Raw genomic sequence first — 71,511 nt, 5'->3', positions numbered from 1 at the left:
GAATGCGCGGAGTACGCTGAGGCCATCGCCGAATCCGAGGCCCTCATCGCCGACCTGGATTGCCTCTCCAAAGAGGCGCCTGATGCGAAGCGCCACACCGGCAACTTCGAACCAGCCGAGGCGGTAAAATCCGTCGCCTCGACCCCAGCAACGACGCCTGCAAGCACGTCAGGGTCGGCTCCGAGCTCGACCCCAAATAGGAAGCAGTGCTCGTCGACTTCCTCCGCGCAAACGCCGAAATTTTTGCGTGGAGTCCCTCGGACATGCTAGGCATACCGAGGGATGTCGTCGAGCACTCGCTGGATATCCGAGCTGGAGCCCGACCCGTGAAGCAGCACCTGCGCCGTTTTGATGAAGAAAAGCGCATGGCCATAGGCGAGGAGGTCCACAAGCTGATGGCTGCAGGGTTCATCAAAGAGGTATTCCATCCCGAATGGCTAGCTAACCCTGTGCTTGTAAAGAAAAAAGGTGGGAAATGGAGGATGTGCGTAGACTACACTGATTTAAAGAAAGCATGTCCGAAGGTTCCCTACCCTCTGCATCGCATCGATCAAATCGTGGACTCCACTGCTGGGTGCGAAATCCTGTCATTCCTCGACGCCTATTCAGGTTATCACCAGATCAAGATGAAAGAATCCGACCAGCTCGCGACTTCTTTCATCACACTCTTTGGCATGTATTGTTATATTACTATGCCATTTGTCTTGAGGAATGCAGGTGCAACCTACCAAAGGTGCATGAACCATGTGTTCGGAGAGCACATCGGCAGAACGGTCGAGGCTTACGTTGATGACATCGTTGTCAAGACAAGAAAAGCCTCCGACCTCCTCTCCGACCTCGAAGTCACTTTCGGGTGCCTGCGTGCAAAAGGCGTAAAACTCAATCCCGAGAAGTGTGTCTTTGGAGTCCCCCGAGGCATGCTCCTGGGGTTCATCGTCTCCGAAAGAGGCATCGAGGCCAACCCGGAGAAAATCGCAGCCATCACCAACATGGGACCCATCAAAGATTTAAAAGGAGTACAAAGGGTCATGGGATGCCTTGCGGCTCTGAGCCGCTTCAGCTCGTGCCTTGGCGAGAAAGGATTACCCTTGTACCGCCTCTTAAGGAAGGCCGAGCGCTTCACTTGGACTCCCGAGGCCGAGGAAGCCCTCGGAAGCTTAAAGGCACTCCTTACTAACGCGCCCTTCTTGGTGCCCCCCGCTGCGGGAGAAGCCCTCTTGATCTATGTAGGCGCAACCACTCAGGTGGTCAGCGCCGCGATCGTAGTCGAGAGACAAGAAGAAGGGCATGCACTGCTCGTCCAGAGGCCAGTCTACTTCATCAGTGAGGTACAATCTGAACCAAGATCCGCTACCCGCAAATCCAGAAGCTACTGTACGTAGTAATTCTGACACGGCGAAAGTTGCGACACTACTTCGAGTCTCATCCGGTGACTGTGGTGTCATCCTTCCCCCTGGGAGAGATCATCCAGTGCCGAGAGGCCTCGAGTAGGATAGCAAAATGGGCAGTTGAACTCATGGGCAAAACAATTTCATTCGCTCCTCGGAAGGCCATAAAATCCCAAGTCTTGGCGGACTTCCTAGCTGAATGGGTCGACACCCAATTGCCGACAGCTCCAATCCAGGCTAAACTTTGGACCATGTACTTCGATGGGTCGTTGATGAAAATAGGAGCAGGTGCTGGCTTGCTCTTCATCTCACCCCTCGGGAAACATGTGCGCTACGTGTTGCGCCTCCATTTTCCGTCGTCAAACAACGTGGCCGAGTACGAGGCTTTGGTTAACGGGTTGCGCATCGCCGTCGAGCTAGGGGTTCGGTGCCTCGACGCTCGGGGCGACTCGCAGCTTGTCATTGACCAAGTCATGAAGAACTTCCACTGCCGCGACCGAAAAATGGAGGCCTATTGCAATGAAGTTCGGCGCTTGGAAGATAAGTTCCACGGGCTGGAACTCAACCATGTTGCTCGGCGGTACAACGAGACCGCGGATGAGCTGGCTAAATAGCCTCGGGACGAACGACGGTTCCCCCGGACGTCTTCTCCAGGGACATATATCAACCATCCGTGAAACTCGACGACGCGCCCGAACACGATGAGACCTCGGCCCAGCCCGAGGTACCCTCGGCCGCCGAGGGTGAGGCCTTGCACATCGAGGGAGAGCGGAATGGGGTTGCGCCAAACCAAAATTGGCAGACCTCGTACCTGCAATATCTCCTCCGAGGAGAGCTGCCCCTCGACAAGGCCGAAGCTCGGTGACTAGCTCGGCGCGCCAAGTCGTTCGTTTTACTGGGTGATGAAAAAGAGTTGTACCACCGCAGCCCCTCAGGCATTCTCCAACGATGCATATCCGTCGACCAAGGACAAGAGTTGTTACAAGAAATACACTCGGGGGCTTGCGGTCACCATGCAACACCTCGGACCCTCGTCGGAAACGCTTTCCGACAAGGTTTCTACTGGCTGACCGCGGTGGCCGACGCCACTAGGATTGTACGCTCCTGCCGAGGGTGTCAATTCTACGCAAAACAGACGCACCTGCCCGCTCAGACCTTGCAAACAATACCCATCACTTGGTTGTTTGCCGTATGGGATCTGGACCTCGTCGGTCCCTTGCAGAAGGCACCCGGGGGCTTCAAGCACATGCTGGTCGCCATCGACAAATTCTCCAAGTGGATCGAGGTCCGACCCTTAACCAGCATCGGGTCCGAGCAGGCGGTGGCGTTCTTCACAAATATCATCATCGCTTTGGGGTCCCAAACTCCATCATCACCGACAATGGCACGCAGTTCACTAGGAAGAAGTTCCTGGACTTCTGCGAAGACCACCACATCCGTGTGGACTGGGCCGTCGTAGCTCACCCAATGACAAATGGGCAGGTGGAGCGCGCCAATGGTATGATTTTGCAGGGACTAAAACCGAGGATCTACAACGACCTGAACAAGTTCGGCAAGCGGTGGATAAAAGAACTACCCTCGGTGGTTTGGAGTCCGAGGACGACGCCGAGCGGGTCCACGGGTTTCTCGCCGTTTTTCCTAGTCTATGGGGCCGAGGCCATCTTACCCACGGACTTGGAATACGGTTCCCCGAGGACAAAGGCTTACGACGACCAAAGCAACCAGACCAACCGAGAAGATTCGTTGGACCAGCTGGAAGAGGCTCGGGACGTGGCCTTACTACACTCGGCGCGGTATCAGCAGTCACTGCGATGCTACCACGCCCGAAGGGTTCGGCCCTGAGGCTTCCAAGTAGGAGACTTGGTACTTCGACTGCGACAAGATGCCCGAGGGCGCCACAAGCTTACTTCTCCCTAGGAAGGGCCCTTCATCATCGCCAAGATTTTGAAGCCCGGGACATACAGGCTGGCCAACGATCAAGGCGAGGTCTACGGCAACGCTTGGAACATCCAACAACTACGTCGCTTTTACCCTTAAAATGTTTCAAGTCGTTCATGTATCTCGCTTTCTTTACATGCATAAATAAAGTCTAACCATCAAGGAAGGATTAGCCTTGCCTCGGCAAAGCCCGACCCTCCCTCAGGGGCTAGAAGGGGGAACCCCCTATGCGTCAAAATTTTCCTCGGAAAAGTCTTCTGCCAGAACGACGTTCGTGTTTTTGACTATATCGATAACGGAATCCTAAAAACGACGAGAGAACACGTAAGCGGCAAGGCCGACCGAGCCGAGGGACTCCTACGCCTCTGGGATACGGATGCCTCACTCATCACCTTCCGCGAAAAGTGACTCACGCTCGGACAAGGGACTCTGCTACTGAACAAGTCTTAACGCACGAAACGAGAGGGAAGAAAACACAGCTTTATAATCTGACAATTAAAATGTTTAGGCCTCAGCGGCCGTAAAAAACATACGCATACTTCAAGCAAACTGTTCTTGCAGGCTTAGACATCGGCAGGGGGAGGAGCGGCACCCTCGGCGTCGTTTCCACCCTCGGCAGAATCTGGCACGGCCTCAGACGGCGACACGGGCGGAAGGATCTCCACCTCAAAGGAGGAAGCCAGCGCCACACTCAGGCCCTCGATAGCCGCGTCAAGCCTCTGGACCTCGGCTAAAGCAGCCTCCTCTTCGTAGGGTAAGCAGTACCCCTCGCTAACCCACTCCAGATCCACGTCGTAGTGGGAAGCGAGCACGGCGAAGGCCCGCCTAACGCCGTGGTGCAGCGCCCCGCGGAGTCTGTTGCGCACATGGCCACCCAAGGCCCACAGATGACTCTGGGGGGAGCTACCCGAGGGGACGCCATCGAGGCCGAAGGCCTGGCAAAGAGCCGAGATGGCCTCAGACATGGCCACACGCTCGGCCTCCTTCTGCTCAGCCGCCTCGGCCAGCGCCTTGCAGTTCTTGACAACCTCGTTAAGAGCCGTCTCGAACCCTGCAGACAGCAGGACAACATTCTTCAGACGAAAGGAGAAGAATGGATACAAGAACAAAGTCGCAAAGCGGGCGGAGCATACCTTCGGCCCGGGCACGCTGCTGCGAGGCCTCGGCTTGGGCGGACTGGGCAGACCCGATGGCCTCGGCCAGGCTCTCCGCAAGGGTCCCGGCCCGAGCGGACGCCTCGGCTAACCGCTCCGTAGCCTCAGCCAGCTGACCCCTAAGGGCCTCAGCCCGGCTCACGGCCTCGGCAGCTTGGCTCCGAGATTGGTCCCGCTCGCCGATAGCCTGGCCAAGCTCCAACTGCCGCTGCCGCATCTCCTCGGCCTGGGAAGCCACCTGCTCCCGGGCCGACAAAGCCCCCGCTCGTGCCGACACCGCCTCCGACTTCAGCTCATCGCAGAGCTGCCGAAGGTCTGCCACCTCAGCGCTTCGTTGGGTGAGGCGCTCATTGACCTCGGTAAGCGCGGCTCGCTGGGACCGCAGCGAATCCCAGACGCCGCTCTCACGACGGATGAACAGTGACTTGGTGGCGCTCACGTCCGCAAGTTCCTAAGGAAGGAAAAAAGGATATTACGAAGAATGCCCTGGTCACGAAAGGTGTACATCTAAAATCCTTACTTGGAAGACCCTGGGAACGTCCCTGGAAAGGATCTCCATGGTCGACCGAAGCGACCTCATCGCCGCCTCGGTATACTCACAAAAACTATCCCGAGACCTCTCCTCCAGCTCATCGTTGAGGGAGAAGAGGGGTTCCGGGTCCGAGGTGGCACTGCTCCAGAACAAGAGCAGCTGCCCACCCCAATCATTGGGGTTGATCTGCGTGGGGATAAGGCCGCTGCTCCCCAAGGCGGGTCGCAGTTCTGCACGCCCCTCCACTGAGGCGTCAGGTCCCCCTGCAGCCGATGCATCGGGTACCACCGTCGTCGACGTACTGGGCCTCTCCTCGGCTAAGGTGGCGAGCCTCTGATCGCCAACCTCGGCAACGACGGCCGCCCCCTCCTCGTGGCCGAGAACGGGGAGGTCGGGGATGACCACGGGTGACGGCGCCTCAACCATCCCGACGTCGGCGGCGACGGGTGGCTCCGCGGGCGAATCAGCGACGGCCCCAGCAGGGGTCGGTGTCGGCGCCGATAACAAGTCAGGCGGGCTCAGGGCCGCGGCCGCGTCAGCAACCTCCCCCGGCACGATGGTCGCTCCAACAGGGGGGTCAGCCGGGGAGGCTTGCCCCATGGCAACTCGTGCCGCCTGGGCCCCCCGCCGGAGGGCACCTTGTGCGGAGGCCAACCAACCGGCATGGCGCGCCGCGGCACCGGCCGCCGAAGCCGGCTTCGTCTTAAGGGCCTTCCTTGGGGCCAAACCAGCCAAGCTCTGCCTTCGCTTGCTGAAAGAGAGAGACAGCAAGTTCAAGACATACAGTGAAAAAACCGAAATAGGGGTATCCTTAGATACTTACCCGCTCCGGACCAAGGCCAATCGTGCCTGTGGGGAGGCCCCTATCCCCGCAGGCGCTGCCGAGGGTTGCCCCGCCGCTGGCTTCAGCACCATTTCCGCCTCGGACGCCCGAGGCGCCGAGGGAGTGGCCTGCCCAGGCGTCGTCACGACGACCGAAGGACCTGCCTCCTGTGCAGCCAGCGCGGGCACCTGCTCTTGGGGATAGGCGGGTCGGCCTGACCCCCGGAGTCACAACAATTGTCTCGGCCAAGGGGTCAATTACTGAAAGTCGCCTAGAGGGGGGGGGGCGAATAGGCGGAACCTGAAAATTAAAACTTTATCCCCTAACTAGATCCCTTGATTAGTGGTTAGAACAAGATATACAAATATCGGAGAATAGAAACTAAGTTCTTGCTTGAAAAGAGTATTGCTAAATAATGCGGGAGAGGTAAATCAATACAACTAATAAGTTATAGAATAACAAAGCAAGAAGGCCTTAGATGAGAAGAGCACTAGGACAAGTTCTTTCTTGCAACGTGTGGCTTCACTAAATGGAAATTTAACTTGAAGCAACACCAAATGATATTGGCAAAGAATGGAGCAAGAAAAACTTAGAGTACGAGAAAACAAACAAATCACAAGCAATAAACACAATGGACACGGGTGATTTGTTTTACCGAGGTTCGGCCCTCGAAGGCCTAGTCCCCGTTGAGGAGTCCACTTAAGGACGGGTCTTTTTCAACCCTTTCCCTCTCTCCCCCGATCACACAAGGATCGGCGAGCTCTTCTTCTTCTCAAGGATCACTCTCGATCCCGCAAGGACCACCACACACTTTGGTGTCTCTTGCTAGCTTTTACAAGCCTCCAAAACTTTGGAGGAAGTTCAATGGGAGTCAAAACTCCACGCGCAAATGAACACAAAGATGAAGCACACACTATCTCTCGAAGGATCTCACAAGGCACTAGTGCTAAACTCAATTGAGTAGCTCTCTTTTGCTTGCTCTCTCTTTTGTGGCACTTGTGTTGGTTGTAGTGGTCTAAATCTTGTGTATAGGATGGATCAATGAATATATGTGGTTGGGATGGCTTGAGTATGTCAACTAGATGACTTGGAATGTTGCTTGGGCTCCCACACCTTGAAGTGGCCGGTTGGGGTGGTATTTATAGCCACCAATCAAAAACTAGCCGTTGGTGAAAGCTGTCTATCGCATGGTGCACCGGACAGTCCGGTGCACACCGGACATGTCCGGTGCGCCAGCCACGTCACCCGACCGTTAGGGTTCCGACCGTTGGAGAGCTGACTTCTAGGCCCGCCTGGATGTCCGGTGGCGCACCGGACATGTACTGTAGAGTGTCCGGTGCGCCGTCTCGCGCGTGCCTGACTTCTGCGCGCTCTGGCGCGCATTTAATGCGCCTGCAGGTGACCGTTGGCGCCGAAGTAGCCGTTGCCCCGCTGTCACACCGGACAGTCCGGTGTACACCGGACAGTCCGGTGAATTATAGCGGAGCAGCCGAAGCGAATTCCCGAGACTGGCGAGTTCGGAGCCGCGACTTCTTGGAGCACCGGACACTGTCCGGTGTACACCGGACAGTCTGGTGAATTTTAGCGTGCCGGCTCCGAGAATTCCCGAAGGTGAAGAGTTTGAAGTCGACCTTCCCTGGTGCACCGGACACAGTCCGGTGGTGCACCGGACAGTCCGGTGCACCAGACCAGGGTGCCTTCGGTTGGCCCTTTGCTCCTTTGTTTGAACCCAATACTTGGTCTTTTTATTGGCTAAGTGTGAACCTTTGGCACCTGTATAAGTTATACACTAGAGCAAACTAGTTAGTCCAATTATTTGTGTTGGGCAATTCAACCACCAAAATTAGTATAGGAAATAGGTGTAAGCCTAATTCCCTTTCAATCTCCCCCTTTTTGGTGATTGATGCCAACACAAACCAAAGCAAATATAAAAGTGCATAATTGAACTAGTTTGCATAATGTAAGTGCGAAGGTTGCTTTGAATTGAGCCAATATAAATACTTACAAGATATGCATGGATTGTTTCTTTGTTTTTAACATATTGGACCACATTTGCACCACATGTTTTGTTTTTGCAAATTCTTTTTGTAAATCCTTTTCAAAGTTCTTTTTGCAAAATAGTCAAAGGTAAATGAATAAGATTTTTGCGAAGCATTTTCAAGTTTGAAATTTTCTCCCCTTGTTTCAAATGCTTTTCCTTTGACTAAACAAAACTCCCTCTCAAATAAATTCTTCTCTTAGTGTTCAAGAGTGTTTTGAGATATCAAGTTTTGAAAATACTACTTGCTCCCCCTTTAGAACACAAAGAGATACCAATTTGAAATTTACCAATTGAAAATCACTAATTTTAAAAATTTGGTGCGGTCCTTTTGCTTTGGGCCAATACTTTCTCCCCCTTTGGCATGAATCGCCAAAAACGGATATTTGGAATGAAATATAGGCCCTTTTCCTAACTATTTTCTCCCCTTTGGCAGATAAAACATATGAGTGAAGATTATACCAAAGATGGAGAGACATTGTGGAGTGATGGCGAAGGGTAGATAATACCGATAGAGTAGAGTGGAAGCTTTGTCTTCGCCGAAGACTCCAATTCCCTTTCAATGTACCTATGACTTGGTTTGAAATTCACTTGAAAACACATTTAGTCATAGCATATAAAAGAGATATGATCAAGAGGATATATCAAATTAAGCATGATCATAGTTCTATATAACATAGATTGCTCCCCCTAAGTATGTGCATGGAGAGGAACACATATTTTGGCCTTAAATGCCAATTGCACATAATTAGGTTAATGAGGACATATCTATATCATACAGATTGTGAAGTGCATTGTGTCATAGTATAAGTGTGATGCTCATGACAATTTATGCACTTATGAAAGCATGTTGTAAACAATTTAAGCATTTTCCCTTAAGGATTTCAAAGAGACTTAAGGACCATCCACCTTTGAAACAAAGGCAGCTTATCCTCGTTACAAGGTTAAGCTTTAAGCTCTTTGACAATAAAAGTACTTCATCTAGTTTTTCCAGAGATGCACTAAAGCAGGAATGAATTTTGGGAAATTTAAACTAGGTATGAAGCAGGGATAATACATGGACATGCTTTCTCTTCCTTTCATACAAGATATGCAAAGAATGTATAGACAAGGAAGATTTAGGTACAAGTTTAAATGAAAGGAGAAAGTTTTACCTTTTTGTACCTTTACATAGGGACGCTCTCTTCATTGTGCTTTGTCCTTAGTCTTTAGATGCTTAAGACCTATACTCAATGACAATATATGGAAATATTTTGCACAAGAGAGAGTTCTACAACTAGTGATCTTTTCAAGTTATTGTTAGCATATATCAAATGGATCACAAGTTGCATAAATGTATCATGAATTCTCCTTTTAACTTAGTGCATATCAAGAGAGATATCGATTGATAGAATATACGACACTAAGAAATATGATTGTTGATTGAAGTTATTCAATGATCAAACAAATAATAGATGTGATCAAGAGAACAACAAACGCATGAGATTATTAATTAAGCTTAGGATAGGAGAATCCAGCAAATACTTCATGAGAAACTCATTCTCATGCAAGAGACTTTATGAAATTTCTAAGATAAAGTAATAGTCTCAACATAATCAAGATATAGAAAGAGGCTCCCCCTAAAGATATGCATCAGGTATTTGAATGAATTGAAAGGATGCATTTACTTTAAAGACAAATAGAGAGAAACATTATACATCTTGATCAAGGCTCATTAGATTTGTAATAAACAACTTGAGCCTAGTATTCTCAATATGAAAGGGTTTAGAATACTCACAACCACACCATTGATTGTTTCGTAGAAGTAGGTGGTGTTGTTCTTGATGTTCTCCTCTTTCATTTGAGAGTCCTCCCTTTGCAGTGGCTTCTTTTTCCTTTCAAACTTATTGAAAATACTCAAGAAGAATGTTAGTAATACAAGGGAGTATATAGTGATGGATGATTCCTTTTAGATAGGAAATAAGCATAATTCATCATCCATGAGTCACATAGACATGAAGTAAATTCCTTAACGTTAGTGCACATTAACAGAGAAGAGGAATGAGCACCTTTTTAATCATTTTTGATCAATCAAAGGAATTTTACTTTTTCATATTGAATTTATTATCATGACTTAGAAGCGCATCAATATGAGAATGGATATAGCAAAGGCATGAATTAGATTCTGATGGACAAGCGCATTTATGAATATGATATTGAATGCATACTTAGTTAATTTTGGTCCAATAAAGAATCTATTCCTCACAAGGGTAGAATATGATAATTTAGATTAAATACCCATTGAGATGGGAACCAAACTTAAGGAGATGAGTTCCCATACCTTTGCTTTTGCCTTTCTTCCTTTGGGTGAAGATCAACCCATGAGGCTTGTGCACTTTCTTTCTTGTAGATTTTCATAATTTGAACTCAAGAGAAATGTTAGTAGCAACACAAGCACTAGTTTCCATTTTTGTAATCATTTTGATAAGGAATGAGAAGCTAGATTACTAAAACATGGAAACTTCATAGCATGAACTAGATTATCCTTAGATGATGTTATGCTCAATTTTAACTCCTAAAACAAGCATAAATAATCCTTTATGATTATGGGAATCTAATTCATGATATGGAAAGCGATAAATGTGAAAGAATCAAATCCAATCTAAGTAAGTAGAAGCACTTCATAAGTCATTGGATTGATTTTTCTTTTTATGTTAGATTACATGCTTTTCCAAAGAGAAACCTATTCTCTATAAGTGAGACTACTTGGGTTACTTAGATAAAATCATTAATCTCACTATTCTAGTTATAGAGAGAGTTTTCCTTTTATAAGTGTCCTAAGGATTTGAATTCCTTACATGACACCTTATTCTTTTAAGAACATGAAATATCTCTCTATATCTAGAATCATGGCAACAACAAGATAATTAGAGGAAAGATATGCCATGACATACTAGCAATAAATTAAAGCATGTAGATTGCCATAGTATGGAAATGATGAATGTGCAAACTACCATATGAGAGGAAATTCTTCAAAGAATGGTAATATCAATTTAAAGACATTTAAAGTGCTTCAATTTTTCTATGTGACTACACAAGACACATAAGAAATGATATTTTAAATACTTGCACTTAAAAGATAAGTGTTACCATCCTTTGGCTTTCCTCCATGTTGTAGGCCTTGATTTTTCCGCATAAGATAATTCTTTATTTCCTACAACATCAATAACTTCCTCGAGATGATATGAGTTTAAGATGTAGTAGTTTGAAGAATAACCTTGGGTCAATCACGGATATAGATTATTGAAGATTGATAGCTTGAGTTGATAAGAATCGAATGGACTTTCTCAAGCACCCCAAGGCTTCATATCATCTTCTTTTCCTGCAAAGCTTGTCAAGCATATTTTGGTACCCATCGCTTGATGGGTCCATCACGGTTAGTCAACAAAGATCTAGGAACCCAAAAGTCCTTTGTGTTAGTACTAGGTAAACTCATTACCTTTCTAGCACAAGTTGCAATTTTGGGTTGCCTAGTTACATGAGAATTAATTGACAAGTTAGGAGTGGAATTGTTACCAATGGGACAATCCTTGCATTGATGTCCCTTCTTTCGGCATGTGTAGCATAGGCGTTTTTCAAGTTTTGAAGTTTTCTTCTTTCCTTGTTTGTTGCTTGCTACATGGTTAGTAAAAACTTTCTTTTCTAACCCTATGCCTTTTGTTTTAAATGGGGACAAGATCTAAGCAAGTGTCCCTTCTTGGAGCATTTAAAACAAAGTCTATTATCCTTGTTAATAATCAAGCCATTTTTAATGTAGGGACATGACCTAATCAAGTGCCCCTCTTCAAAGCATTCACTACACCTCTTAATGTGAAGTGTGGCTTGATCATTACCTTGGATGTTACCTTTTGTGGAGGCGTGGTTGAGGCTTTTGGAGGAGGTGTTGAATTTCATCTTTTGTTTCTTCCTCTTGGCAATCCTCAAATCCTTGACATTTTCTTCAAGGGATGTAGTGCATGCCACGGTTGTTTCTGTCTCAAGCTTCTTCACCATGTGATCACGGTTATCTTGAGAGGGTTGGGCAATGCATTTCCCTTTTAGTTGAGTCAAGCTCTTCTTTAGCCTCTCATTTTCTTCTTTGAGCTTTTGATATGAATCATCATTTGTTCCTGCAAATTCTAGCTCAAAGGAAGATTTGCTTGTCGACAAACAACAAGCATTAGCACATGGTAATATAGTATCAATTTGAATACATGTGCATGATTGAGGTTGTTGGGATTTTAAGTTTTCTATCACAACCTCACGAGCAATGTTTAATATGATATGATCATCCATAAGATTTTCATGAGAACATAGAAGCATATCATATTTTTCTTGAAAAGCTAGATTTTCAACTTTTAGCTTTTCTACTTGGTCCTTAAGCAAGGTATTCCTATTTACTAATTGAGCAATACAATGTAAAGCGTTATCATGCTCAATTGAAACAGTTTCATACCTTTGGACCAAATCAACATGAGAGCACTTTAGCTCCTCATGTTCTTTAGTCAACTCGTCAAAGTGTAGCATTTTTATGGAGAGAATATCTTCTAGCCTTTGACGAGCTTCGCTTTGCTCTCTCGCTCTTTCTAGAAGTTTGAGCATGACCGCCTTATCTTCTTGGCTTAGGCGAGCGTAGAGATGCACAAAGCTTCTTTCTTCCTCCTCATCCTCATTTGTGCTTCCGCTGTTATTTTCATTAGCCACACAACACATGTGGGAATCGAAATGGGAAGACAAACCTTTTGGAGAGGTGGATTCATCGTTTGGTCTCCACCGTTCATTTTCTTCTTCCTTGCAAGGGTTAGTATCACAAATACCAAAGGAAGTAGAAGCACAAAATGAACTATCATGTTTGGACTTATTAAATTTGCTTTTAATTCTAGTCCAAATATCATGCACATCACAAATGGGTTTGTCATATTTTATTATGAAGGCATGATAATCTTCTTTGCTGAGGGATTTACTTAAGATGTCATAAGCTAGATAGTTTAAGCGTATACATCTTAAATCTTCTTCGGAAGCATTTTCCCTAGCATAGTTAGGAGGAATAATACTCTTGTCTAAAATTTGTTCTAATTGTGGGTCTACCGCTCTAAAAGCATTTATCACTCTAGTAGACCATGAATCATAATTAGAACAATCCGAAAGTAATATCTCAAGAGTTACCTCCTTGTTCTCCTGGGTCTTCTTGTTCTTTTGGGATCTTCTACGAGCCATCACTTCGAGTTGTTAGACTCAAGATAAAGTGCCTAGCTCCGATACCAATTGAAAGTCGCCTAGAGGGGGGGTGAATAGGCGGAACCTGAAAATTAAAACTTTATCCCCTAACTAGATCCCTTGATTAGTGGTTAGAACAAGATATACAAATATCGGAGAATAGAAACTAAGTTCTTGCTTGAAAAGAGTATTGCTAAATAATGCGGGAGAGGTAAATCAATACAACTAATAAGTTATAGAATAACAAAGCAAGAAGGCCTTAGATGAGAAGAGCACTAGGACAAGTTCTTTCTTGCAACGTGTGGCTTCACTAAATGGAAATTTAACTTGAAGCGACACCAAATGATATTGGCAAAGAATGGAGCAAGAAAAACTTAGAGTACGAGAAAACAAACAAATCACAAGCAATAAACACAATGGACACGAGTGATTTGTTTTATCGAGGTTCGGCCCTCGAAGGCCTAGTCCCCGTTGAGGAGTCCACTTAAGGACGGGTATTTTTCAACCCTTTCCCTCTCTCCCCCGATCACACAAGGATTGGCGAGCTCTTCTTCTTCTCAAGGATCACTCTCGATCCCGCAAGGACCACCACACACTTTGGTGTCTCTTGCTAGCTTTTACAAGCCTCCAAAACTTTGGAGGAAGTTCAATGGGAGTCAAAACTCCACGTGCAAATGAACACAAAGATGAAGCACACACTATCTCTCGAAGGATCTCACAAGGCACTAGTGCTAAACTCAATTGAGTAGCTCTCTTTTGCTTGCTCTCTCTTTTGTGGCACTTGTGTTGGTTGTAGTGGTCTAAATCTTGTGTATAGGATGGATCAATGAATATATGTGGTTGGGAGGGCTTGAGTATGTCAACTAGATGACTTGGAATGTTGCTTGGGCTCCCACACCTTGAAGTGGCCGGTTGGGGTGGTATTTATAGCCACCAATCAAAAACTAGCCATTGGTGAAAGCTGTCTGTCGCATGGTGCACCGGACAGTCCGGTGCACACCGGACATGTCCGGTGCGCCAGCCACGTCACCCGACCATTAGGGTTCCGACCGTTGGAGAGCTGACTTCTGGGCCCGCCTGGATGTCCGGTGGCGCACCGGACATGTACTGTAGAGTGTCCGGTGCGCCGTCTCGCGCGTGCCTGACTTCTGCGCGCTCTGGCGCGCATTTAATGCGCCTGCAGGTGACCGTTGGCGCCGAAGTAGCCGTTGCCCCGCTGTCACACCGGACAGTCCGGTGTACACCGGACAGTCCGGTGAATTATAGCGGAGCAGCCGAAGCGAATTCCCGAGACTGGCGAGTTCGAAGCCGCGACTTCTTGGAGCACCGGACACTGTCCGGTGTACACCGGACAGTCCGGTGAATTTTAGCGTGCCGGCTCCGAGAATTCCCGAAGGTGAAGAGTTTGAAGTCGACCTTCCCTGGTGCACCGGACACTGTCCGGTGGTGCACCGGACAGTCCGGTGCACCAGACCAGGATGCCTTCGGTTGGCCCTTTGCTCCTTTGTTTGAACCCAATACTTGGTCTTTTTATTGGCTAAGTGTGAACCTTTGGCACCTGTATAACTTATACACTAGAGCAAACTAGTTAGTCCAATTATTTGTGTTGGGCAATTCAACCACCAAAATTAGTATAGGAAATAGGTGTAAGCCTAATTCCCTTTCAAGTACCCCCTCGGCCTGCCTCCGCTCCTCGGATTGGGACCTTGGTGTCCTGGCCCCAGGCACTGATGGTGCCAGCCCACTTGGAGGCTGGCTCAGCGACCCCTGGCCCAGCCTCGGGTCCGGGTTGAGGCCAAGACGGGCCGCCATGTCGTCGTCTTCGTCGTCATCGTCATCATCGTCATCGTCATCGTCAGGCGTCTCCGGCGATGACTCCCTCGGGAGCCCATCCCTCGCCTACCTCCGACAACACTTCTCCAAGGCTTCCTGAGCTAGCATCCTCTCGCGAGCTCAGGCCTTTTCCGCGTCCTTCTTCTCCTTCTCCTTCTCCGCGGCAAGTCCGCGCGGCTCGGTCCACCGCGTCCTCCGAGATCGGTGGCCTGTCGGGTTTATACATCCTCAACCCCTGGGGACGAACAAAAATCCCAACAGTAAGAATCAAGGGCGTGGAAAACTCGGCGCAAAACATAAGGGGGATCAGACACTTACCAGGGACACATACCACGGTCGGGACACATCGCGGGCTAGCTAAGGGCGCCGGCATCCGGCCTTCCCTACCGTACTTGTTACCCGCTTGAGGAGGTCGTCGGCGGAGAGGGAGGTCAAGGACATCCGCGAGTCCTCCGAATTGACCCCCGGCTTCATCTCCGCGAGCCACAACCGCCGCTCGGCCAAAGGGAGCACCCTCCGACGATGTATAGCGGCGACGACCCCCGCAGCGGTAAGACCCGCATCTCGTAACTTCTGCAAGGCCTACAGAATAGGCTGGAGCTTCTCCTGGTTCTCGCGCGTGGCCCCCCAGCGCCAGTTAGTGCTGGCGGCGGTCACCACTCGTTGACAAAACGGCGGAAGCATCCCACCGTCGTTCCGGAGATAAAACCACCGGTTCTGCCACCCCTTGTTCGAAGATGCAAGGGAGGCAGGGATGTACTGCTGCGCGTGCCTCGGCCTCAGCTGGAGGGTGCAGCCACCGACCCGCACTGCCATACGGACCTTCTTCGCCTCCATCGTTGCAGCGAAGAACTCCGCGGAGAAGAGATGGGTCCACAGGTCCCAGTGAGGGTCAATCCCCAAAAAACCCTCGCAAACCGCCGCGAAGATGTCCGCTTGTGCAATAGAGTTGGGGTTGAAGTTATGCAGCTCCACCCCGTAGTGGTGCAGGAGCGCCCGCATGTAGCGGCTCGCTGGCACTCCAAACCCCCGCTCATGGAAGGGGATGAAACTGACCACATACCCCGGCGGCGGAGTCCGGCCAGCCTCGCTTGCGGGGGCCATCCACTCCGGCTGCGACCCATCGGAGAGGGGACAGAGCAGACCATCGGCAACGAGGGCCTCCAGATCCCCCACGACAACGGTGGAAAAAGGCCACGGGTCGCGCGGGGAATGACGGTCACCTTGTCAGCCATCGTCGAGTGGAGGTGGTGGGGGCGGAAGGGACGAGGTGCGTGGTTTCCTTTTCTCTGGCTGCTCTCTTAGTTTGCGGAAACCAAAGCAGAAGGCAAGCGCAAACGGCAGGGTAAAGAACCACCACTGGCCCCTCTTCTGGGTATATAAAGGCTCGGGAGAGATTCACCCAAGGCTTCGCCCGAACCCACCGCAGAATTCAAACTCGAAGGTGAAACAGTCTTTCTATTCCTTGAACGGCTCGCGCACGCGCAACAGACGCCCCGCGAATCGCCCGTACCGTCGCATTAACTCCTTGGCAGGGCAAGCGACACCTCCGGCAGGAGAAGCGGGCGCCGTTTCACCTCCGTCATGATGACCGCGTCAAAAAAGGTGCACCACCTTATTTAAATTCATATCCTTTTCCTTTTCTTCTCTCTCTCTTGCCACAGGGACCGGGAAAGGGGATATTCCGAAAAGAATCCTTCCCAGCGAAGGAAACGGGCCCCGAGCCCTCCTACTGATCAGGGGTTCGAAGGTTGTGCCCTCCGGGGTTCGGCAACCGCCCCAGAGCACTCAGGCTCCGAGCCCTTTACTGATCAGGGGTTCGAAGGCTGGCCCCTCGGAAGGGTTCGACAGCCGCCCCAGAGCACGCAGAGTCAGGGATGACCCTGGGTACGTCTGTTACATGGCCGAGGCTTGGGCTACGCTCCCGAGGTACCCTAGGACATTTCCGAGACCAGCGGGAACGATTTGTAACGGAATCCCACCGGAGGGAGGCATCGAGCCCTCGGACCCTATTGAATGGGTCCGGGTCCAGCAAATCACATGCATGTACTTTTGGAGCGCGCCTCTGGGCCACTAGCCGACCCTTATCGAATGGGGCTCGGGCGTCCACTCGGATCACCCGCTAGCAACTCACTAGAAACACCATGTTCGGCGCCCTCCGAGGGCAACATGGCGCTTTCCCCCTTTCCTCCTTGCGGAAAGGCGACGAAGGGGCGTACAATAAAAGTCAAGACGATCCTTGATCGTCCTCTCGCTCCGTGCAGAGGCTCGGGGGCTGCTCTCGCACCAGGCTACGGCCGAACCGTTGACCACGTCAACAAACCAGCGTGAAAACTCAGAGCCTGACCATGCACCCGGGCTACGGCCAGGCCGCATGAGGGAACGACAAAGCCAACCGGGGCATCGCAAAAAGAATTAAGACCTCCGAGGAGTCAAACCACTCCTTCGAGGCCTCGGGGGCTACACCCGGCGGGTGCACTCGCCGCACCCACCGGAATAAAATATAACCGAGATGGGCCGGTCCCCTTGCAAAAATCCGGCAGAACCTCCAAGCGAGTGCCCACACTCCCTTTGAGGCTCGGGGGCTACTGTCGGGTACCGTAATTAGGGGTACCCCCAATGCTCCTTAATCCGGCTGGAAAACATCTTCAGAACAAACCATACCCGGCTGATAAAGCGCGGTTCAAGTCAGGGCCACATCTACGAAGGGACGCGACCTCATCCGAGCCCAGCCTCGGGCGGTAATAGTAGTCCCGGACGGATTCACGCCTCGCCCGAGGGTCCCCTCAGTCAGCAGACGTACCCTCGGCTCGCCCGAAGCCTAGCTCATGCAGACTTTGTCGTGCAGCGACCTTGGCCAAATCGCCTTACCAGCCGACCATATCGCATGCGCATTTAATGCGGGCATCACCTAATACCTTATCCTGACACGCATGCCTCAGTCGGCAAGGTCGAAGTGACCGCAGTCACTTCGCCCCTTTACTGACCAATCTGACAGGAAAACAACGTTGTTCGCCCCGCTCCGGCTACTGTGCCAACCACCAGGGTAAAACTGAGTCACGATCTCCCACGAGTTCGGCCTCGGGCGCAGCAGGGAGCTCCGCCTCGCCCGACCTCAGGCCTCGGCCTCAGCCTCGGCCTCGGGAGAAGGTCTCCGCCTCGCCCAACCCTAGGCCTCGGCCTTAGCCTCGGCCTCGGGAGAAGGTCTCCGCCTTGCCCGACCCCAGGCCTCGACCTCAGCCTCGGCCTCGGGAGAAGTCTCCGCCTCGCCCGACCTGGGCCTCGGACCGACTACGCTACAGGGGATACATCATTACCCTACTCCTAGCTAGCTGCCTCAGGCTACGAAGGAACAAGACCGGAGTCCCATCTAAGGTTACTCCGACAACAGGTAATGATGGTTCCCCGCGTGCGCCCATGACGTCGGATTGCTCTCAACCTCCTACGGAAGCAAGGAAACGTCAGCAGCATCCATGCCGCACCGACAGCTGTGCTTCTGCAGGGCTCAAGGCACTTCTCCGACGGCCACGTTAGCTCGTGTATAGGGCTCAAGGCACTTCCCCGCCAGCCACGTTAGCGCATAGCTACACCTCGTTGTACAGCTGAACATCTCCTTGTATCTATAAAATGGGATGTCCAGGACCTTCCTGGGGGGGACGTTCAAGTTCGCGCTGAGATACATTCACGTCGACGCAGGATGTGGACTGAGGGGGAACGCAGGGACGCGGGGCAGACGAGACAGGCAGCATGCGGAGACTCTCTCTCTCTCCCTCTCTCGCTCTCGCCCTCGCTCTCTCGCGACACTTGTAACCCCTACTACGAGCACCCCAGTGCAAGATAATATAAGCCTCATTCCCCCCGCTTGTGTTCCATCTTGCATCAACCCATCTGGGCAGGGACACGCAACAACAAATTTACTGGTCGGTTGACGGTCCCCGCGGGTCCGAAACGCCGACACCAATGTTTTCAACGTCATCAAATAGCACGAAACTACATTAAAAGTGAGTTCAGATTTGGTTGTCCATGATTTAATAGAAATGATTATGAAATGTGTTCTTACAGGGACTCAGTAGGAACGGGATGTAGAACTGCAACCGTCCTATTTTGGTTAAGTATAGACGGTGCCATTTGTCTTGTAGTGTTGATCCTAGTTTCAGAAGGACTGTAGTGCAATATGGTTGAGGAAAGAAGCCAAACAACAATAGTGTTGCTGGACTTTTCTACCCTAAACCCTAAAAAACCAAAACACACCATAACAATAGAACCATATGATAGGGTTAAATGCATGATTGGGTTAAGAAAGGATAGCTGACCACTAAAAAACACAAGCAAAACCCTAAACAACGGGTAGCAGAAGGCTATATGTCTCACTACAGATAAAGGCAAACAAAAAAGAAAAATACAAATTGCGGAAAAGTATACAATATAATCCTCTTTCAAAGATAAAATGTAGCAGTATAACTAACCGAAATGTTGCTAAAGATATAACCGAAATGCATGCAAAAATAATATAATGCTGCTAATGATCATTTCTCTACTGATTTCTATAAATGTTTTCTAATCGAAACTGGCAGTGAGTGGTATGGTATACTGCTATAATATACAGTGTTCGATAATTATTTTCTGCAAGTTATGTATACTCTAGCCGGATACTACACTGCTAGAAAAATGTAATTTTTGTTTACCTTCGTTGTGTGCTACCGCTATAATATTCTGATGATAATGATCATTTTTCTATTGTACTATAGAAATTTAGATGAAGGCAAACAAAAAAGAAAAAATACATCAAAAGTTCATATAAATCTCAGATAATCACTACTGTGTACCTTTATTTCCACACTTGCTAATTAGTTTAAGATTAGCGGTTGCGCTCGCCGACAAGGTCCAAGTCTTTCACCGTCCTCTTGCCCCGGATCTAACAGATGCACGTAAACATCTAGGAAGAAACGGGAAGTAATCAGAAAAAATAATGAACTACAATAAATTATAATGGCATACTGATAATGAAGCTTAAACGAACTGTATTGAAATGGCATAATGAGTTTCTGTCCTGATGTTCTTTCTTTTTGAGGAATTATAAAAACATTTGTTGATCCAAAACCACTTTTGGAGTGCATTTTTGTACTGAAACAGTCCATTGTCACAAACAAGGGGCTGGGTGTCCTCGTCGTTAGCCATTTGCTACAGATTCTGTAATAAAAACAAGACACAGAGACAAAAGGTAAAATCGGAGGGCGTGGAAGATCTGAGGAGGATGGGGATGGTTTTGGTGGGCTCGATTAGGGTTTCTTAAATAGAAGTTTTTGAGGATGGATGGGGAGCGCCATGAATGGCAGGGGATGCTCATAGGGAAAGGGAGGCACGGGAGGAGGTGGCAGACCTTCCATTGACGACGTGGGCGCGGGAGGAGGTGGCGGACCTTCCATTGACGGCGCGGGCGCGGGAGGAGGTGGCAGACCTTCCATTAACGGCACGGGAGGAGGTGCAGACCTTTCGTGGACTGCGGACGCGCCGCATGTGGGACGAGGAGATCTCCCCAGATAGCAGCAAGCGGGGCGAGGAGGAGGTGGCGGACGCACCATATGTGGGGCGAGGAGGAGGTGGCGGACGCGAGGCGAGGAGGAGAGCCATCGATGGCGCGAGCGTGGGATGGCCGGGCGGGGATTGCGGGAGACAGAGGACACGAACGCTGATGATGTTGGGCGGGGGCGTGGCGTGCTTCACCAAAAAAAGTGAACGCCCACTCTACCATCATAGAGTAGTAGAGATAAAATATAGAGTTCCACTCCAGCTCTATTCTAGTCCTTGGTATAACTCCAACAAAACTAAAAGAGTATACTAAAGGCTTGTTCGGTTCTCTCTCAATTCATATAGATTGAGTAAGATTAGGTAAATTTAAATCCAAGTCATTTTTTTCTTAATTTTTTCTAATCACATCTAATTCATTTGCAATGAGAAGAATTGAACAATGCCTAAGCTGTCTGTGTCTAACTTTCCCTTCCCAATACAACGAAAAATCATTCGCGAGCCGTGTTCCTGTACCCACAAGTATAGATGTCCAAACGGGCCACCCGGCACGGACCCGGCCCGAACCCGTTTCGGCCCGGTACGAATAGGACCGGGCCAGGCACGGCCCGTTGATGCTTCGGGCCGGGTCAGGCTGACCCACGTGCCTAAGGACATGCCCAAACCCGGCACGCACAGGGAAAAATCGTGCCGGGCCGGCCCGTTGGCCCGGTGGGCCTCAACGGACCGGGCCGGGCACTGACCCGAACCAACAGTAGAACGGTATATAAATACATATATTTAACAGAATTAATCATATATAATAACATATTATTTATATATATTAAGACAACAAAATATTTATGTATGTATTTTATATATGTTTGGCCACGTATTTAGTATTTACATACTATGAGAGAATTAAATGTATTTACATATTTAGTATTTACATAAATATGCAGGCCGCCGTCGGGCCGACCTATTTATCGGGCCGGGCCGGGCCAAAGCACGCGGGCCGTCGTATCTGCCCATAACCGGCCCGCTAAACGGGCCGTGCCGGTCCGGGCCCATAACCGACCGTGTCGGGCCGTATTTGGACCGGGTTAAATTCGTGCCGTGCCACGGGCCAAACGGGCGGCCCGCACTGTTTGGACATCTATACCCACAAGGCACAAATGATGCCCATGTGCACGCACGGGCCACACAGCCCAACGATCCCACGGCCCAGATTCCGTTCGTCGATCTCACCTCACAGTTGCACGGCAGTGTGCCCCAGCCGGGCTGCTTTCTCGCGCTCTTCAACCGCTGAGGCTGAGCCGCGCGCCCGCGCCGCCCTTCGTCGCCTTACCAACGACCGAAGCCACACGATGCCTCCCCGTCCCCGCCACCGCCTCCTTTTTTTTTGCTGTCACCTCTCCACCACGCCGTCTCCCGCGCCGGCCCCCGTGCCTAAGCCCACCGATCCGGCGCTGATGCTCCGCCTATGCACGATCCTATACCAGCAGCAACACGACCCCGACGACGCGCTGCGCCGCCGCCTCTCCGCGTTGCCGCTGCCCACCGCGCCCGCCGACATTCGCGAGCTCTTCCTCCAGGCCTCCTCGCGGTTCCCGCTCTCCTGGCGCCCCGTGCACCGCCTCCTCTCGCACCTTTCCACCCTCCACCGCGGCGCCGGCGCCGGCGACGGCGACGGCGACAGCGACAGCGACAGCGGAGGCGGTGGGTTCCCACACTCCCCAGCCACTGCCGCCCGCCTCCTAGACGTCTTAGCCAAGTCCGGGAACATCGACCTCCTCCACTCCACGCTCTTCTCACTGCCCCGCAGCCTCCTCTCCGCCGCGGCACTCCGCGCCGCCGTGCGAGGGCTCGCTCCCGCCCGCGAGGTCGGGAAGGTAGCCGCGCTCGTGACGCTCTTCCCCGAGTGCCACCGCGCTCGGGTCCTCACGTTCGTCACCGACGTCGCGTGCTCGGAGCCGTGCAGGCTCCCTGACGTCGCGGAAAAGGCGATCAAGCGCGCCGAGCACCGGCACGGCGTCGCGCGCACGGGCAGGTGCTGCGACCTGCTGGTCGTTGCGTACTGCCGTGCGGGGTCTCTTGCGGACGCATGCAGGGTGTGGAATGGCATGGAGAGGCGCGGCCTCGAGCCGGGTGCCGCGGCGTACCAGGAGATCGTGGTAACCATGTTCAAGAATAACCGCGTAGCCGACGCCATGAAGTTGTTCGACGGAATGCGGAGGAGCGGAGTGCGGGACAACGGAGGCGGGTGCTGCCGCGCGGTGGTGTCATGGCTGTGCAAGGAAGGGAGGGTATGGGGCGCGTACATGGTGTTGGCAGAAATGGTAAAACGAGGTCTGGAAGTGGATGGTGAGGTGCTGGGAGATTTGGTGTATGGGCTGATGTCGAGGAGAAGGGTGAGGGAAGCATACAGGGTGTTCCATGGCGTTAAGGAGAAGGAGATTGCTCTCTATCATGGATTGATGAAGGGGTTGCTGAGGATCAAACGAGCAGGGGAGGCCACTGAGGTGTTCAGGGAGATGATCACCAGGGGATGTGAACCGAACATGCACACTTACATCATGTTGCTTCAGGGGCACCTTGGGAAGAGGGGTCGGAAGGGGAGGGATCCATTGGTGAATTTTGAGAGCATATTTGTTGGTGGCTTGGTGAAAGCCGGGAGGACATTGGAGGCGACCAAGTTTGTAGAGAGGACAATGTGGGGTGGGGTAGATGTGCCGAGATTTGACTATAACAAGTTTCTGTACTATTTCTCGAATGATGAGGGAGCCGTAATGTTTGAAGAGGTCAGCAAGAGATTAAAGGAAGTTGGAGTAATTGATCTTGCAGACATTTTGTCAGCCTATGGTGAGCGCATGACCACCAGGGATAGGAGAAGGATAGCAATGAATGGACTTCTCAAATCGGTTTAGGATGGTGGTTGCCAATCATAATCTCAGGAGTAGGCGCTTGTGATGTTGTGTTGTACATCAAAGTAAGTATGATCTGCTCGTGCAGTATTATTGTGGAGGAAAATGCAAATATCTTGGTTGCCATCGTCTTTGTGGTTCTAAGGGTCCAATGGATTAGCTTTGGGATGATATGAGTATTTCCTTTTAGATTATTAATTCATACTAATTTTGCAAGTTTGCATGTTTAAATCAAGTCATTTGCACCACAGTATTTTTTTTATCAATAGGATTTGTGGTATGGTACCGTTACCCAATAGGAACACTGGTGGAACCAAGGCTAGGCCAACCCCTGCACCCCCCCCCCCCCCCACACACACACACACAATTGCTGTTTTATTTTAGTTTCATACAAATCTGCAAAGCTTATAGCCTGTACAGTATACTAGAAGATACTATTTAAATGATAATTTGTACCTAGTAGAGTCTACTATTTAAATGATGAACTTTTCTGTATTATTTCCCCTGCTGTCATGTCATGTCTCATGATGAAAAGATGCCAGAACACATCATCTCTTCCTGGTCCAAAAAGGTCAAAGAAATCCTAGAAAGCCACTAAAATTGGTGCAGGTCATAGTTTAGAATGGAGGTTGAGATCTTTAGAATTATAGCAAATCTTCATAGAGCATAAAACTTATTATGTGAAACACACTGTGTTAAGATCGAGGAGCAATTAGGAATATATTTTGTTCATGCTCTCCCATAATGGTAGCAATGAAAGGCTGAAGAAAGAGTTCTAACAGGCGGTGAGATAATACAAGGAAAGTCAATGAGGTCTTCGATATAATTCCGACATTGACTCAGATTCATCAGGCTTTCAAATCTAAACCAAACACATGCCAAGATTTTATCAAAGCCTCGGTTTATGCCGTTCTTCCAGGTTTATATATGCTACTTGCCCTTGTATCATTCCAAACACACTATTCCAACAATCTCACGTGCAGAAGTGCATTGGCGCTATTGACGGGACACATCCCCATTACCATACAGAAAAGAAGGTCCCACCTTACAGAAACAAAAAAAGGGACATTGTCCCAAAATGTTATGTTCACTTGTGACTTAATCTCAAATTCACTTTCGTCTCTTGTGGGTGGGAAGAATCTGCTATGATGCAGGAGTCATATGTTCTGCTCTTATGAAGGGGTTTTATGTACCATCGGGGAAATTCTACCTTGATGGTGGATATGCTAACACTCCATCATTCTTAGCACCGTGCCGATGAGTTAGGTAGCGAGTTTAGAAGGCATGGATCATCGCAGAGAAATGAGTAAGCAAACTACAATGACTTGTTTAATCATCGGCATGCACAGCTTCAGAATCGTATTGAAGGGGCATATTTGGGTTGTTGAGAAAACGGTTTACAATTCTGAATGTGGGATGTGGGAATGCACTACCCAATTGAGAATCAATACAAAATGGTTGGAAGCAGAGGGTTGAAGAAATATCACTAAGGACTTGTTCGGTTACATGGGATATAATCCCACCATGGATTTAATCCGGGTATTGATTGGGTGAATCCATATCTCACACCCAATCCCATGGTGGGATTAAATCCATCAACAAATCCATGTGACTTTCAAAGCTAGTTATTCTTTTGATCCATGGATTCTAATGTAAACTTGTGCAATATCTCATGGATTTGTTCCATACCTAATGGACTATGGATAGAATCTATGTCTTCCATAGTTTAAAAAATTCCCAAACCTTTGGGTTATATTCCATGATGGGTTTAACCGAATAAAAAAAATTAAGTAGTCATGGATTATTTTGGGGCATGGATTGAGGCATGGATTTAATTCCAATCCATGCTAATCCAGAGCGGGATTGGTGTAAACGAACAAAGCCTAAACGGTTCAATAGAAAATACCGAACTTGATTCTGTAGTCTATGACTGGCCAGGACCCTTTTTTTTTTCAAAACGAACCACACTGTACATTGCTGTGCAAAGTTTCTATTGGTAATTGATAATGAAGCAGGAGAAAATACAAGATCATAGCCCTTGTACCTACTGGTTGGTCCTAACAAGACAGCAGAACCTCCAATTGAAATAAGTCACTCTGAACGAAGAGCGCAGAACATGGCTGCTGCTTCTGATTCCATTGGCATCAATTTATAGAGAAGTACATCGATGTCGTGGATATGCAAGACTTAACTAATAAGCAGAAGTTAGATGCTAACGAGCTCTTCCAATCTGAGATATCGTCGCATATTTATGAAAACAAAAAAAAAAATGAAATGTTCAATTAATTTGGCTAAACAAGTAATTTCACAGTTATATTTGCTTGTTGACTTCGTTTTATCCTGTTTTTGTAGCATTAGATCATCTAAACTAAACCTATATTCTGAGACGATGCTTGCTTCATATTAACTGCAGATGTACCATTGACTATGACGGCTACAGAAGTGTGATTTTGTTTTAAAGGTAAACTCATATTTGAGCCGCAGATGTTAAGGTCGACTGTACTCAAACTTGCTAACTATGGAAACTTGCTGACCATAGACCACCTGCTGTTAGTTGAAATTTTAGTCAAAATATATATTGATGATGTAGCTGTTGTTTTCGTAGTAACATATATTTGAGTACTATTTGTGTGCTGGTGCTAGTGTTTTCTATTGAACCATTACCTTATTGGATCTTTTATGGACCTGGCCCTTTTATTTAATAAAACTCTATGATGTGTAATGGTGGAGAATACCAATATTACCATATTGCAAGTCAAAAGGTCTTTGACTTGACTTATATGGTGGGAATTATTTCACTTAACTTGAGAAGTCAAGAAACGGTCAAGAGCGTGCCACACGCGCGCCGCCGTCGCCGCCGGCCGGGCATGAGCGGGCGGGTGGTTGTGTTAATTTTTAGCACTCATTAACCGCGGGAGTTTCAACTCCGGGTTAAACCTTTCAGTTGCTTGTCTCTTCGTCAGCTGCATGCGAGACCCTTGTCCTTCAGGTGCCCGTCTCTTGGCGTGCCGCATGCGACCCTTCTCCTTCATCTTCCCTCTGCGAGAGGTTAAGTAGGGGAGAACCCCTGTCACTTGGTACACGAGAACAGAACCATTTTCAGAGTCACAGCCCAGCCGCAAGTAAGAGTATTCACATCTCGTGACTTTGCGCGCACAGAGCAGCGAGAGGACAGGTGCCTCCGAAGCCCTTGCCGTTCGAGACCTTGCCCGCGGGATCAGCAATTAGGTTTTTGGGGAGCGTCTACGCGACTGCCCAAAACATCTTCTTCCTAACGACATGACAAGAGAAGCTGGACAAGGATCTGGATCCTCAGAGCGCATGAAAGGGTATGATCAATTCAGTTTCTTACTGTTTTACGTTCTGCAGATTATATATATTTCATATATTCATCTGTGATGTTTCATATGTTGCAATGTTTTTATCTAATCTGTGCTGTCATATTATAATATGTTATATCTGTCTGTTTTAATTTTACAGTCATCCTGTTTATATTGTTATCTGTTTATTTTCAGTTGTTCCGTAATAATACATGAACCATGTTTATATACTTATTATATTTATATGATTCATATGCTTTATGTTCTCATGATCCATATTGTTATGGATATATTTGAGATCACGATTTTATGATTAATTATCTTTTATATATCATCATTATAATGTTAATTTATGGAATTAAAATGATACGCATACCTTACCTTGAACCTGTATGGTTGTATCCACTGAACCTGATAGGTACGAAGGTGAACATGTGATTCTTTGAATGTCTAAGCCCTTATGCCCACAAACCGAAAACGGGATAGGAGAGGGAAACAACGGGGTTTGGTCGGTCCACAGCTAAATCCCCCTCGGGGCGCCCTCTCCCTGGCCATTGCTCCCTTTGCTTCCAAAAAGGAGGCCTTAATGTTGTGAGTATCCTGTGAACTTCCTCTTCGCGCCGGGGCAGGGCATGGAGGGCGAGGCAATGAAGAAGATACAAGCGAAGGCAAGGGCGATGTGCGGGAGAGAAACAATGAGAGCCATCTCCAGGGATTCCTCTATATCTTTTATCACTCTAAAACTGTCGTATTAGAGAAAGATAATTTTATTGCTAAAACAGCTCCATAATAAAGGGGGTAAAAAAACTTTCGTCTCTCAAATAAAGGGGGCATCTCCCGCAACAGTGTCGATGGATCCTATATATTGGAAACATTATTGGTGATTCGCTTTGCATCTCCTCCAATATTAAAAAAATGCACTATTGATAACCACCATTATTCTATTCAGGATGGATGATGAATTAATAACCACCATTACCATTTTATTGATGATTAATGATGAATTATTTGTGAGCTGTTGAAGACGCTCCGAGAAAGGATAACATGCGGCTCCCACTTGACAGCTGTTTAACGTACTAGAACTCGAGGCGCCCTTACGGGCGCCATATTAGGACAACACAGAATATGTGTTGAAAAAAGTTTTTAGTTTGAATAAATCTATGTTAAATCTAAACAAAACTATTTGATGCAGAAGTTGTTGTCTGAACCATAGAAGATGCTGTCGGAACCTTGTGCAAACACAGGTTTCAGGTTAAACATACAAAACATCAACTTCTTTGTAACCTTGTGGAACCATATGCCATACAAAACTGTAGGTTCTTTAGTCTGAACCATAGAAGCTTTGTGGGACCTTGGGCATGCAAGCAGCATACAAAACAACACCTTCTATGGTTTCAATCTCGTACCAGCATAGAAGTTGTTGTATACAAAACAGATTTCAGGTTTCTACAAAGTAGTACGCACAACATACACAACAGGTTTCAGGTTACCAAAAAGCAACATACACAGCATAGAAAATAGGTTTCAGGTTACCAAAAATACCACAAACAGATCTCACACCAGCCTACACAGGTTTCAGGTTCAAATACAAGCATACACATGTTACAGATTGTCAGCATAGGACTTGTGAAACCATACATAGATATAATTCATTGAATTCCTAAATCACATACTAAGAACAGCTGCTTCTTTGAGTGACACTGCCATCTCTTGGATACTGTGGCTTGGGAAATGGTTGCAAGGCCTTGAGGGGGTCAAAATAAAACTGACAAGGCCACTGATGCATTGTTGACATAGCATGCCCCATAGGGCCAACGATGCTACACAAGCTTCTTCCTAATATCATTTATTGACTGTTGTTTAATCTATATACTATCTCGCTAGTCTACATGCCGAGTGTTTATAAACTGGAGGCCCGTATTTTTACTGTGTTTTTTTCTAAAAAAACAAACAATACAACAAAAGTAGGAAAAATCCTGTTAGATTCAAACCACAAAAAAGCAACTATACTGCAAGCAAACAAATGGTATATAACCAAAAAAATCCAATCATTTGTGACCCTGAAAAGGAGAAACTTTCAGAGTAACACTTACTTTTTAAAAGCAGCTATAATGCTGGTGGTTATGATCTGCTTTCATTGTATACTCATGCTATGCTGGTGGCCCCACCATTCAGCCTATGGTTTCTTTCTAGAAGGAGATCTAGACAGGTGATAGATAGGAGTATTGTATTTCTTTTGTGTTTCCTGGTACCAGCAAACTCTGCAATATAGATAGAAGCTAATCCTATCTTCAGCTCTTCTCTTTGCCTGACAAGGCGCCTTTCCTTGTCCACTTTATTTTAATTTTACCAATATAATATTATTGGCTGGTTTGGGGAAATCCTCCCAAATCAGGGCTAACAAAAAGATTTTTTTGCAGGTTCAGCTAATTGCTACTCTAAAGATGGTTGCCCTCCCTAAAAGAATACATATAGAGCATGCGAAAGAGCGATTAGATATGATTGTTCTGGAATATCACCTTGAATTCTGTTGTCGGAGTATTCATGAACTTTTCAAGTAAACCATAAGCTATTAGGGACCATTTTTCTTTAGGATTCAGAAATAGAAGAATTAACAGATAAATGACTTACCAAAAAGCGAGTCCCACAGGTCGTATGTAGAAGGAAAGATCCCTACAGTTGACCCACTAAGCATCCTAAGAAGGGAACAAAAAGAATAAGCTATAATGAAGCTGCACAAACATACACATCTAAGCAGGCCATGCACTCAGTCCGAAGTATGAAATTAGAATCAAGGAGGATATTTTCGAGCTGCGTGCTTGCAAAATAAGATTAACATGCTCTATAGCACTGGAAAATACTGCGTTGCAAATACCCGTGCGTTGCAACGGAAAACACAAAGTTTTGCCCTTTTGCTCTATAGCACTGGAAGGGCAAAACTGAGCAAAAAACACGACTAAGGGTAAAAATGAGGACACCGGCAAAACCAAGGGCACCACCTTAAAAACCGTTCTAGTTTTGTTCCAGTCAAACTATCTTGAGTTTGCCAACTTTATAAAAAAATATACCTATACTCATATTACCTATTTGGTGTCATAAGGTACTGACAATATTCTTTATAAACTTGGTCAAACTTAAGTAGTTTGGACATAGCACAAATCTAGAAGACCTGTTATCTGGGAAGGACGTTGTATTTGTTTGTGTTATTCTTGTCCCCCCATGCATCAGCTTTTCATTTTAACTTTTTGTTAGGTGAAAAGCAACAGGAGTTCTGAGGCTTACACATTTAACCATGATAGTATGGCTCGCCGTGCATTGAAAAATACATGCCTTGGTATGTTTTTCTTTGGCAAACTTATTGCACTCCAACTGAGGAATCACGTTCTAGAGAATTATCACCTAATGCAAGTTTTCTGATGTTCCTTGTAGCATACCTTGCGTCATTGAATGAGCCAGATTTCGTTGAGCTTGCACTGCATGAGTACAAGTCTGCGATTAACATGACAGAGCAGTTTGCTGCATTAGCAGCATTATCCCAAAATCCAGGCCAAGTTCGTGATGATGCCCTCTTGGATTTCTATAACAAGTGGCAGCATGAATACTTGGTAAGATACATGACTGATTATACTTTATCTGTTACTGATAAATGTTTTTATGAACTAATGTAGCACGCAAGTTCTTGGAGAAAAAAATGTAGCACACAAATTAAGTGGGTACCTGTTGTTTCTTTGTTTTACTCTGATAGGTTGTAAGCAAGTGGTTTGCTCTTCAAGCTACTTCAGAGATTCCTGGAAATGTTGCAAATGTTCAGAAGCTGCTGTCTCACCCTGCTTTCGACCTGAGGAATCCCAACAAGGTTGGTGGTGCCATGTGCTTAAATTTTCATGTGGACCTTGAGCACCTAACTAAGATTTGCTAAAAAAACTCAGGTGTACTCACTAATCGGGGGATTCTGTGGCTCACCTGTGAACTTCCACACGAAAGATGGTTCTGGGTACAAGTTCTTGGGTGAGATCGTTTTGCAGCTTGACAAGATAAACCCTCAGGTTAATGCCAAGTACTTGTTCTCCTGGGTATTTACCTAGTAGAGGATAAAAGATAAAGAACATGAAAATCTTTAAAAAGATCGTCTTCTCCTTGAGCCACAAGTAGCTGTCGCAGCACCGGGACTGACACTACTGCAGGCTTCTCTATCAGGAGGTTTAGGATTCCGGATGGACAGCACGTTCTGCATCTGGACGCTGTCAGCTTCTCTTCTTTCGAAGAAGCCCAGGGAGCCCTCCATGATCAGCTTCCCAGAGCCAAAGGAGGGGGCAATGCCGAAGGCGAATACCCCGCCTTTGCCCTTGCTCGAAAGAAGGAGGTTTGTCCCCACAAATGCGTGTTCAAGCTTTCAAGGAATGGTCCTATCCGGTGGTTACCTGGCGGGATTGCCCTTTCCCATGGTTGCTTTCAGAGAGAAAGGCAATCAAGTAGGAAATGATTAGTGGTGATGGTAAGCTCAAGAACAAGCAGATCAGTTCGAAAGTTGAAACAATGATGCAGTTAGAAAGCGCAGTGGAAACCCTTTGTGGGAAAGGGGATACCATCGAAATGGCCACCTTTTGCTAGATAAAAAAACAAGCAAAGAAGGAGTGAAGGCGTCGCTTGAAGCGCCGCACTATTGCTCTGCAGGAGTGGTACATATAACTGACAAAATTGTTGAAGGTTTTCGTCTATATATAAGCAGGGGTAGAAATCGATCAGTGGTTTGGAATCCAAGAAGGCAAGATATGCGTGGTGTAACATTTCAAACATTAGTTATATAGGGGACAAGAACGGAAAAGATGAGCAAAAGCAATGGCATTAGGAGAGAAAGCTAGCAAGAAAGATTTACCTTTTGCAGGGACTGCACGCATCGCGAGCAGCCGGCGTAGGAGGCGTTGCGGCAGCTCTTCTCCAGGGCCTTCACCGCGGCAGTGGGCGTGGCGTTCCTGGCCGCGGCGGGGCAGCGGAGCGAGCCGATCTGGTGGAGCCGGATGCCGCAGAAGCAGAGCACCGTGTCGCACGTCTGAGAGCACCTAGAGGGGGGGGGGGGGTGAATAGGTGATCCTGTAAAACTTCAAAACTTAAGCCACCAAAACTTGTTAAGGGTTAGCACAAGTATGGCCAAGTGGCTAGAGAGGACTCAAAACACGATAACCACAAGAAAGCAATCACAGAGTTGACACGGTGGTTATCCCGTGGTTCGGCCAAGTACAAAACTTGCCTACTCCACGTTGTGGTGTCCCAACGGACGAGAGTTGCACTCAACTCCTCTCAAGTGATCCAATGATCAACTTGAATACCACGGTGTTTTTCTTTCCTTTGATCTTTTCCCGTTTGCGAGGAATCTCCACAACTTGGAGTCTCTCGCCCTTACAATTGAGTTCACAAAGAAATACGGAGTAAGGTGGGAATGAGCAACGCACACAAGACTCGAAAATCAGAGCAACAACACGCACACAAGTCGCAACAAGAGCTCGCAACGCAACACAGAGAGTTCACAACTCCACAAGAGCTCTATATGCTATCACAATGAAACGAATGCGTGAGATTGATGTCTTGGTGCTTAGAAGAGTTGTAGGAATGCTTGGTGTTCTCCTCCATGCGCCTAGGGGTCCCTTTTATAGCCCCAAGGCAGCTAGGAGCCGTTGAGAGCACATCTGGAAGGCTATCCTTGCCTTCTGTCGTCGGGCGCACCGGACAGTCCGGTGCACACCGGACACTGTCCGGTGCCCGATTTATTTCCTTAAATGGCGAAGCCGACCGTTGCCGACCGTTGCAGATCTGGCGCACCGGACAGTCCGGTGCACACCGGACAGTCCGGTGCTTCCTTCCGACCGTTGGCTCGGCCACGTGTCGCGCGCCGATCGCGCGGCCGACCGTTGGCCCGGCCGACCGTTGGCTCACCGGACAGTCCGGTGTACACCGGACAGTCCGGTGAATTTTAGCCGAAGTCGCCGGAGAAAAACCCGAGAGCGGCCTCTTCGGCCAAGGCAGCCTGGTGCACCGGACACTGTCCGGTGCACCACCGGACACTGTCCGGTGCACCACCGGACAGTCCGGTGCCCCAGACCGAAACAGCCCCTTGGCTGCACACAGCCAAGTCTTCTCTTCTCTTCTTCTTTCTGTTTCTAACACTTAGACAAATATATTAGTACACAAAACCAATGTACTAAGACTTAGAAACATACCTTTGTTGAAGATTTGCACTTTGTTCATCCATGGGCGTTGATTCACATTTAAACACTTGTGTTGACACTCAATCACCAAAATACTTAGAAATGGCCCAAGGGCACATTTCCCTTTCAATCTCCCCCTTTTTGGTGATTTATGCCAACACAACATAAAGCAACTAGAACAAGTGCAAAATCACTTCAAATAAAAACTAACTTTGAGTTTTATTCAATTTTGGCATATATGGATCATCCTTTGCCACCACTTGGTTTGTTTTTGCAAATCAAACTCAAATCTCTATCTCTAAGTCAAACACACATGTTGAAGCATAAAGAGAGTCATTCCAAAAGAGATTGATCAAAGATTTCAAAAACTCCCCTATTTCCCATAATCAATACTTCTCCCCACAAGAAGTCAATTTTTGACAAGAGACGCAATAAAAGAGTTTTGCTAAAACAAAAAGCTCTATTCTACTGTTTTCAAAATCTCTCAAGTGGTAGCTGATCCATTTATCACTTTGGCCTTTATTTTCTCCCCCTTTGGCATCAAGCACCAAAACGGGATCAATCTTGGCCTTCTAACCCCATTGCCTCACCAAAGTCTTCAATTAAGAGCAAATGGCAATAAGATTTCATGAGATGAACTTGGAATTAGGTACCCTCTCATCGGAGTGCAGTGGAAGTCTTTCATGGTCCAAGTCCACCTTTTCCCTTTCAATCCTCCTTCGAGACTAAATTACCAAACTCAAGCACATGGTTAGTCTCAAAGGGTCAAGTTGTAACACATCTCCCCCTAAACATGTGCATCACTTTGCAACGGACTTGTGAGGTCCAGGGAGTGTTTGTACAACTTGAGCACCATAATAAGCAACATAATGCAAAAAGGAACATGACCAAAAGCATAACTACATGTATGCTACAATTCAATCCAGGTTCCGCGAATCTAAGACATTTAGCTCACTACGCAACCTGCAAAAGGTCTTCTCATCTAGAGGCTTAGTGAAGATATCGGCTAGCTGGTTCTCGGTGCTAACATGAAACACTTCGATATCTCCCTTTTGCTGGTGGTCTCTCAAAAAGTGATGCCGGATGTCTATGTGCTTTGTGCGGCTGTGTTCAACAGGATTTTCCGCCATGCAGATAGCACTCTCATTGTCACATAGGAGTGGGACTTTGCTCAGATTGTAGCCAAAGTCCCGGAGGGTTTGCCTCATCCAAAGTAGTTGCGCGCAACACTGTCCTGCGGCAACATACTCGGCCTCAGCGGTGGATAGGGCAACGGATGTTTGTTTCTTAGAGTTCCATGACACCAGGGACCTTCCTAAGAATTGGCACATCCCCGATGTACTCTTCCTATCGACCTTACATCCAGCATAGTCGGAGTCTGAGTATCCAACTAAGTCAAAGGTAGACCCCTTTGGATACCAGAGCCCGAAGCAAGGCGTAGCAACCAAATATCTAAGAATTCGCTTCACCGCCACTAAGTGACACTCCTTAGGATCGGATTGAAATCTAGCACACATGCATACGCTAAGCATAATATCCGGTCTACTAGCACATAAGTAAAGCAAAGAACCTATCATTGACCGGTATGCTTTTTGATCAACGGACTTACCTCCTTTGTTGAGGTCGGTGTGTCCGTCGGTCCCCATCGGAGTCTTTGCGGGCTTGGCGTCCTTCATCCCAAACCGCTTTAGCAGATCTTGCGTGTACTTTGTTTGGGAGATGAAGGTGCCGTCCTTGAGTTGCTTCACTTGGAACCCAAGGAAGTAGTTCAACTCGCCCATCATCGACATCTCGAATTTCTGCGTCATCACCCTGCTAAACTCTTCACAAGACTTTTGGTTAGTAGAACCAAATATTATGTCATCGACATAAATTTGGCACACAAACAAATCACCATCACATGTCTTTGTAAAAAGAGTTGGATCGGCCTTCCCAACCTTGAAAGCATTAGCAAGTAAAAAGTCTCTAAGGCATTCATACCATGCTCTTGGGGCTTGCTTAAGTCCATAGAGCGCCTTAGAGAGCTTACACACATGGTCGGGGTACCGTTCATCCTCGAAGCCAGGGGGTTGCTCCACGTACACCTCCTCCTTGATTGGCCCGTTGAGGAAAGCGCTCTTCACATCCATTTGGTACAACCTGAAAGAATGGTGAGCGGCATATGCTAGCAAGATTCGAATTGACTCTAGCCTAGCCACAGGAGCAAAGGTCTCCTCGAAATCCAAACCTGCGACTTGGGCATAACCTTTTGCCACAAGTCGAGCCTTGTTCCTCGTCACTACCCCGTGCTCGTCCTGTTTGTTGCGGAACACCCACTTGGTTCCCACAACATTTTGCTTCGGACGAGGCACCAGTGTCCAAACTTCATTGCGCTTGAAGTTGTTTAACTCCTCTTGCATGGCCAACACCCAGTCCGGATCTAGCAAGGCCTCTTCTACCCTGAAAGGCTCAATAGAAGAGACAAAGGAGTAATGCTCACAAAAATTAACTAATCGAGATCGAGTAGTTACTCCCTTGCTAATGTCACCCAGAATTTGGTCGACGGGATGATCCCTTTGAATCATCGCTCGAACTTGGGTTGGAGGTGCCGGTTGCGCTTCTTCCTCCATCACGTTATCATCTTGTGCTCCCCCTTGATCAACTGCCTCCTGTTGATGAACCTGTTCATCGTCTTGAGTTGGGGGTAGCACCATGGTCGAGGAAGAAGGTTGATCTCGTTTATCTTGTTCCTGTGGCCGTACTTCTCCAATCGCCATGGTTCGTATAGCGGCTGTCGGAACATCTTCTTCATCTACATCATCACAATCAACAACTTGCTCTCTTGGAGAGCCATTAGTCTCATCAAATACAACGTCGCTAGAGACTTCAACCAAACCCGATGATTTGTTGAAGACTCTATACGCCTTTGTATTTGAGTCATAACCTAACAAAAACCCTTCTACAGCTTTGGGAGCAAACTTAGAATTTCTACCCTTCTTTACTAGAATGTAGCATTTACTCCCAAATACACGAAAGTACGATACATTGGGTTTGTTACCGGTTAGTAGCTCATACGATGTCTTCTTGAGGAGGCGATGAAGGTAGACCCTGTTGATGGCGTGGCAAGCAGTGTTAACGGCTTCCGTCCAAAAGCACTCGGGGGTCTTGAACTCTCCTAGCATCGTCCTCGCCATATCGATGAGCGTCCTGTTCTTCCTCTCTACCACACCATTTTGCTGTGGTGTGTAGGGAGCGGAGAACTCGTGCTTGATCCCTTCTTCTTCAAGGAACTCCTCCACTTGAAGGTTCTTGAACTCGGATCCGTTGTCGCTCCTTATCTTCTTCACTTTGAGCTCAAACTCATTTTGAGCTCTCCTGAGGAAGCGCTTGAGGGTCCCTTGGGTTTCAGACTTATCCTGCAAAAAGAACACCCAAGTGAAGCGGGAAAAATCATCAACAATAACTAAACCATACTTACTCCCTCCTATGCTCAGATAGGCGACAGGTCCGAAGAGGTCCATATGCAGCAGCTCCAGGGGTCTTGAAGTGGTCATCACGTTCTTGCTGTGATGCGCTCCTCCCACTTGTTTACCTGCTTGACAAGCTGCACAAGGTCTATCTTTTTCGAAATGCACGTTAGTCAAACCTATCACGTGTTCTCCCTTTAGAAGCTTGTGAAGGTTCTTCATCCCTACATGTGCTAAGCGGCGATGCCACAGCCAGCCCATGCTAGTCTTAGCTATTAAGCATGCATCTAGACCGGCCTCTTCTTTTGCAAAATCAACTAAATAAAGTTTGTCGTCTAATACACCCTTAAAAGCTAGTGAACCATCACTTCTTCTAAAGACAGACACATCTACATTTGTAAATAGACAGTTATACCCCATATTGCATAATTGACTAACAGATAGCAGATTATATCCAAGAGACTCTACTAAAAACACATTAGATATGGAGTGCTCATTAGAAATTGCAATTTTACCTAAACCTTTTACCTTGCCTTGATTCCCATCACCGAATACAATTGAATCTTGGGAATCTTTATTCTTGACGTAGGAGGTGAACATCTTCTTCTCCCCCGTCATATGGTTTGTGCATCCGCTGTCGATAATCCAGCTTGAACCCCCGGATGCATAAACCTGCAAGGCAAATTTAGGCTTGGGACTTAGGTACCCAACTCTTGTTGGGTCCTACAAGGTTAGTCACAATTTCCTTAGGGACCCAAATGCAAGTTTTATCACCTTTGCATTTTGCCCCTAACTTCCTAGCAATTACTTTTCTATCCTTTCTACAAATTGCAAATGAAGTATTCAAAGCACAATAAATTGTAGAAGGTTCATTCACTACTTTCCTAGGAGCATGAATAACATTCTTTCTAGGCACATGATGAATAGCATTTCTCCTAGACATATTTCTACCATGCATAACATGAGAACTAGAAGCAGTCATAGCATAAGAGTCATAAGCATGTGAATCAAACACATCATGACCTCTAAAAGCATTTCTAGAATATCTCCTATCATAGTACATAAAAGCATGGTTCTTTTGCATATTACTAGCCATAGGGGCCTTCCCTTTCTCCTTGGCGGGAATGGGAGCCTTATGGCTTGTTAAGTTCTTAGCTTCTCTCTTGAAGCCAAGTCCATCCTTAATTGAGGGGTGTCTACCAATTGTGTAGGCATCCCTTGCAAATTTTAGCTTATCAAAATCATTCTTGCTAGTCTTAAGTTGAGCATTAAGACTAGCCAGTTCATCATTAAGCTTGGAAATTGAAACTAGGTGTTCACTACAAGCATCAATGTCAAAATCTTTACACCTCGTACAAATTTCAACACGTTCTACACAAGAATTGGATTTATTTGCTACTTCTAATTTAGCATTTAAATCATTGTTGACACCTTTCAAAGTAGAAATGGTTTCATGACAAGTAGATAGTTCAAAAGAAAGCATTTCATTTCTTTTAACTTCTAAAGTATAGGATTTTTGTGCCTCAACAAATTTATCATGCTCTTCATACAATAAATCCTCTTGTTTCTCTAAGAGTTTATCCTTCTCATTCAATGCATCAATTAATTCATTAATTTTGCCAATTGTAATTCTATCTAGACCTTTAAATACACTAGAATAGTCTATTTCATCATCGTCACTAGAATCATTATCACTAGAAGAAGCATAAGTAGAGTTTCGAGTACTTACTTTCTTCTCCTTAGCCATGAGACACGTGTGACGCTCGTTGGGGAAGAGGGCCGATTTGTTGAAGGCGGTGGCGGCGAGTCCCTCATTGTCGGAGTCGGAGGAGGAGCAATCCAAATCCCACTCCTTGCCTAGATGCGCCTCGCCCTTGGCTTTCTTGTAGTGCTTCTTCTTCTCCCTTTTGTTCCCCTTTTCCTGGTCACTTTCATTATCAGGACAGTTAGCAATAAAATGACCAAGCTTACCGCATTTGAAGCATGATCGCTTCCCCTTGGTCTTAGTCTTGCTCGGCTGACCATTGCGACCCTTTAGCACCGTCTTGAATCTCTTGATGATGAGGGCCATTTCTTCATCATTAAGACCGGCTGCCTCAATTTGCGCCACCTTGCTGGGTAGTGCCTCCTTGCTCCTTGTGGCTTTGAGAGCAAAAGGTTGCGGCTCGTTGATCGGTCCATTCAAGGCGTCGTCCACATACCTTGCCTCCTTGATCATCATTCGCCCGCTGACGAATTTTCCTAGGACTTCTTCGGGCGACATTTTGGTATACCTGGGATTCTCACGAATATTATTCACCAAATGAGGATCAAGAACGGTAAAGGACCTGAGCATTAGTCGGACGACGTCGTGGTCCGTCCATCGCGTGCTTCCGTAGCTTCTTATTTTGTTGATAAGGGTCTTGAGCCGGTTGTATGTCTGAGTTGGCTCCTCGCCCCTTATCATCGCGAATCGTCCAAGCTCGCCTTCCACCAACTCCATTTTGGTGAGCAAGGTAACGTCATTCCCCTCATGAGAAATCTTGAGGGTGTCCCAGATCTGCTTGGCGTTATCCAAGCCGCTCACTTTGTTATATTCATCCCTGCACAATGAAGCTAGAAGAACAGTGGTAGCTTGTGCATTCTTATGGATTTGCTCATTAATGAATGAAGGGCTATCCGAGCTATCAAATTTCATTCCACTTTCCACAATCTCCCAAATGCTTGGATGGAGAGAAAATAGGTGAGTACGCATTATGTGACTCCAAAATCCGTAGTCCTCTCCATCAAAGTGAGGAGGCTTGCCAAGTGGAATGGGGAGCAAATGAGCATTTGAGCTATATGGAATGCGCGAATAATCAAAAGAAAAGTTTGAGTTAACCGTCTTTTGTTTGTCGTGGTCGTCGTCCTTTTGGGAAGAAGAGGACTCATCGCTGTCGTAGTAGACGATCTCCTTGATGCGTCTTGTCTTCTTCTTCTTCCCATCTTTTCGCTTGTGGCCCGAGCCCGAGTCATTGGACTTGTCATCCCTTGGCTCGTTGACGAAGGACTCCTTCTCTTTGTCGTTGATCACAATTCCCTTCCCCTTAGGATCCATCTCTTCGGGCGGTTAGTCCCTTTTTGAAGAGAACGGCTCTGATACCAATTGAGAGCACCTAGAGGGGGGGGGGGTGAATAGGTGATCCTGTAAAACTTCAAAACTTAAGCCACCAAAACTTGTTAAGGGTTAGCACAAGTATGGCCAAGTGGCTAGAGAGGACTCAAAACACGATAACCACAAGAAAGCAATCACAGAGTTGACACGGTGGTTATCCCGTGGTTCGGCCAAGTACAAAACTTGCCTACTCCACGTTGTGGTGTCCCAACGGACGAGAGTTGCACTCAACTCCTCTCAAGTGATCCAATGATCAACTTGAATACCACGGTGTTTTTCTTTCCTTTGATCTTTTCCCGTTTGCGAGGAATCTCCACAACTTGGAGTCTCTCGCCCTTACAATTGAGTTCACAAAGAAATACGGAGTAAGGTGGGAATGAGCAACGCACACAAGACTCGAAAATCAGAGCAACAACACGCACACAAGTCGCAACAAGAGCTCGCAACGCAACACAGAGAGTTCACAACTCCACAAGAGCTCTATATGCTATCACAATGAAACGAATGCGTGAGATTGATGTCTTGGTGCTTAGAAGAGTTGTAGGAATGCTTGGTGTTCTCCTCCATGCGCCTAGGGGTCCCTTTTATAGCCCCAAGGCAGCTAGAAGCCGTTGAGAGCACATCTGGAAGGCTATCCTTGCCTTCTGTCGTCGGGCGCACCGGACAGTCCGGTGCACACCGGACACTGTCCGGTGCCCGATTTATTTCCTTAAATGGCGAAGCCGACCGTTGCCGACCGTTGCAGATCTGGCGCACCGGACAGTCCGGTGCACACCGGACAGTCCGGTGCTTCCTTCCGACCGTTGGCTCGGCCACGTGTCGCGCGCCGATCGCGCGGCCGACCGTTGGCCCGGCCGACCGTTGGCTCACCGGACAGTCCGGTGTACACCGGACAGTCCGGTGAATTTTAGCCGAAGTCGCCGGAGAAAAACCCGAGAGCGGCCTCTTCGGCCAAGGCAGCCTGGTGCACCGGACACAGTCCGGTGCACCACCGGACACTGTCCGGTGCACCACCGGACAGTCCGGTGCCCCAGACCGAAACAGCCCCTTGGCTGCACACAGCCAAGTCTTCTCTTCTCTTCTTCTTTCTGTTTCTAACACTTAGACAAATATATTAGTACACAAAACCAATGTACTAAGACTTAGAAACATACCTTTGTTGAAGATTTGCACTTTGTTCATCCATGGGCGTTGATTCACATTTAAACACTTGTGTTGACACTCAATCACCAAAATACTTAGAAATGGCCCAAGGGCACATTTCCCTTTCAACGTCGCGTTGGGCCGGGGTAGCGCCACCCCGCGCCGCTCCAGCGCTGCGTCCAGCGCGTCGACACACCTCTGGTTGTCGTACGACACCATGGGCCCGTCGACGCCGCCCTCGGGCCCCATTCCCTCGTCCCCCACTAGCGCCGAGGGCGGAGGCGCCGGGGGCACGGACAGCGAGCCCGGCCCCCCGCCGGCGCCGCACGCCGCGGCTACCCCGCCGAAGAGCTCGGCCGAGAGTCCCACATTGCCGCCGGTGACGTGGACCAGGTGGTGGTGGTGGCGGCTGTCGAGTGCGACTGTGTGTGGCCTTTCTTTGGGGACCGGGTGTTGTTGTATGTATATACGAGGCTGCAGAGGGCGAGAGGCTGCAGAGGGCGAGTGGACGTGAACGCGAACGGCTGCGTCGAATTGAAGAAAACACCATCGGGTCCGTCTTCCACACATGTACGCCAGCGCTGCCGGCCGCGTGAAACGCGGAGGGAGTCCCAAACCCCAGCGCCTTTTAACTAGAAGTAATTAAAAAGTACTGTATAATTTACCCTCCCTCCTTTTACCAAACGCAAAACAGGATAAAGCACTAAGGGCCTATTTGGTTCGCTGTCTAATTTGCCACACTTTGCTTAACTTTTCTGGCTAAGGTTAGTTTTTCAATTCGAACGACTAATCTTAAACAAAGTGTGCGCGTATTTAGCCACAAACCAAACAGGCCCTAAACCTTCTTGTGCTTGTAACCAAGAGTGACAATGTGCTTTAAATTTTACGCTATAAGATTTAAGAATCTGATCAGATTAGAATTAAGACATATTTCTATTTATTTTTAAACTAACATTTATTTAAGACCCTACTATTTTATGAAGAAGTATTTGAATCACGATCCATTATCACCCCTACTTGTACCAAACAAATAATCTCCCTCCTTGTCCCATGTACCAAACGCAAACATGTGATAGAAACATGCATGTCCATGGCCTGATTCCAGTGAAAAGAAAGAGACGGATAGTGAAGGGATTCTTTGGTTTCTTTCGTTCAAGAACCAAAGTTTAATCAATAAACTAAAATTTAGTCCCTACCATGTTTGGTTATCAGGACTAAAAATATTCAAAATATATTAAATAACTCATAAGAAGACTAAAATGTCTCCTAACAATCTTCTTTCATTTGTGCAACTGAAATAAATGAGGGATAAAAGGTGGAATTAATATAGTTTAGTCACCTCTTGAGGTACTAGATGTACTAAAGACTAAAGCAATTTAGTCCCACCGTTTGACTATTGTGATATCATAACCACTGAGATGGTGATGTCCTGACTTAAGACTTAATAGAATTAATAGAGTATCTATACCAACAAGGTGCATCTTCTTTTTTGAAAGCCTATCTCGAAAGAACCTCCAAGTTAAGCGTGTTTGTCTTAGAGCAATTTGAGATGGACGACCGACCGGGAAGTTTTCTGGGTTGCGCACGAGTGAGGACCAAGTGCGCACAAAAGACTCTTGTTGGTATGTGGGGACAATATATGATCTTAGAGAGCTGCCAGGAGTAAGTACCGCCGGTTCAGGGATTGGACGGGGTGTTACAAGTGGTATCAGAGCCGACCCTCGAGGTTTCACGGGCGTGTGTGGTCGTGTGGGCTAGGGGGTTCGGGTATATGGCGCAGGGCGCATCTGGACTCAGAGTGGTCACATGACATGACATATGACGATACTAGATACACGGACGTGGCTAAGAGGGGAGGTTCCTGACTGGGGTTAACCGACGAAGGCGTCAGTCTTCTAAGGGGGTGGATTGTGATATCCTGGCCCCTAGGATGGTGACGTCCTAGCCCAAGGCTTAATACAATTAATAGAGTATCTATACCAACAAGATTCATCTTTTTCGGAAGTTTATCTCAAAAGAACCTCTAAGTTAAACATGTTTGGCTTGGAGCAATTTAAGATAGGTAACCGACTGTGAAGTTTTCTCGGGTGCATATGAGTAAGGACAGAGTGCGCACAAAAGACTCTTGTTAGTCTGTAGGGATAATATATAATCATAGAGAGCTTCAAAAAGTAAGTACCGCCAGTTCAGAGATTGAACGGGGTGTTACAACTATTTAGAGCTAAATGAGACTAAAATGATTTAGTCCCTCAAACAAAACGGCAGAAACCTAAATTGAAAATTCCATTTGGTTCTTGTTGAGAGCCCACAACCAAGCAAACTATCTGATAATGCAAGGCCTCGTAAGTCAGTAGCCATGACACTGCTCCAACATCTCAAATGAATACCACGTGAACGTACAACTACAGGGTAAAACAGAGCACAAATTGCGTCGGGTGGCACTTAACACTAACTCTATGTTCACAAGCCCACAACCCCAGCCTAAACCATGGGGACCAACAGGCAGCACGTTGCCCGGCTTATTCGGTTAGAGGTAGATTGAGAGGGATTAGAGAGAATTAAATCCTCTCCTATACAAATTTGAATAGAAGAGAATTTAATCCCTTCCAATCCTCCTCAATCCACCTTAAAGCGAACAAGTCGATTATCTCCAGTAGACTCTATCTCACTTCATATTACAATATACAATGCAAAACAGTACTTTACACGTCCATTTACACGATCTGCTGAAGATGGCCTTAGACCTAGTTTGGAAGGGGAAGTCAAACCAGAGAGAGAAACCATCTCCTAAATAACTAAATGTCTTATTTAAATTATATCCCTGGGTTACTCATCCTGATAAAAGACAGGTATCCCAAAAGAATTTAAGTTTCCAAACTACACATTAAACAACAGCCCTTGCGTGTGATTCCACCCCGAGCATTGCGTGATTCCACCCCGAGCATTGCAGAGAGTAAAGAGATTCCAGAAGGTAGCATCATCCCAAGGCAGCACTGCATCATACACATCATATAAGCCATCCATCAGACCTCAGCAAAATGTGTAATAGCTACATAGACAAAGGATCATCAGGTCAATCCATAGTCATCTAGATGGGCAGGTTGCGCCTACGACCAAACTGCTCGTGTGAGAATTATAACACATTTTTCATTCAATGCAACTCGGAGAGAAAGTGCGGCTCAAATCATAAAAAAACTATGGGAGACTAAGAAATGTATAATTTCAACAGCAGTAATTAGTATGGCATGGGTGCAGGAAATTGCTGGTTGGCTGGCATAGTATATGGGCAGCATAGATGGCAAGGATCATTTCATCCGTTAAAAACACCTGTTCTGAAGGCCTGAATTACATGGTAGATGAAACGCAACGAAAGGGAAAAAAACATGACAAGGTGCTCAAAAAAGGACAACTGTGGCGGCAAAAAGCTTCACTTTCTTAATTTTATAAAATCTCCACAAAATCACCAGCTTAGCTATTGTATAGGACTAACAATGGCAACGCCATATCATTATTCTACATACCCATTATTTGCTATATGAAAAGGTTGCAAATGGCAAATCACAAGATAGATGCTGAGCCTAGTGTTCAGCCCAAGAAAGCAAAGGTGCAATTGCAGGCACGTGCAAAATATAGAACACTATATGGAATATGGGAAAAAAATAACATCTAAAAACTATGTTGTGGTACCATACTATAAAGCGACAGCATTTGTTTACAGCTAATCCAGCATGTAAACTCAGAAGGAACTTACCATGAGCTGGCATTCACCCTCGGTAGGGCCTTTGTATCTCTACTTGTGAAGAATAGTCTTCTTGGGAATTTTAGGCTTCCTCTTGACATGATTCTGAACGATGGAAAAGCATAGACGAAATTAAAGGACACAGAGAGAAAACATTTAAAGAAGGAAATAGACAAGTACCTTTTGTCTTTCCAGAGCCTCAACATCTGTCCTCTCCTTCCAGTTACTCTTACGCAATTTAATAGGGCGGTTCCCAACATACTTTCCTGAAAGAATGTTGTTCAAAAGTAACAAGGTGAACACTCAACCAAAATATGCACATAAGTAGCAGCAAGCCAGCAACTGAATCTGCAGAACATATTAGAGATACAAACCATTCATCTCTTTTATTGCTGCAGCCAGATCAGTAGGGTTTGAAAAGCTCACAAATCCATAGCCTTTAGTTTTGCCAGTCCTCTTATCTCTAACAACCTGAAATAAAGAGTACGAGGCAAATTAAGAATGTATAGAATCAAAAAATGCATGCCAAGTGCTGCACGCAATGACTGACATAAGCCTCACTACTTATAGATCAGCATATGGATTTCTTTGAGTTGATCTCTTAGCTCCTCTCTCAATCAGGTAGTATATGCTTCTTGAGGTGAAAGGTTATAACTTATAAGCATCAAAGGAAGCAGAGAACAAGTTCAACTAAGTGTAGATTGTTACTACGAATTTCTTCAGGGATGCATAAGCTTATATGAGCCCTGTTGCTTTTATTTTGGTTTTCGCTACTTCATGTGACAAGTCATTAACAAACAGTCATCAATGCAATTATCAGAACTAGCTAGCATGAAGTAGCATATTACCATGAAAAGATCCATAGGAAATGCTGGTTATCTCCAATGCATGCAAAAATTTATATAGGAAACAATATCAGTATGTGCATCACTGATGTTATGTAAACAGCTAACAGTTGCAGAAATCAGTTTTATGATTTGAATTTATCATTTCTTTATATAGTCCTTTGGCAACAGTCAGGCGCTAGAGAGATCTAAATGGAACAGTGAAAATCCATTTTAATGCTTGTCAACCATTTTGATTTCTTCCAAGTTCCATACTTAATATCTACACCTTACTAGTGACTATTAAGGAACTTAGTAGATCTAAACGACTAACAGGTTTATGTAGTCCACGATACAAAACCCTTTTCATGTCATCATTTACCTACTATAAGTAACCTTGACAAATCTAAGTAATTAAGTATTCATGATTTTAGTCATTGCAATCATAGAGGACATTTTGGAGTTTGGATGCCACAGTTACCTTTCTATTGTTACAGTTACAATTATATTCATGCAAAATTCAGTTAAATTTTACATTATTGGTAAAGTACTCTTCTAGATAATATACACATCCTGAACTGATATCTATAGAGAATGGTAGAAAAGGTTTAGCAAAACTAATTAGGCAGAACTGACAAAAAAATCATTTTGTAAACATAGGAAGTAGCGCAAGGCATGATTTCATCAACAGGGAACCTCCTATTTAAATGCTATGATGCGCATATAGTTCATGCCAAAAGATTATATAGTCGGACCTCATGTGTGCTACTGAAATAATCTAATCAGATTAATCATTTTTGGGGTGTAGATTAAATACATATCGTGCAGGATGTAAACGTTATCTTCCTCATGAAGCCTTTAAAAGTTATCTACCTAAAATCCTACATTAATCATTCTCATTTCAGATAAGACTGCACATATACATTCCCATAGAATGTATTCTAATTTCTAAGCAATGAATTTGCCAATAAACTCCCTATCAGCCTCTGAAGTACCTCGTGCGGTCTGTAAATGTTATCTACCTATGATAATCATTTCGGGCGAGACTATTTGGCAATCTGCATAACTTTTGACTTGAGGCAGAACTACATTGAATGATATTTCTATGTATTGGACATGTTCAGCCATGCATTTTAACAGCCAATGCCACAATTAAAAGCCTGAGAATTTTAGTTAGTTTTATTCCATAAACAGTAAAAGAATTTGACAGTAGATATTACATAACAAATTTCAGAGAACCTGGCAAACAATAATTGGATCGTTGAATAAGTTTTGCTACAAATAAGCTTTTTTGGATAAAAATGGGCCGTTTACCCTTGCCATGTTGAAGGATGGAAACCGTGAAAATGCTTTGGAGAGAACATCATCATTAACTTCGTTGCCTAGATCTCCACAGAACAGCCGGTAGTCGTCTGCAAATTGTTAAGAGTTGAAACACAAGGAAATGAAATAAGGGAGAAGCATAAAACAAAGGAAACTGGATTAATAGGTTATGTTGGCTGCTACTTTCGGGCCATTCAGTGAGGGTAGGATCCTCCCAGGATTGTCCGGCAGCGCGACGGGGGATGGGCTTCTTGCTGGTAGAGGGATCGGAGAGCCTGGCGTTGGCGGCGGCGACGGGGTCGAGGACGTCGCTGGTGGCGAGGGCAGCCTTGACGCTCTGCAGCGCTTCGGGGGTTATGGTCTGCGCGTCCCGCTGGAAGAGCTGATGGGCCTGATGCAGCTGTTGCTGATACTGCTGATAGCTGCTCGCCGCCATAGGCGGCGGCACCTGCGGCGGCGGCGGCTGGTGCTGCTGCAGGTGGAAAGGGAGCGGGAAGTAGCTGGCCCCCGCCGGAGCCAAAGACGACGACCCAGGAGGTGGCGGAGGAGGATTGACAGGCATGACAGCGTATCGACTCGGGACTGGCTCAGACGACGCCGCCCGCAATCAAAGCGTTAGGGTTTACTCGTCGCCCGTCAAGCGCTGCCGCCCGTGCCCTCACCCCTGCATCTATGCGCCTGCTGCCGACCTTCCGCTCGATCTTTCTGCAATGTGCGCGCCTAGGCTACGGCTACGGATCTATTTAGGTGGAGCAGAAGAAATTGGGGACGATAGGATCGGGATGGATTTCTAATTTCCCTCTGGAAACACTTTTTCAGGAGAAAATGTTTTTTTAAAAGATCTCTCACGTTTATTTTTGGGTTAGTTACACGGTTTATATTAAACGTAACTACCTATAATTTAAATACAAAAACTATATTTAATTCTCTATTAACTCTTCTAGTATTTGGTTTCTTCTACATCTATTTTTTATTTATTTAACGCCACTTAGTTTAGTTTTGTATCACGGAGGGATGCTTTTTAGACATGTATCGGATGAAAGCTTCTTCAGATTTTACGTTCTATATATATAATATAATTTTTATATCCTCTAAGATATATACTATATTTAAATATATAATAAAAAGGTATATATAAATAATTTAAAAGTATTATAATTGAAGGGAGTACTATACTATGTTTCACGCTAATTATTTTCAAAGAATTCAATTTTTGCATTAAAAAGATTTCTTTTCAGGTGTTTGGTTTTTTCGTCTCATGGATGCCACTCTTCAAAAGTCAAATAAAGTGTCATCTATGTATTAGTCATCAGTGATTATGAGAGATTTTTTTTCTTGTTTCTTAGCAAATTTACTTATGTGGTGAGGCGCTAAATGTTAGCAGCCTACTACAACTACGGTAGAGAGGAGAACCAGAGGTAGGAGATGGAAGGAGAGCAATAGTATTTTCTTCATTCTTAGCGTTCACTGTGGCCAGTCTTAGTTTTAGTACCCCTTACAGCACTCTTACACGGACCACTTGTCCGATGGATATCGACCACTGGGCCTAGGCACACGGCGGCCCAGCACTTCTTTCTCCAGCTGTTTCTGATTTCCACCGCCATCCGAACGTCTTCCTGCTCCCTCACGTGCACCATTTCCCTTGGAGCTGACATTCCCCCCTCCTTTTGAGGCTGCTTGTCCCCAAGCAGCGGCTGCTGGGAATTGACGCTGCAGAGTGATTTCATCCTCCCATGTGTCCAGCGCTTCATCACAGTCAGACCAGCGGACTAATACTTGCTCGACCTGGTGGCCGCCACGAGCAATTGAGCGCCTCTGTAACACCTGCACTGGGTAACACAAGGAAGTAGCAGCCGTTGGTGGTGTAGCACTCACCGCACAAGTGGGTTTGATATACTGTTTGAGCTGGGAGACATGGAACACCGGATGAACTGAAGAAGATTCTGGTAAACGAAGTCTGTATGCAACGGCACCCACCTTCTGCAAGACTTCGTAAGGGCCAAAATACTTGTATGAAAGCTTATGATTTGCCCGAGTAGCGACAGAGGACTGGATATACGGTTGGAGTTTCAAATATACCTTATCGCCCATCTGAAATACGCGTTCAGTTCGCTTCTTGTCAGACTGATGTTTCATCCTCTGCTGGGCACGCAGCAAGTTGTTCCTAATAATGCGCAGCATCAGCTCACGTTGTGAAAGCCAAGAACTGAGATCAGTGTGCTGCACAGAATCCTCCACTGAAAGACCGAAGTGACGAGGTGCACGCCCATAAAGAACCTCAAATGGGGAAGAGCCCAAGGATGAGTGAGAGCATGTGTTGTACCAGAACTCAGCCACGGACAACCATGAGGACCATTTTGAAGGGCAGGACTGCACAAAGCTGCGTAAAAATGTTTCCAAGCACTGATTGACCCTCTCGGTCTGGCCGTCTGTTTGCGGATGGTATGATGAACTCATCAATAGTTGAGTACCAGACAAACGAAAGATTCACGCCATAAGGAACTCGTGAAGATACGGTCACGATCCGAGACGATAGACTCTGGCATGCCATGAAGGCGGTAAACTGCGGTCATGAAGGCCTGTGCCACAGTGAGGGCGGTGAATGGGTGCCGCAATGGAATGAAATGTCCATATTTAGTGAGTCTGTCAATGACCACCAGAATGGAGTTGTAGCGGCCCGACTGCGGCAGCCCCTCAATAAAATCCAAAGAAATCGCCTGCCACGCATAGGTGGGCACGGGTAGTGGCTGTAACAGACCAGGATAACGAGACCGATCAGGCTTTGCCTGGTGACACACCTCACATGCTGCAACGAAATCCCGAATATGTTGCTTCATATGTGGCCAATAGAACAACTGTTTGACCCGAGCATACGTCACTGGGAAGCCAGAATGTCCTCCAATGGCGCTGGCATGTAGGGCCACAATTACCTTGGTTTGCATTTCAGAAGTGTGTGCTAACCAAACACGTCCTTTGAACCTGATAATTCCATCTTTAAGTGTGTAAGGAGCCTGGTCAGAAATGGCCAATGTAGTAAGCAGTTTCATAGCTTGGGGGTGGGCCTTGTATGCATCTGTTACGTCCTATAACCACATGGGCGATGCCATTGAAACTGAATAGCAGTCTGCAACTTGGTGTGGCCGTCGCGACAGAGCGTCTGCGGCAGTATTGTCGGCACCTTTCTTGTACACAATGCGATAGTTAAGCCCGAGTAGCTTAGTGAAAACTTTATGTTGCCACGGAGTATGGAGTCGTTGCTCTGTAAGGTGAGAAAGGCTCCGTTGATCCGTGTAAATCATAAATTCTGAATGTTGCAAGTAGGCACGCCACTGATCAACAGCCAATAAAATAGCGAGGTACTCTTTCTCATAAGTGGATAGCCCCAAATTCCCAGGTCCTAGAGCTTTGCTGACAAATGCCAACGGGTGGCCATCTTGCTGCAAAACAGCGCCAATGCCTGTGCTTGATGCATCTGTCTCAATAGAAAATGGGCGTGTAAAGTCTGGTAAAGCCAAGACTGGGGCTGAAGATAATGCTTGCTTGAGGGCCTCAAAAGCTGTCTGTTGTACTGATGTCCAGACAAATACTGAATGCTTCTTGAGGAGAGCAGTTAGTGGTTTGGCGAGCAATCCGAAGTGTCGCACAAATTTTCTGTAGTATCCTGCAAGTCCCAGAAACCCTCGCAATTCTTTGCATGAAGTAGGAACTGGCCAGGTGGACACGGTAGCAATTTTTGCTGGGTCAGTTGCCACACCTGCACTGCTGATCACATGGCCAAGATAAGCAATTTCTTGTTGCCCAAACTTGCATTTGGATAATTTGACTTGCCAACTATCACGGGAGAGAAGCTGCAACACCAACTCCAAGTGTGATAAATGTGCCTCCCAGGTAGGACTGTACACGAGGATATCGTCAAAAAATACCAGAGCACATTTCCGAAGTAACGAAGCCAGTGTTCGATTCATGGCATGCTGAAATGTCGCTGGTGCCCCGGTCAATCCAAAAGACATAACCCTGAATTCGAACTGTCCATGGTGAGTCTGAAACGCTGTCTTGTGTTGATCTTGCGGTGCCATTCGTATCTGGTGAAAACCAGCACGGAGATCCAGGGTGGAGAACCAAGCCGCCCCATGAAGCTCATCCAGAAATTCATCGATGACTGGAACCGGAAAGCGAGTCTTGACAGTCAGAGCATTGAGATGGCGGTAGTCCACACAAAAACGGTAACTATCATCCTTCTTTTTAACCAGAATTACCGAGGATGAGAACTCGCTTTGACTATGCTGAACAATACCAGACTTTAACATTTCAGCCACTTGGTGTTCTATCTCGGATTTGAGAGCTGGCGCATAAAGATAGGGCCTCATACGGAAAGGCTGAGCACCGGGTAATAAAGGAATCTGGTGGTCGTACTCTCTCGGTGGAGGCAACCCTTGCGGTATGGCAAAAACAGAATGGTACTTGTGCAGCAGCGACTGAAGGTCAGGCTGTAAGGTTGAGAGAACAGACTGTTCTTTATCCGACAGTGCAGAGAGCTGACAAAATTCGATGACCGAGCAATGGCCTGTTGCCGAAGACAATCCAAATAGCTTGACAGTGGAGCCACGATATGGAATGACCAACCATTTTGCTCCCCAATGGACCATCATTGGACTGAAAAGCTCGAGCCAATCCATACCAACAATTAGATCGTATGTTTGCAGTGGCAGAACGCGGAGAGTAGACTGAAATTCGCAACCTCCCAATGTCCACACGGCCTGTGGCACATGCTGCATACAGTGTAGTCTCTCACCGTTGGCTACTTGTACAGACATTTGGTTTGGTAATGGACACACCCCTTGAATATGTTCTGCCACCTGGGAGCTAATAAATGAGTGTGAACTACCAGAATCGAGTAACACCAATAAATCCATGCCTTGGATAGTGCCATGAAATTTCATCGTCCGAGGAGCCACTGTGCCCTAAAGAGCAGCTTGGGAGAGCAGCATGGACTGAAGTTCGCCCTCATTCTCAGACTGACATTCAGTGTCTGACGCTGGTGGATTGATGAGTTGCCACAATTCCTCCACAACTTGCAGGGATACAGTATCTGCACAACGGTGACCGCGAGAATACTGAAGCCCACACTTGTAGCAAAGTCCTTTAGCTCTGCGATAAGCATATAAGGTGGAGAACTTGTCGTCAGTTGACTGAGACTTGGACGTGTTGGGCACTGGTTCCACGTCTGACTTGAAATTGCTTGTTTGCCGAGGAGGGGGTGGAGGTAGTGGCAAAGCTGTGCGCGAGAAGGACCTCAAATTGACTGATGCATCGAACTTCCGAGTATCTCTGCGCGTGGCGCCCACCTCTTCCTGCAATTGGGCCAAAACAAAGGCAGAATCCAATGTGCGAGGACGTTGAACTAATACAACACTTTTAATGTCATCACGGAGACCATCGATAAATCTCATTGTATAGTATAGTGGGTCGGAAATGGTGCTGTAAGCTTTGAGTTGGTCAACTAATTGGGAAAACTGCTCGACATAAACAGCGACAGTGGTTGTTTGTTTGATATGAAAGAGTTGGCGAATGAGGATTTCATGCTGATCGCGACCGAAACGCTCCCTAATCAGACCCCCAAAATCAACCCAGGAAATATGTGGCAATTGTGGTTCTACAGATTGAAGCCAACGGGCTGCAGGTCCTGAGAAATGCATTGTAGCTATACGGATCCACACCCTCGGATCAACTAAATACATGGTAAAATAATCCTCACAGCGAGTTTGCCACAGCTTGGGATTGTCCCCATCAAAAGGAGGAAAAGGCACTTTAGGCAATTGACCGAGGAGGTGTGAAGTTTGGGGGTACATTGATCCAGCTAGTGTATCATGATGATGAGGAACAGAAGACATGAACGGAATGAGGTCAGATTCAGGTTGCATACCATTGTGCGGGAGTGGACCTTGGGTATAGGAAAACCCTTGGCCCCCCTCCCGACAGTAGTTGTGGAAGCCGTGCCCCCAAGGGCCGTCGACGAGCGCTGCGGGAACCGGTGGGCGTCCCCCCGTCGACTCGTATGCGCCGAGGATGCCGGCGTGTGGAGGAGGATCGGCGCGCGCTGCGATCCGTGAGACGTCCGCCCGAAGCGCTTCCATGGAGGAATGATTGAAGCCGACGGAGTGTTCGATGAAAGGCCTCCAGGACGCGCAGGTGGCCGACGCATGTTCGAGCACCTCCACGCGCGTGGTCAGCGCGGTCTCGACCGCGTCGATGCGCTCCCAGGCAGATGCTTGGAACTCAGCCACATGGGAGTCCATCTGAGACACCAGGGTGCGCGAGAGGTCCGATTGGACCTGGGCGAGATCCACTGTGCCCACCCTGGCCTCCAGCACACCAATCGCGCGGGTGTTGGTGGTGACTCGGCGCTCCAACGTCGCCCAATGGCTGTCCTGTGCGTCGAGCCGCTCAGCGATCTGTTGAAGGAGACGCGATTGGGTCGCCATGGATTTGGACTGAGCTTCCAATGCCGCCGAGATGCTGGACTCAGAGGCGGCCGCCATTTGCTTGCTGCGTGTGTAGTACGCCAGATCGAGTAAACCCTAGCCGATACCAATTGTTAGCAGCCTACTACAACTACGGTAGAGAGGAGAACCAGAGGTAGGAGATGGAAGGAGAGCAATAGTATTTTCTTCATTCTTAGCGTTCACTGTGGCCAGTCTTAGTTTTAGTACCCCTTACAGCACTCTTACACGGACCACTTGTCCGATGGATATCGACCACTGGGCCTAGGCACACGGCGGCCCAACACTTCTTTCTCCAGCTGTTTCTGATTTCCACCGCCATCCGAACGTCTTCCTGCTCCCTCACGTGCACCATTTCCCTTGGAGCTGACACTAAACTACCAACGTGGAGATGTCACGTGAAAAAACCAAAATGTGCCTCGCTTCTTCGCTCCCATTTTGGTGTATTGGTGCTTGAATCATGCATGCATATGTCATCACGTCCACTTATATCTGGTTATGCGTTTGGTTGCAATGACAGGATAGGACGGGATGGAACGATCCCTTAAATAAGGTTGTTTGGTTTAGCGTCAAGGGTTGGGACAGAACTATCTCAGTGTTGTCTCCAGCTATCCCTCAAAATTGGAGGGACGTGAGAGGACTCCAGGGGACGTCTCTGTCCTGGCTGTCCCGCAACCAAACGCACCAGCCACTATGTCTCCTCATCTAGGACGGAGCCAATAAAAGTTTCATCTACCTCTACAACAATATAATCTTACGAAATCACTCACAATAGATAAATATATTAGTTTGAAATAGTCTTGATCAACGATAAAAGATTTAAATCGTAAATCACGCAATGGGATTATACTATATAGGTTTTAAATTTTAGAAGGGGCTTGAACCCCATCCACTAGAATCACACATGTCTCCTTTCACATGGTTCCACATGTCGATGTGGTCGTCCCTGAGTATCGACTGAAGAGATCGTATTGTCACTCTCTACTAACGTGCACAATAGTAGTTGTTGAGTATCAATGGAAGAGATCGTATTGTCACTCTCTACTAACGTTCACAATAGCAGTTGTTGGGGCATGTACACGTTGTTATTGTGCCTCTGTAAGGTCCCAAAGTGCAAAGATGGCCCCACCATGTTGCTCCGATTGGGCACGTAACAATTGTCAGGGACGATATATCAGCAAAAAAGTCATCGTCCTCATCGTTGTTCTCATTTACAACGAGCTTAAAGGTGAAATAATCCCTATGCCCAATCAATTGTCCCTGGACTACAAACCTCAATCTAATGCCCATTCGGTTGAACCCGCACTAATTCTAAGTCATCAATCATCTAGCCGACGATACTCCGGTGCCATATGTTTATGTCTAGAGTGATATTTCTAACACATATATCAAGCTATTGTTCCTTGTAAGCTCTCAAGAATTAAAATAATTAATTCATATCACACTGAAAATATAAACATGACATAGATATGTTGTTAGAATACAAGACATTGTATTAAAGTTATATCTTACATACAACACATCATATTATATTTCCAGTTTAGTTACTTTTTATTGTCAAGATATGACACGGGTGTATAGGAGTACTCAAAAAGAAAAAGAAATGAGGAGAGTTTTAGAAAAAGCAAGGCGTAAGCACACTATATGTTGAATCTAGGTGCAACTAGGGTACCAGCACAAGTGCAGTTTTATGTAGGTTTGGGCCATAGTGTGTGTAATATCCTATGTTGTCTCGAGAGTGGTAGATAGATGAGCACAAGTGTGAAGAATATTAGAAGCTCAAGTATCAACTAAACCTCATGACCTTCTAGCTTTCACTTTCCAATTGGTTTCGATGAGAGTTCTAGCCTAACAGTCCCTAGTTCACCTTTATGTCTGCCCTTAGGCGATTGTGGATCTAGCTCGGTTTTTATCTCTAGTTGTTTGTGTCGATGCCTCATGATCTATTGTGATATATTGCCCTCTCCAGTTCATGTTGCTTTGGTCCTTCATTTCATAGACCAGTGGAGGAGGATTACATATTGAATGTGCTATGGCCCTCAATCAGTTGTGACCCAACTACTCAACCTTATCTTAGTCGTGGAGTCATATGTAGCACCATATTTTCGATCATAGCACTGTGTTAGGATGTCCTACCACTACAGCGGATGCATCTAGCATAAAGCCAAGTATGCCTTATCATATCAATAGACACTGAAGTCCACACCATTGGGTAGCATGGTTGATAACCGGTATAGCAATTTATGCCTTATAATACCTTTCATTACACTGCCATGCCCACACGTGGCTATAGTGTCACTGCAAGTATTGAACAGTTGTGTTGAGTGTGTCTATTGCCTAACTCATGGTGATAGCACACCTATCAAACCATCGCACATATGGAAACCATATCCGTAGTGTCGTCTGTAGGGTCGAGATGGCAGACTAGAGGGGGTGGATAGTCCTTACTAAAATAATTGTGTTAGCTAACCAAAATAAATGTGAAACTAAAATTATTCAATCTAGCCAAGACTACACCACTCTATCTAACACAAGCCCCTTATGAAAGATTTTAATTGAAACAACTTAAGTGTTGAGCTAGTGAGAGCTCACCTACAAAAGTCTAGTTGGTAAGGTCACATAAACCTTTACTACAACTAGTACTCTAGACACACCGGGAGCTCCTACATGTATTATAAGCAAAGCATATAAAGACAAGCACTACACTAGCACCACTTGATAGTTGCACTACATAAGCACAACTAAAGAAATACAACTACTTAGCTGCAATAAATAAGCTAAACTAATTAGCTACATCTGCTAACAACAAGAGAGAAACTACTTAACAACACAAGTAAACTTGTTATACAAGAGCTACAAATACTCACAATGTCTAGTATTGAATAAGTAAATACAAGCCAGTGGTGGGAATTTCAAACCAACATGAAGATCATGACACTCTAACATGATGGTTTTTCTCCTTGTGTCGATGATTTGTCGGTCACCCCTTGTCCACGTTGAGGTGGATTCAATGACTTTCAACCACTCCTCTATTAAGTATCTACTTTATCTATGAGTTGACTGAAAGGGAAATGTGCCCTTGGGCCATTTCTAAGTATTTTGGTGATTGAGTGCCAACACAAGTGGACTCATGTTAATCTATGGACAAAGTGCAAATCAAGTAAAAAGGTATGTTTCTAAGACTTAGTACATTGTTTTGGTGACTAATGTATTGTGTCTAAGTGATGGAAACAGGAGAAATCAAGTTGGAATAAAGATGGCGTTGTTCAGCTAAAGACAGCTCGGTCTGGATGCACCGGACTGTCCGGTGGTGCACCGGACAGTGTCCGGTGCGCCAGGACGGCGGCTGTCAACTGGCTGCTCTCGGGAAGCAATTAACGACGTACTGCTATAAATCACTGGACTGTCTGGTGGTGCACCGGACTGTCCGGTGAGTCAACAGTCGGTCGGGCCAACGGTCGGCCGCGTAATCCGCGCGCGACGCGTGGCAAGAGCCAACGGTCAGAAGGGGCACCGGACTGTCCGGTGTGCACCGGACTATGTCCGGTGCGCCAACGGTCGGCTTCGCTAAAGAAGGAAAGAAATCCGCACCGAACAGTGTCCGGTGGTGCACCGGACTGTCCGGTGCGCCAGGCGACAGAAGGCAAGAATTGCCTTCTTGAAATGCTCTCAACGGCTCCTACCTGCCTTGGGGCTATAAAAGGGACCCCTAGGTGCATGGAGGAGTACATCAAGCATTCCTTGAGCATTGTTGATCACTCACACTTCATTCTTGCGCACTTGTTCGACATTCTTAGTGATTTGAGCTCTGTTCTAGTGAGAACCTTGAGATATTGTCTTGAGCTCAGGTCTTGATCTTGTGTGTGCGTATTTGCTGTGGATTTGAGTGTGTTGCTTCCCTCCCTTACTCTTGTGCTTAATATTGATTCTTATTGTAAGGGCGAGAGACTCCAAGTTGTGGAGATTCCTCGCAAACAGGAAAAGAGCAAAGTAAAGAAGAACACCGTGGTATTCAAGTTGATCATTGGATCACTTGAGAGGAGTTGAGTGCAATTCTCATCCATTGGGACGCCACAACGTGGAGTAGGCAAGTTTTGTACTTGGCCGAACCACGGGATAAATCCTCGTGTCTCTTGTGCTTGTCTTTATTATGTCTATTGTGATTCACAAGAGCTCTCCTCTCTACTCACTTGATTTCAGTTTTCTAACTCTTAATCAAGTTTGTGGTGTTAAGTTTTAAGTTTTACAGGATCACCTATTCACCCCCCTCTAGGTGCTCTCAATTGGTATCGGAGCCGTTCTCTTCAAGAAAGGGACTAATCGCCCGAAGAGATGGATCCTAGGGGCAAAGGGATGGTGGTCAATGATAAGGAGAAGGAGTCCTTCATCAATGATCCAAAAGATGACAAGCCTACTGACTCGGGCTCAAGCCACAAAAGAAAAGACGGGAAGAAGAAGAAAACAAGGCGCATCAAGGAGATCGTCTACTACGACGACAGCGACGAGTCCTCTTCTTCCCAAAAGGACGACGACAACTACGAGAAAAAGAAAACGGTCAATTCAAACTTTTCCTTTGATTATTCTCGTATTCCGCAAAATGCAAATGCTCATTTACTCTCCATTCCACTTGGTAAATCTCCTCACTTTGATGGAGAGGACTACGGATTTTGGAGTCACAAAATGCGTAGTCACTTGTTCTCTCTCCATCCAAGCATATGGGAGATAGTAGAGAGTGGAATGCAATTTGATAGTAGTGATAGTCCCATGTTTATCAATGAGAAAATTCACAAAAATGCACAAGCTACTACTGTTCTTCTAGCATCACTAGCTGAATGCTCGTGCATTGCAACAGGAATATATAATACGAGTATACTACGATAACTTATATACAAAATGTGTGTTATACCGTTATGAGAAAATGTTTCATAATCAATTTGTGATTCTGACCATACATAAATTTTGTTATTTATAATCTATCTGTTTCACCACTACATTGCAACCATCAGTATCATGCAGACTTCGATATATGTCACGATTTGCATGGTCTCATCATTATAGAGCACGTTCCACACATATCGGAAGAAATTACATCGTACATCGTTAGTCATCAGACACATACCACCATACGCTTTTGCTTAAACAAAAAGGCAAGTGTGTGTTTGCGAAGAGAATTAAAGGCAAGCCAGCACAAAAGCTACCCAACGGTGGCGATGATGACAAACTGGTCATTATTGTCGGTCCTCCTCTGCGTCATCTCTGGCGCCAAGATGACGCCACAGTCCTCGATATAGTAGTCATCGAACGCGCGCGACATACCGAGTACTGATGACTCTTGGCTGGGCTGTAAAACGAAGTGCACCTCGGGCTCATCAGCAAGGTAGTACCCCTGACCGTTGCACCACCGGATGCGCTACTCCTCTACATACATCGTGTTCAAGGACATTCATACAACGTCAGCAACGACCATCGTCTCAGCGCACAAGAATTCATGGCCAGTCAGTAGCGACTTACGTGGCAGGTTGGGCTTCAGTTGGACGATGAGCTGGACGACGTGATGGCGTCATTGTTGAATGCAGTGCCCAGAACAACCCGAGAGTCACCGATGTTGGCGACGACCATAAGGTCCCCCTGCTTGACGATGGACAGCGCGGAGCAGCCGCTTTGCACCGCGTCCAAGCGGTGGCGGCGCCAGAGCTTGTCGTACATAGCGGCACATGCGGCCACGTAGGGCTGTTTCTAGAGGTCGAACTGACAGTCGCCAAGTTTTTTCTTGTCGTCGATGAGCGACCCCAACGCGAGTGCCTCCTGCTAATGATGTTTGTTCGAGGGTTTTCAAGTAAGAAACATGGATTCATGTTTGGCGTTGGTTTATAAAAATGACTCACAAGTCAGATCCATGGAAAAATATTACAAAGAATAAATGTCACGCATGAAAAAAAGGAATTTAAGTTGAAAATATTATTCAAACAAAAGAAATTGCATGTAAGGCTCTTCTTTAAATACTACTCACTCCATCCAAAAATATAGTTCAAGAATCTCGGTGATACTTATCTAATACTACGCATTGTGCAATGATAGCAGATGAGTTTGGGGATAGATGTAGTAGATGTGTTTTCTGTTATAGATGTAGACATAAACATACATGTGGTGTAGTGGTAGCTACTGCTAGCATTTGCTTGAGAGGTTGTGGGTTCAAATCCCCTTAGGGCCATGTGTATTTTTTTTAATTTTAGCTAGGCGCCGGCTGTACGGGGGAATGGGCTATGCGCGGGGAGGAGGGAATCGGAATGGCAGAACACGGAATGGGCAGAACGCGGAATGGCCGACTACTATTGCAGCCTTAATAAGTAGTAGAGATTGTGCAGGGATGAATACCATAAGGTGAGCGGCTTGGATAACGCCAAGCAGATTTGGGACACCCTCAAGATCTCATATGAGGGGAATGACGTCACCATGCTCACCAAGATGGAGTTGGTGGAGGGCGAACTTGGGAGATTCGCAATGATCAGGGGCGAGGAGCCAACCCAAACGTACAACCGGCTCAAGACCCTCGTCAACAAAATAAGGAGCTATGGAAGCACACGATGGACAGACCACGACGTCGTCCGCCTAATGCTAAGGTCGTTTACTGTCCTTGATCCACATATTGTGAACAATATTCGTGAGAATCCTAGGTACACCAAGATGACGCCCGAGGAGATCCTTGGAAAGTTCGTAAGCGGGCGGATGATGATCAAGGAGGCAAGATACGTTGACGATGCGTTGAATGGCCCAATCCAAGAGCCTCAAACCATTGCTCTCAAAGCAACGAGAAGCAAGGAGGCGCTACCTAGCAAGGTGGCACAAATTGAGGCAGCCGGGCTTAATGATGAAGAAATGGCCCTCATCATCAAGCGATTCAAGATGGCACTAAGGGGTCGCAAGGAGCATCCAAACAAGACTAAGACGAAGGGGAAGCGCTCATGCTTCAAATGTGGTAAGATTGGTCATTTTATCGCTAACTGTCCCGATAATGATAGTGACCAGGAACAAGGGAACAAGAGGGAAAAGAAGAAGGCGTACAAGAAGGCTAAGGGCGAGGCACACCTTGGAAAGGAGTGGGACTCGGATTGTTCATCATCCGACTCCGACAACGAAGGACTCGCCGCCACCGCCTTCAACAAATCGGCCCTCTTCCCCAACGAGCATCACACCTGCCTCATGGCAAGGGAAAAGAAGGTAAGCACTCGTGATACTAGTACTTACGCTTCCTCAAGTGATGAAGAATCTAGCGATGATGAAATAGACTATTCATGTTTATTCAAGGGCCTAGATAGAACTAAGGTTGATAAAATTAATGAATTAATTGATGCCTTGAATGATAAAAATAGGTTATTAGAAAAGCAAGAGGATCTTTTGTATGAAGAACATGATAAGTTTGTAGAGGCACAAAAATCCCTTGCTTTAGAAATAAAAAGGAACGAAATGCTTTCTTGTGAACTGTCTACATGTCATGACTCTATTTCTAGCTTAAAGAGCATAAATGATGATTTGAGTGCTAAGTTAGAAATAGCTAACAAATCAACATCTTGTGTAGAACAAGTTGTAGTTTGCAACAGGTGTAAAAACTTTAATGTTGATGCTTGTAGCGAACACCTAGTTTCAATTTCTAAATTGAATGATGAAGTGGCTAGTCTTAATTCCCAACTTAAGACTAGCAAGAGTGATTTTGATAAACTAAAATTTACAAGGGATGCCTACACGGTTGGTAGACACCCCTCAATTAAGGATGGGCTTGGCTTCAAGAGGGAAGCCAAGAACTTGACAAGCCATAAGGCTTCCATCTCCGCCAAGGAGAAAGGGAAGGCCCCTATGGCTAGTAGTGCTCAAAAGAACCATGCTTTCATGTATCATGATAGGAGATATTCTAGGAATGTTCATCATAGAAGTTGCAATGATGTTGTTTCACATGCTTATGATTCAAATGCAATGATTGCTTCAAGTTCTTCTATGATGTATGATAGAAGTTTGGCTAGGAAAAATGTTGTTCATCATAGGCCTAGAAGAAATATTGTTCATGTTCCTAGGAAAGTAATGAATGAACCTTCTACAATTTATTATGCTTGCAATGCTTCCTTTGCTATTTGTAGAAAGGATAAGAAGGTAATTGCTAGGAAATTAGGGGTCAAATGTAAGGGAGACAAGACTTGCATTTGGGTCCCTAAGACTATTGTAACTAACCTTGTAGGACCCAACATGAGTTGGGTACCTAAGACCCAAGCCTAAATTTTCCTTGCAGGTTTATGCATCCGGGGGCTCAAGCTAGATTATCGACAGCGGATGCACAAACCACATGACGGGGGAAAAGAGGATGTTCTCTTCCTACGTCAAAAACAAGGATCCCCAAGATTCAATTATATTCGGTGATGGGAACCAAGGCAAGGTGAAAGGGTTAGGAAAAATTGCTATTTCATCCGAGCACTCTATTTCTAATGTGTTCTTAGTTGAGTCACTTGGATATAACTTGTTGTCTGTAAGTCAACTTTGTAATATGGGATATAACTGTTTATTCACCAATGTAGATGTGTCTGTCTTTAGAAGAAGTGATGGTTCATTAGCTTTTAAGGGTGTACTAGACGACAAACTTTATTTAGTTGATTTTGCAAAAGAGGAGGCCGGTCTAGATGCATGCTTAATTGCTAAGACTAGCATGGGCTGGTTGTGGCATCGCCGTTTAGCCCATGTGGGGATGAAGAACCTTCACAAGCTTCTAAAGGGAGAACACGTGATAGGTCTAACTAATGTAACTTTCGAAAAAGATAGACCTTGTGCAGCTTGTCAAGCAGGTAAACAAGTGGGAAGCTCTCATCATGCCAAAAATGTGATGACAACATCAAGACCCCTGGAGTTACTTCATATGGACCTCTTCGGACCCGTCGCCTATCTAAGCATAGGAGGAAGTAAGTATGGTCTTGTTATAGTTGATGATTTTTCCCGCTTCACTTGGGTATTCTTTTTGCAGGATAAATCTGAAACTCAAAGAACCCTCAAGCGCTTCCTAAGGAGAGCCCAAAACGAGTTTGAGCTCAAGGTGAAGAAGATAAGGAGCGACAATGGGTCCGAGTTCAAGAACCTTTAAGTGGAGGAGTATCTTGAGGAGGAAGGAATCAAGCACGAGTTCTCCGCTCCCTACACACCACAGCAAAATGGTGTGGTAGAGAGGAAGAACAGGACACTACTAGACATGGAGAGGACGATGCTTGGTGAATTCAAGACGCCCGAACGGTTTTGGACGGAAGTCATGAGCACGGCTTGCCACGCCATAAACCGGGTGTATCTTCATCGCCTCCTCAAGAAGACGTCGTATGAGCTTCTAACCAGTAACAAATCCAATGTGTCTTACTTTCGTGTATTTGGGAGCAAATGTTACATTCTAGTGAAGAAAGGTAGGAATTCTAAGTTTGCTCCCAAAGCTGTAGAAGGGTTTTTGTTAGGTTATGACTCAAATACAAAGGCGTATAGGGTCTTCAACAAATCATTGGGTTTGGTTGAAGTCTCTAGCGACGTTGTATTTGATGAGACTAATGGCTCTCCAAGAGAGCAAGTTGTTGATCTTGATGATGTAGATGAAGAAAACGTTCCAACGGCCGCAATGCGCACCATGGCGATTGGAGATGTGAGGCCACTGGAACAAAAGGAGCAAGATCAACCTTCTTCCTCAACAACAGTGCATCCCCCAACTCAAGAAGATGGACAGGTTCATCAAGAGGAGGCGTGTGATCAAGGGGGAGCACAAAATGATCATTTAATGGAGGAAGAAGCGCAACCGGCACCTCCAACCTGTAACACCCCTGGTGTTACTATAACTAAAACTTGAGCATGACATCATAAGCATTAGCATTGCATATGTTTGACACACCTAGAGTGCATTCACTAGGCAAAAAATTCAAACAAGTTGTGTTGTTTAATGTTTTTGCAAATAGAACCTTGGTTAAAGGATTTAACCCTAAATGGTGGTTTAAGGGGTAAAACTTAACCCAAGTTAAGAAAACCTAAAAGATTTAGGGTAAAAGTCATAAAATGACCCCAAGAATAAACTTGAATCACTTTTATACCCCTGGGATACCAGAAACCCTAATTGGAACCCTGGAAAACCCTAAAACTAAACCCTAGGGGCTTATATGCAAAATTAGCCCACTTTTGGGCTAAAGTGCAAAAATCAAGCCAAATAAGTGTTTTAAGACAATTGGTTCACCAATATGTGGACTTGAAAGCAAAACCCTAAGTTTTGGACTTAAATGCAAAATGGACCTCATTTGAGTTCTATACCAAGTCTGAAATTTAGTGTTAAAGGCTCCACTTTGGGGCTTTGTAACTTGCAAAGCATAGGGTTTTTGCCCTAAGTCATCACATCAAGATTGTAGCCCAACTATAGGAGAACAACTTTGCTTAAAGGTGTGGGCATTGTTGTTAAGGAAAAATTGAAGAAAATCTCAACCTAAGTTGGACTGTCAGGCTGGATTCATTCTGAAACTCAGCTTTTCAGTGTAACAGGGTCGACTTTGAGTGTGAATTAGACCTTGATCCAGTGCTCAAATAAGTTTCATCCCTATAGTCGAGTTGTAGCTGGTATGTAGCACTACAACTTTGATGCAGAGCCTTGGATGAGTTGCTAAGGAAAATTTAGAGAAAATGTGGCTTGAACTTGCTCTGTCAGTCGCTCTGCATTGGTGTTCTCCATGGAACAGTGCTCTGTTGAGGATCAGATCGACCGCCGTAGAAAAGATCTCACCGCCGGCGACTTCTTTGCCGGGATTGGTGCCGCGGCCGTGTGGGTGTTGCTCACCTTGAAAAGATCTTCACCGCCCGTGCGCTGGCGATCTCTCCGGTGACCCCGTGGCCCTCTCTCCCGCTTTGCGGCCGAGTGGATTACCTCGCCGGTGACCGCCGCCTCCCGGCCATGCGCCGCGTGGCTCAACTCTTTCACCGTGTCGCCGTGACCTCCTCTGAAGTCTCCGTGGCTCACCGGAGTTACTGCCACGCCGTTGGCCACGTAACCACGCGCACCAGGCTTCTTCTTCACCTCCGGCCGCCAGCTCGCCGTGGGCAAATTGAGAGCCACCGCTCTCGGAGTCTATAAATTGAGCCCCCCTCGGCTTCGCCATGTACTCTACCAGTTATTGCACCCGCTTGCATCCCAAACCTCCCACCAGAGAACTTGAATTTGGAATTCCCCCCAAATCTGATTTCCGCCACCGTGCAACCGAGCTCACCGTCGCCAGCCCAACTTCGGTCAGTTCCCGTCCTCTGCTCCCTTGTTTGAGCATTATCATACGTCTGCGATGCTCCCCGACCCCTTTAATTTGACTAGACCGCCACCCATCGCCGGGAACACGGCTGTCTTGCCGTGATGCTCACGGCCAACGTGGCTAGAGCTCCCTAGTTGTTGAATAGCCAAATTAGGTTGGGGGAAATGGTCGGGGTAGTGTTAATTTCGTGCCCGCTGCTCATAGAACTCAGCCGTTGCCCTAATCGGCCGGCGTAGATGCTCGCCGGAGCACGGCCACGCATGAACGGCGTCGTGGACTTCAAATCGTGAATAGATAGAAACCGGAGGGTCTTTTTGTAATCGTCAGTGACTCAGAAAAACAGTAACCGAACCCATCTCCAGTTAGCCAAAACGCCGAGGGCCTCTGCGCAAACTCGCCCCGCGGGCGCGGACGCGCGCGCGATTCCGCGTGGATCTGGGCCGCCTGGGCTGAATCCGGCCCAGTTCTGTTTAATCATTTTCCTTTTCTTTTACAACAGAGCTTTAGAAATGTGTAGAAAAATGTAGAAAAATGCTAAAATTGTGAAACTAATTTTCCTAGGCTTGTGATTTTCCCTAGAATTTAGTAAAAATAAGTTTGTGATTTTTAGTGAAAGTAAGAAATTTTAGGGTATTTAAAGTGGTTAAAAATGTTGGTTATGGATTTTTAGAAAACAAATGGTAATTCCAAAAATGCCCAAAATTTTTATATAAGTGTTATACACTATTTAGAGACCTTGGGTAAAGTTTGAATTGATTTGGACCTTGTTGATCACCAAACCCCAAAACACCCCCCTGCCCTATGAACTCCTTTACCGACTCCGGAAACCCTAAGTTCCCGGAACTCCGTGAAGGAAAGTTGTATTCAAGACATAAATAATAAGTTTATGCTATCTTTGCATCCTCATGAGCATCCCATGGCATCCATTCTTATACTTATGTATGGTTATAATTAGAACGTGAAGAAGAGGTAGAAGTCCCTGAAGACAGGACACCACCACCTTCGGAATCCCAGGCCGGGAATAGTTTCTACTTCGATATCTGTGGATCCGAACCCGAATCACCTGTAAACGAAGGCAAGCCCCGGTGCATTTGCCACCTTCCTTGCTATTTTAAAATCTTTCTCACTTGATTGCTGCATTAGGTGATAGGAGTTGCTTGATAAAACCATTCCTGCATTACCTTCCTTGAATCTGATTACCTTCCTTAATCACCTGTTTTACAAAAGCTTTTTGATGCTTAGCTTTGCTTTAGAAAAACAAAAGGTTTTGTTTTTACAAAAGATGTTGTGGCAAAAGTGGGTGGGCTGTTTTCGAAAATAAAACTTGATGGTGGATCCATCAGGGCCCTGATGGGTTCAACATCGGAAAAGATGTACCTCTGCCAGGTACCAGGTTTTGGGTTAAATGATTAAGCTGAGACCGGGCGGGTGACTTGCACGGGAAGAGAATCTCGGTGTAGTGTCTCCGTCTGAGTCGATTAAGGACCTTGTCGATGTAGGCCTGCTGACCGAGGACCCTTTAACTGGTCACATGCCTCGTCATGGGTAAGCCTTGCCTCGGGTAGACTAAGGCCGGAATAAGATAACACGAAATGGGCGTGGAGCGGTGGCGAGAGTAGCGTGTACCCTCCGTGGCAAGAGGCTGGACGGTGGTGTAGCTGTGCTCTCGGTTTGCGTGAACCTGATCCGGTCTTAAGAACCCCGGTGGCGGGTTGACATATGCAAGGGTTAAGTGCTACATATGTCGTGTGATTGGAGATCCTCAGCTGAGTATAATCGATTCGGATCGCCGTACCTCCGCGGTTATGGAGACTTGGCCACTGACTTACACGTAGCATTCCACTAAAGATAAAGGGTTTTTGTTGAGAAATTGGCTAGTACAGGACCAGTGATTGAACTAGGGTAGAAAGAACTCTAGTGCAGGTAATTTTACCTAACTTGACAAATAAAATTGGATTTTTAAGGATCCACTTTAGTAAGCATTTCTGCAAAACAGAGTCTTTGAATATTGAAAAGCCTTACCTTGACTCCCATATGACCAGCATACCCTTGAGAGTCTTTTCTTTAGTCGGGTAAGACTTGCTGAGTATTCCATACTCAGGGTTTATCCCTTCGTTGTTTTTAGGTGAGGAAGTAGCAGACTTTTGCTGCTTCTGTGCCAAGGTGGTTCCAAAAGAAGACAAACAAGACTGAAGTGCGGGAGGACTCGGTCCTCCACTTAGGATCTTTTGTTTATTAAACTTATCGGGAGGAGTTTGTGCCTTCCTTGGTTTGTATAATATTACTACTCTGCACTCACTTTTAGTTCTGGTCTGTAATAACATAACTCAAACTTGCTTTTGAAATAAATGTAAAGTTTATGTAATTCGCTTCCGCATTTCTTTATCTCCGATGTTCTGTAATGTCTGCAAGACGGGTGAAACGTTCCTGGTGAGGTAAGGAAAGATACCGAACTTGTCAAGTGACTTAGGAACATCTACAGGGTGTCTGATGTCTGTTAGACAAGGACAACTGTAGGTGGGCCTAATTACTTGGGAGGTTCTGTCACAGCTGGTATCGGAGCGTAGCCCTTCTTGGCAGATATTATGAGGCATCTTCAAAAGGATTTTCAAAAGTCTTACCTAAAAATTCTTTTCTCTTCTTACCTAAGTATTCTGAAGAGTCTAACTTAAAGACCAGATAGGAAGAGTGCAACGTATAGAAGGCTGAATCGACTGAGGTTGATTCTGTAATTATACATGCATCATGCTAAGCACTATACTAATAACATTTCCCCCCTTAGAAAAGATGCCGCCACGCACCAGGCTAACGGCACGCAAGTCTACGGGACCAATTGGGGTGCCTCGGCATCAATTGGCTCCCCGGCATGAAAGCAGCAGCAGTGGAAGTAACGACCCCATCGGAGATCTTGAAGCCCGTGTGAGTCGACTTCAAGCAGCACTGCAACATAGGACTGATGCTTGGGTCGCTGACGGAGATAGAATCAATGAACTGAGAAGGGACATCCGACACTTGCAGGATCAACTCGCTGATCGAGACTTAGCACTTGACTGGGCCGTACAGTCTCGTTTGCTAATGGGTGCTAAGGAAGCAAGGGCTCAGGCCCGAATTAAAGAACTTAGCTCGACTGTCGATGACCTGCAGGTTTACTGCAATACGTTGCATGAGGAAGTCCATATACTATACTCACAACTACACCCTAGTGAGCCTGCACACCCTGCTGAGGCTGAAGCTAGACCATCTCACGTTGCGGGACGTGCGCTGGGTGGGGAGTTAGACCTTTTTGAGCCCCCTCCTTCTTTGAGGTTGGTTGATGTCTGGACTCCCACACCTGACGATGAAGCTGCCAAGAGTAATGGCAAGCAGGATTAAAGGTGTAATAGAAGTAGAGTAGTGTATGGTAGGGTATTGTAGGGTGTACTGTTGTATAATAGGTTGAACTTTTGTATAATGGGTATTGTATCCTGTTATGTAATATCGAGTCTGTATCATTACTTTTATAGTAATGTAAAATGGAAGGTTTTCTCTGGCACATTATGTTTACTTCAAATGTTTTTGCCACAGATGCCGACCAGGACTCGAGGACAGGACGCAGCAGGAACTTCTGGGGGACGGGATGTTACCCCAAACCCACCTCCAGTTCCTCCCACGATTAGCCGAGGCGATTGCCGCCTTGGTGAATGCCACCGCAGACAATACCCGCTTCCTTAGGGAAATGGCGGGTCAGCAGCAATTCCAGCAGCAGGCGGGAAGAGGTTATCCGCAAGGCCCCCGTGAGACCACCTATCTGGATTTCTCGGAAACCCGTCCACCCCTATTCGTCAAAGCTGAAGATCCCCTAGAAGCTGATGAGTGGATTCGGGTTATTGAACAAAAGTTTGGTCTTCTCCGTTGCTCAGAGACGCAGAAGCCGTTGTTTGCTGCACAACAACTCCGTGGTCCTGCCAGTACCTGGTGGGGAAATTTCGTGGCTATCCAACCTGTCAACCATCAAGTCACCTGGGATGAGTTTAAAGAAGCCTTCCGTGAACACTACATCCCCGAAGGAGTGCTGCATATGAAACAAGAGGAATTTATGAAGTTACAACAAGGTGGAGATACCGTCAACCAATATCTCAACAAATTCAATCACCTGTCGCAGTATGCCATCGACCAGGTGAATACGGATTTAAAGAAGAAGAACTGCTTTATGCGGGGTCTGAATGATCGGCTACAAAGGAAAATGGCCACATGCATAGACCTCACGTATGGAAAGGCTGTCAGCACAGCCTTATCTGTTGAAGCCAAGTACACAAATTCTGGGAAGAATAAGGGATTCGGTGGTGAGAGGCCTAATCAGGGCCAGGCGAAGAAACAACGGTTTGTGATCCGACCTTCAAACCAAAATCGCACTTTTTCTCGTCCACCCTCATTTCCCTTCAAACAACCAATCATTATCCGCCCCAGCAATACCCCCACTACCCCAAAACAGCCGGGTGCCCCAGGCACTCGATTCCCTGCCTTGCCTAGTTCTTCAACTGGGTGTTTTAATTGCGGCAAGTCGGGACACTTTATCAAAGACTGCCCATATCCTAGGCAAAATCAATCAAATGCTTCGCAAGGATCTGGGAAATCAGCTCAGCCCAAAGGAAATGCTGTGGGGAAGAATACAAAGAAGACGGGGCGTGTGTATTACACTCAAGTGGCTACTACACCGGAAGGAGAACCGGTGATGATGGGTACGTTTCCCGTGGCCAGTCACCCAGCAATTATTCTTTTTGATTCTGGTGCTTCACATACATTCATTAGCAAGACATTTGTGGAGCAACATCATATTGCATACCATGAATCAAAGGAGGGATTTAAAATTCATTCACCTGGGGGACACATTTATACTAGAGAAGTGGCCTATGGGGTGCCAATAACAATGGCCGAACGGAACTTTCCAGCTAACATGATTGTTCTAAAGGGCCAGGATATAGATGTAATTTTGGGTATGAATTGGTTAACCCAACACAAGGCAATTCTCAACACTGAACTCAGAACCGTCAGGTTGAGCTATAACCAAGAAGAGATTCTTTTGACTCTCCCCGCAACCAATCCAGCCAAAACTTCTGGTAGAGTCTATGAAGCCATTGTACCGGAGATCAAGAACATTCCGTAGTATGTGAGTTTCCAGATGTATTTCCGGAAGATTTGCCTGGACTGCCCCCTAAAAGAGATGTAGAATTCGTAATTGAGCTAAAGCCCGGTACGACTCCCATCTCCCGAAGGTCGTACCGTATGCCCCCTAATGAATTGGCGGAATTAAAGATTCAATTACAAGATCTATTGAATAAAGGATTCATCCGGCCAAGCTCATCCCCTTGGGGTTGTCCCGCCATTTTTGTTAAGAAGAAGGATCAAACCTTGCGAATGTGCGTGGATTATCGACCCCTGAATGAGGTCACTATCAAGAATAAGTACCCTCTTCCAAGGATCGACATCTTATTTGATCAACTGACTGGGGCGAGGGTATTTTCCAAAATTGATCTCAGGTCGGGCTATCATCAAATCCGTATTCGGCCCGAGGATATACCGAAAACCGCGTTTACTACGCGGTATGGATTGTTTGAATACTTGGTAATGTCTTTCGGGCTCACAAATGCTCCTACCCACTTCACTTACTTGATGAACTCGGTGTTCATGCCCGAGTTGGACAAATTCGTGGTAGTCTTCATCGACGACATCTTGATATATTCCAAGAATGAAGAAGACCATGCTCAGCATTTACGGATTGTATTGACGCGCCTGAGGGAACACCAGTTATATGCCAAGTTCAGCAAGTGCGCGTTCTGGCTGGAAGAAATTCAATTTTTGGGGCACGTGTTATCAGCTAAAGGAATTGCGGTAGATCCTAGCAAGGTCAAAGATATTCTGGAGTGGAAACCCCCAACAACTGTTCACCAAGTCCGGAGTTTTCTTGGACTAGCTGGGTATTATCGCAGATTCATACCAGATTTTTCTAAGCTTGTGAAGCCAATCACAAGTTTATTGAAGAATGATATTAAGTTCAACTGGTCTTCTAAGTGTAATGAAGCCTTTGAGCAACTGAAGACACTATTGACCACTGCTCCGGTATTGGCTCAACCGGACATCACTAAACCTTTTGACGTATATTGTGATGCATCTGGCAGTGGGCTCGGCTGTGTACTGATGCAAGAGGGCCGAGTGATTGCGTATGCTTCAAGGCAGTTGCGCCGTCATGAGGAGCATTATCCAACTCATGATCTGGAGCTAGCTGCTGTGGTTCATGCCCTAAAGATTTGGCGTCACTATCTGCTGGGAAATATCTGTCACATATATACAGATCATAAAAGTTTGAAGTATATCTTCACCCAGTCAGAGTTAAATATGAGGCAAAGACGATGGCTTGAGCTCATCAAAGACTATGAACTGGAGATCCATTATCACCCAGGCAAAGCCAATGTAGTGGCAAATGCGTTGAGTCGTAAGACTTCCTGCCACTGTCTTATGGCGAAGACCTCCGAGAACACTTTGTGTCAAGAAATGGAAAAGCTAAACCTGGGAATCATCCAACAAGGGACTCTAAATCAACTAACGCTTGAGTCAATCATTTTGCAAAGAATAATTGATGCTCAAAAGGATAATCTGGGTATGAAGCACATTCGAGAAAAGATAAAGGCTGGAGTAGCCAAGTGTTTCAAGGAAGACGATCAAGGTGTGATATGGTTTAAAAACCGCATAGTAGTGCCAAAGAACGAAGAACTCCGCCAGCAAATTCTTGATGAAGCACATCTTAGTCGTTATTCTATTCATCCTGGAAGCACTAAGATGTATCAAGACTTAAAGCAACATTATTGGTGGACAAAGATGAAAATCGAAATCGCACGCTATGTGGCGAAGTGTGACACTTGCAGACGTGTCAAGGCCATACAAATGAAAACTGCTGGTCCATTACAATCCTTGCCAATCCCAACATGGAAATGGGAAGACATCAGTATGGACTTTATTGTGGGACTGCCCAGGACAGCAAAGGGGTATGACTCTATTTGGGTTATAATTGATCGGCTTACAAAGGTTGCTCACTTTCTGCCAGTCAAGACAAATTCCCCGGTTACTGTCTACGTCCAAATGTACATTGCTCGTATTCTTAGTCTGCATGGTGTTCCAAAGACCATAGTGTCGGATCGTGGACCTCAATTTGTAGCCAAGTTTTGGGAAGCACTTCACCAATCCTTGG

At 46.4% G+C, this 71,511-nt stretch overlaps 3 protein-coding genes and 1 pseudogene across 4 annotated transcripts; 2 read left to right on the top strand and 2 right to left on the bottom strand.

Moving 5' to 3' along the window:
• Nucleotides 1-21,729: 21,729 nt before the first annotated feature.
• LOC100191698 (uncharacterized) lies at nt 21,730-25,991 on the top strand. The gene is made up of 2 exons (NM_001137127.1): nt 21,730-23,435; nt 25,784-25,991. Exon 1 carries the CDS (start codon nt 21,814-21,816, stop codon nt 23,371-23,373), a length of 1,560 nt encoding a protein of 519 aa, NP_001130599.1. The 5' UTR covers nt 21,730-21,813; the 3' UTR covers nt 23,374-23,435; nt 25,784-25,991.
• Nucleotides 25,992-29,945: 3,954 nt separating this feature from the next.
• On the top strand, nt 29,946-30,799 carry LOC103634379 (puromycin-sensitive aminopeptidase). Its single transcript, XM_008655915.4, has 4 exons — nt 29,946-30,024; nt 30,120-30,295; nt 30,436-30,546; nt 30,620-30,799. Exons 1-4 carry the CDS (start codon nt 29,991-29,993, stop codon nt 30,773-30,775), a joined length of 477 nt encoding a protein of 158 aa, XP_008654137.1. The 5' UTR covers nt 29,946-29,990; the 3' UTR covers nt 30,776-30,799.
• On the bottom strand, nt 30,799-40,864 carry LOC103633394 (uncharacterized GPI-anchored protein At4g28100-like; annotated as a pseudogene).
• Nucleotides 40,865-43,047: 2,183 nt separating this feature from the next.
• LOC100193774 (RNA-binding (RRM/RBD/RNP motifs) family protein) lies at nt 43,048-47,345 on the bottom strand. Of its 2 annotated transcripts, none has more exons than NM_001349836.1 (6): nt 46,685-47,281; nt 46,493-46,590; nt 44,729-44,825; nt 44,535-44,620; nt 44,367-44,459; nt 43,048-43,608 (listed from the first exon to the last, which is right to left on the bottom strand). In NM_001349836.1, the coding sequence occupies exons 1-5, from the start codon at nt 47,061-47,063 to the stop codon at nt 44,406-44,408; spliced, it is 714 nt and encodes a 237-aa protein (NP_001336765.1). In that variant the 5' UTR covers nt 47,064-47,281; the 3' UTR covers nt 43,048-43,608; nt 44,367-44,405. The 2 variants fall into 2 exon arrangements, with proteins under 2 accessions (NP_001336765.1, XP_023156229.1); XM_023300461.2 differs by having other exon boundaries at nt 43,260-43,664; nt 46,685-47,345.
• Nucleotides 47,346-71,511: the final 24,166 nt, after the last annotated feature.

Source organism: Zea mays, chromosome 7, assembly GCF_902167145.1.
Source record: "Zea mays cultivar B73 chromosome 7, Zm-B73-REFERENCE-NAM-5.0, whole genome shotgun sequence".
In the NCBI taxonomy this organism is placed as follows: Eukaryota; Viridiplantae; Streptophyta; class Magnoliopsida; order Poales; family Poaceae; genus Zea; species Zea mays.
Note: the sequence above shows the minus strand (reverse complement) of the source record. Positions and strands in the feature narration are given on the sequence as shown.

Bases quoted from the DNA above. Each gene is read 5' to 3' on its own strand.
- LOC100191698 (NM_001137127.1), top strand. From the start codon at position 21,814: ATGCCTCCCCGTCCCCGCCACCGCCTCCTTTTTTTTTGCTGTCACCTC.
- LOC103634379 (XM_008655915.4), top strand. From the start codon at position 29,991: ATGGCTCGCCGTGCATTGAAAAATACATGCCTTG. The intron at 30,025-30,119 runs GTATGTTTTTCT...TGTTCCTTGTAG, and splicing joins ATTGAAAAATACATGCCTTG to CATACCTTGCGTCATTGAAT. The intron at 30,547-30,619 runs GTTGGTGGTGCC...AAAAAAACTCAG, and splicing joins ACCTGAGGAATCCCAACAAG to GTGTACTCACTAATCGGGGG.
- LOC100193774 (XM_023300461.2), bottom strand. From the start codon at position 47,063: ATGCCTGTCAATCCTCCTCCGCCACCTCCTGGGTCGTCGTCTTTGGCT. The intron at 44,826-46,492 runs GTAAACGGCCCA...TCTTTATTTCAG, and splicing joins CATCCTTCAACATGGCAAGG to GTTGTTAGAGATAAGAGGAC. The intron at 44,460-44,534 runs GTACTTGTCTAT...TCCATCGTTCAG, and splicing joins AGGCTCTGGAAAGACAAAAG to AATCATGTCAAGAGGAAGCC.